Source organism: Strongylocentrotus purpuratus, unplaced genomic scaffold, assembly GCF_000002235.5.
Source record: "Strongylocentrotus purpuratus isolate Spur 01 unplaced genomic scaffold, Spur_5.0 spur5_scaffold_14, whole genome shotgun sequence".
In the NCBI taxonomy this organism is placed as follows: domain Eukaryota; kingdom Metazoa; phylum Echinodermata; class Echinoidea; order Camarodonta; family Strongylocentrotidae; genus Strongylocentrotus; species Strongylocentrotus purpuratus.
In genome coordinates this window covers 36,014,834-36,086,922 of record NW_022145599.1, presented here as the reverse complement: position 1 = coordinate 36,086,922, position 72,089 = coordinate 36,014,834, and the positions used below count along the sequence as shown (strand labels likewise).

The 72,089-nt window shown below is 36.6% G+C and overlaps 4 protein-coding genes and 1 long non-coding RNA gene across 5 annotated transcripts in view; 2 read left to right on the top strand and 3 right to left on the bottom strand.

The window, feature by feature from the left end:
* Nucleotides 1–2,154, top strand: part of LOC100892722 (cytoglobin-1) — a 10,804-nt gene extending 8,650 nt beyond the window's left edge. Inside the window, exons 4-5 of the mRNA XM_030984851.1 lie at nucleotides 62–290; nucleotides 1,138–2,154. Coding sequence (XP_030840711.1) covers nucleotides 62–290; nucleotides 1,138–1,293 — 385 coding nt within the window. The 3' untranslated portion in view covers nucleotides 1,294–2,154. The remainder of the gene's footprint in view (nucleotides 1–61; nucleotides 291–1,137) is intronic.
* An 8,773-nt stretch (nucleotides 2,155–10,927) lies between these two features.
* LOC115923776 lies at nucleotides 10,928–17,484 on the bottom strand. Its single transcript, XR_004064083.1, has 3 exons — nucleotides 17,421–17,484; nucleotides 12,223–12,457; nucleotides 10,928–11,121 (listed from the first exon to the last, which is right to left on the bottom strand). It is a non-coding gene; the product is annotated as an uncharacterized LOC115923776 (long non-coding RNA).
* Nucleotides 17,485–27,775: 10,291 nt separating this feature from the next.
* LOC590757 (putative RNA-binding protein Luc7-like 2) lies at nucleotides 27,776–48,279 on the bottom strand. Its single transcript, XM_030984850.1, has 9 exons — nucleotides 48,131–48,279; nucleotides 46,712–46,803; nucleotides 45,030–45,128; nucleotides 43,756–43,866; nucleotides 39,915–40,058; nucleotides 32,498–32,674; nucleotides 31,375–31,709; nucleotides 30,328–30,387; nucleotides 27,776–29,893 (listed from the first exon to the last, which is right to left on the bottom strand). The coding sequence occupies exons 1-9, from the start codon at nucleotides 48,189–48,191 to the stop codon at nucleotides 29,500–29,502; spliced, it is 1,473 nt and encodes a 490-aa protein (XP_030840710.1). The 5' UTR covers nucleotides 48,192–48,279; the 3' UTR covers nucleotides 27,776–29,499.
* Nucleotides 48,280–53,289: 5,010 nt separating this feature from the next.
* Nucleotides 53,290–62,182, top strand: LOC115918609 (THO complex subunit 4-A-like). The gene is made up of 6 exons (XM_030984849.1): nucleotides 53,290–53,650; nucleotides 54,826–54,987; nucleotides 55,382–55,529; nucleotides 56,127–56,196; nucleotides 58,646–58,919; nucleotides 59,824–62,182. The coding sequence occupies exons 1-6, from the start codon at nucleotides 53,408–53,410 to the stop codon at nucleotides 59,833–59,835; spliced, it is 909 nt and encodes a 302-aa protein (XP_030840709.1). The 5' UTR covers nucleotides 53,290–53,407; the 3' UTR covers nucleotides 59,836–62,182.
* A 5,299-nt stretch (nucleotides 62,183–67,481) lies between these two features.
* On the bottom strand, nucleotides 67,482–71,506 carry LOC588931 (50S ribosomal protein L27). Its single transcript, XM_788590.5, has 4 exons — nucleotides 71,384–71,506; nucleotides 70,246–70,383; nucleotides 69,668–69,738; nucleotides 67,482–68,691 (listed from the first exon to the last, which is right to left on the bottom strand). The coding sequence occupies exons 1-4, from the start codon at nucleotides 71,433–71,435 to the stop codon at nucleotides 68,488–68,490; spliced, it is 465 nt and encodes a 154-aa protein (XP_793683.2). The 5' UTR covers nucleotides 71,436–71,506; the 3' UTR covers nucleotides 67,482–68,487.
* Nucleotides 71,507–72,089: the final 583 nt, after the last annotated feature.

Genomic DNA, 72,089 nt, shown 5'->3' with positions numbered 1-72,089 from the left:
TAGAACTTAGATGACGGATCCTAAAATACTCACGACTTTGATTTATTTCTCATATCCACAGGTTATTCAAAGCCTTCCCAGCCTCCCAGCAGCTCTTCGAGAAGCTCAAGGACTACACAGACTTCGAAGAGCTTGCCCGGAACAAGAAGATGAAAGCCCATGCTACCAGGGTCATGGCTGCACTCACATCACTGGTAGAGAATATTGACCAACCTGACATCCTTGACGAACTGCTGCGGAATACCTCAGTCACACATTACAGAATGAGAATGCCACCACATTACTTTGAGGTACGTAAGTGAGCATAGGGACGTTGGTTGTGGTGGTGTTGGTGGTGGTGGTACTTGTATATTGGTGGTGGTAGAGTGGTGGTGGCGGCGGAGGTTGTAGTATAGTGGTGGTGCCGGTGGTGGTGACGTTAGTTTTAGTGGTGTTGGTGTCGATGGTGGCCATGGTGACCATGGTGACGGTTGTGGCAGTGTTAATGGTGATGGCAGTGGCGGTGGTGGTAGTGGTAGAGTTGACGGTGGTGGTGTTATTGTTTTTGTTGGTAGTGATGGCAGTAGTTGCGGTGGTGGTAGTGTTGGTGGTGTTGGTGGTGTTGGTGGTATTAATATGGTGGAGGTGTTATTTGTGGTAGTGGTGGTGGTGGTAGTGATGATGGTACTGGTGGTGGTATCTCAATACAATTTTGATGTGACATCAGAAAATGTTCAACTTTGTCAATTTTTAAAACTGCAATCTGCAATTTAATACTTTATTGAGTATCGTGAACCAGCACGGCACTAATGTCCGTCAGCAAGACATTAATCCATATCTGCCCCTCCCGACCCAGGGGTAAATGGGTACTTGGTAATTGTTAGGTTAAAAATAATTGCAGTGCGAGAATTCTCAACTATATATATATATATATATATATATATATATATATATACAAATATATATATATATATATACAAATAATAATAATAATAATATTTAATTTTTATATAGCGCTTAATACAAATGTCTCTAAGCGCTTTACAAATATACTATTACCTATTGAATAATACAAATTATGTTTATCAAGACCATCTAACGAATTTTTCTTTCATTTTTCTTCTGCTTTGAACGAACCCCCACATTCTCTCTCCTTAGGACCTAGGCGGAGTAATAATCGAGGCCCTGGTAGAAAATTTGGGAGATAAATTCACGCCTAAGACGAAAGAAGCATGGCTGATCTACTATGGATACATGTGTAGAATAATGCTGGAAGAAATGGAGGAACTGGAACCTTCGAACGACGATGATTAGAGTCAAGACACAATACTAACTATATCTTTGATGATCAGGTTGATGGTGTATGGATCTGTAAATAACTCCTAACATTTTTTCACATGTGATATAATCAGAGAGTAAAGGATGATTTTTACACTATGAAGTGGTTTATATAATTATTTACTATAAATACAACGTATGGCTGTATATGAACATCATTGATCGTATATATTGGACGCTTATTTCTTGATGGAAACACGTTTTTAGCTCTAATAGGTCAATATTTTATTAATAGAGTAGCAATATCGTATTCAGTTAGTTTACGTCAGGTTGAGTCGACATAATTGCAAAATAATTCAAATAAATCTGTTTAATAGCTTTTCAAATGTGATCAGGGAAAATGTATCGAATTTATTTTTAAGTATACGTAGTTTTAGACAGTTTTGTGCATACAAGACACTGCATAGATGATGATATGACAGATGAACCTCATTCAAACCATTGGAAGGGACAAGCCGGAACGTTCGTAGAATTATGTTACCATTACAATTATCTAAACTATGCTTGGTAATAGGGGGAAAAGAAGTTGTTAATTTGAATTTTTAATGCAGCAATCTTTGATATTTTTCTGTTGAAATAAGATATGAGTAAACAGATATTTACCCCTGATTCGACCGTTTCAGGTGTAGTATGTACAGCACCTTAAAATGGACCAATAACCAACAATAATTCCACTGATGGAATTGCTCATTTTAGGTGATTGTATAGCCAAGCAAAATCTTTACATTTATCATATATGCATCACTCAATATTTTTTTTGCTTGGAATGGTGTTGGTGGTCTTTAAATGATTATTTTTCGATCATAACAAAAACTGATAACACGATTGCAACTGATTAAAAAATATAAAAAAAATAGAAGGTCAATTTTAATACCCTATGGTATATCTCACAGAAATGTTTTTTATTCCCCCCCCCCAGTTGCGATCGTGTTTGATCTTATTTAAACATTTTTTAAAAAAGGTAAACCCCCCTAGTCCAGTCATGACTAAAGTGTTCACGCACCCATTTCGTGATCATCCGTCTCGTTTTCAAGACTGGATGGATGCACGCACCCATGTGCTGGTCATCCGTCTCGTTTTCAAGACTGGATGGATGCATGCACCCTTGTGCTGGTCATCCGTCTCGTTTTCAAGACTGGATGGATGCACGCATCCACGTGGTGGTCATCCGTCTCGTTTTCAAGACTGGATGGATGCACGCATCCAAGGGCTGGTCATCCGTCTCGTTTTCAAGACTGGATGGATGCACGCATCCAAGGGCTGGTCATCCGTCTCGTTTTCAAGACTGGATGGATGCACGCATCCAAGGGCTGGTCATCCGTCTCGTTTTCAAGACTGCCTGGATGCACGTACCTATATGCTGGTCATCTGTCTCGTCTTCGAAACTGGATGGATACACGTATCGTTGGTCATCTGTCTCATCTTCGAGACTGGATGGATACACGCACCATTGTGCTGGTCATCCGTCTCGTTTTCAAGACTGGATGGATGCAAGCATCCTTGTGCTGGTCATCTGTCTCTTCTGAAGTCTGTGAAGCTGAGAGGCCGAAGACCTCATGACCTAATTGATATGAAGTGGTTGAGTGAAGATGAACGATTCCTTTTTAAATGTTATGACGTGTGAACATATGGTGGATTCGTCAGAACCAAGGACTAACTAGGCCTCCCGAGGACAGCCTAATGACATTCTCTATCTCTAGACATTCTTCCCGTCATGATTCGATCCTCGTTAACAAGAGAGCTCGACCTCGTTCAGTGGTTTCATTTTAAGATTCCAAAGGCATTGACAAAAAAAAACGGCTGTACACAATGCATGAAATTTTGAAAAGGGGATACATCAAATTATTATGATTTAGTATTTAATAACCCTTAATCGATGTAAAGAGCATTCGAAAAGAAGATGCAGCCGATTCAATGTATGCATCTACTCATATTGTGGGAATCAGCCGTCTATACCACGTGATAAAGATTAATCTCAGTCAAGTATTGCAGTTTAAGATTAAATCAATTCCCTCATAAAACGAATTATTAGACATTTCCATCACCAGTCCAATAGGTTATTTTTGTTTAATGAGTCGATTTGAGTGAAATATTCGGTACGACGATCAACTAATTCATGTACGTCGAATATCTTGAACTATTTATAGCCTAATAAGACTGCTGATACATTTCCAGGTGCAGAATATAGATGGTGAATATTGATAATGATATGATAACGTGAAACAAATGGAAATTTCGTCTCATCTAGATGGATCTGGAAGTTGTCAAAATGTCATCGCTGAGATGACGTCATAACTCGCAAAGATGATCCCATACTCTGAATACCAGTATGGTTGCATCCTGCAAAACACATCGAAAAAGTCACCCCAAGGCCAGGGTATATGCATGCACAAAAGGGAAGATAATGAATCTAGTCCCGAAGAAAGCAAGTCGATTTATTTTCATGATGTATGTTATATGATTAGAGAGTCATACCTGTGAAAGTACTCGCCCGCCAAACTATGTCGTCATTCCTCGGCTGCCAAACCCATCGGTCTCCTTTCTGTTCCCAGGCAGTGGTATATATAGCGCTCTCTCTAAATAAATCATGATGAGTCTGTATTGGTATGAAGACGGGGTTTGCAGACGTTACGGGATGTCTTACTATGATGTAACCAACCTACTTTCGTTTGACACCCCCACCCTCTGGAATCATATATTTTAATCTTCACAGCCCCCCAATTTAATTAAGATTTCATGATTTCATGGAACACATAATGAATTTATACATGTGTATCAATTGCGGCAAAATTATACAGTGTATTTAAAGGCAGGCTTTACTACTTCAGCCAGAAGGGATTAGACCGCCCAGCGAGCGAGCGAGGTAACTGTGACAGGTGGCTATCTCTTTAACTCATCTCTCATTTAACATAAGAAAAAAGAGGATCATGGGGGACCAACAGGCACCGATTGGGGAAGTTTTCTATATAGAGGGAGCAAGTAGCTACAAGTAGGGCAGTGTGCCTTTAAGATGTGTCTCGCTTTACACAGGTCCCGGGTGGTTCCTCTCCTGTTAAAAGATATTAAAGGCCTATTTTAAAGCCTTCTTCAGGGATTTCATTTCTCAAGTACCTCCAAATAATGCCCCCCCCCCCTCTTTGTCAGAGATTTGAATGCTCGAGATGATTGCTGATAAAGATTAAACAACCCTCAAAATAGACTTTGGGTCACTGTCCCCATTTTCCATCAGGACCTTAGACCTATATTCTACCAACCACCCGATGGATATAAGCGAATGTAATCAGATAACTGGATTGAAATACGTTCCCCATGAGATAACAAGGATTGTGAAATATGTTATATGTATCATCTTATCAAATCAAGACCTTTTTTCTTTCAAGTTAGATTTTATTTGTAAAGGCAATTGTTGTACAGGTGAAATGATAATGTATTATTTACAACATAATTTTTGATATTGTATAATGTACTCAAGATACGTTCCGGACAAGCGTCGCTTTTAAGACGATGGACTGATAAAGATTAAAAGAGTAATGTTACTGCGAAGATTCATATTTGACAATTGTATATCTTTCTGTTCATTCATTTGAATGTATATCTGTATTATATATGTTGTGTATTTGTTTTATTGGCTCTTTACCTTTCTTCAAATTCTGTGATTACGGTTTCATCCGAAAAGATGGTTGTTTTCCCTTAACACAGTAGAATTTCCTGGTGAAAACTTAAACCATCAATAAAAGCCCAAAAGACAGGCGACGAAAGAGAAGAAACACATTTTTTTGTTGATACTTCTTTTTGAAGTCGAACACTAGTTGTTGCCCATTTGTATGCTGTTTTGCGATTCTTGCAATTTGGACACTCTGGGCCGCCCGTAACCATGAAAGTTGGAACAACTCCCTGGTTAGAATAAATGTTTAAGACCATCAAGGGTTTATGTTGAAATCACCTTGGGCTACATGATACTGTTGAATCAGTACCACTCAATACTAAAACATTGTTACGAATATTAAATATTTTTAATTATATACATATTCATAAGTATGTAAATTTACCCTGATGCACATTCATATTAGTCGGTGCATGGGATATTAGATAAAACACCACAGTCATGGGTTAAACTTAGTTGTTTTTTCGTTAATATATTTTGCTGTTTCGAGTATTCGTGTGTTTGTGTGAGATAAGAGGGAAAATCAGTCAAACATCTTTAACCCTCTCATAATAATAACAATAATAATAATAATAATGTTTTTTTTAAATCTAATGGTTAAAAAAATGGTATAATGTAGAGGGACATCGATTCACTTTTCATCTCTTCGTGTGTGTAAGATCACGTGATATGTAGATTTCTTTCATGACTTGTTTACTATGATATAAATGTGAGTAATGTGTATGAAATATAGATTTAAACACATTGATAAAACTTCTATTGTGTTTGTAAATTATGAAGTATGAGGAGTACAAAGCATATAACAGGCATATAGTCAAGATACATACAGAGGTACGGGCATATTGTCCAGTTTGCGGTTACATAACATTTTCCACACGCGAGAAAAACGAGAGCAAAAATTGTTGAAATATTTATAGTAAACATTACCTAAATTCCATATTTAGGCACCTCCCGATCGAACATGAGACTGTTCGACTGTTCCACACGCGAGCAAAACGAGAGCAAAAATTGGTTGAAAAATTTATAGTAAACATTACCTAAATTCCATATTTAGGCACCTCCCGATCGAACATGAGACTGTTCGGGCATCTCCCTGCCCAATGGGTAATTTCATAAATAATTAGGGAACTTTTTTGGGGGGTTTCCCAGTTACATAAGGAACCCACACGTATTTGTGGCTCTAAATAAAGACTCAAATAGTGGAGAGAGATTGTAAAGTGATTTCCTAGCATAATATTGCATCCTCATACCTAGAATTACTTAACAATCTCACTCTGCTATTTAAGTCTTTACTCAGAGACACAAATACGTGTGGGTTCCTTAATATGTAAGTGGGAAGCCAAAAATGTCACAAAGTGGGTCCCTAATTTTTGGAATTACCCACATTCGGGCACACCGGGCCCCAGGCGCGGATCCAGGATTACTAAGGGGGGGGGGGGGGGGGAGGGGGGGGGGGAGGGGGGGGGGGGGGGGGTAGTGAGCACTAATTTTATTATTTTTTTTGGCCCTCGAAAATTTGCACCCCCCCCCCCTTGACCGCCAGGGGGGGGGGGTCTATCTTCCCAAAAAGGTTAAATTAACGTGTTTTTACACGTTTTTTTTCCCGGGGGGGGGGGGGTCGCCCGGGCCCCACGCCCCCCCCCCCTGGATCCGCCACTGCCGGTCCCCGCTGCCCGAATTTGAGGTGGAGGTTGCTCAAAAAATTGAAACGTTTTGAATTTGAAACGTACAAACAAAAACCACAAAGCTTAAACAAAGAATAAGTTATTATTTTTTAACGTGGCAGTTTATGGTTTTGATCTTGCTTTTGTTTCGAAACAAATGATGATTCGGCTGACAAAACCATCGGGCCTAAACTTTGGAAAACTAACAGTTTAGAGGATTTATCTCAACGTGCTTGTAAGTGAACGGCAATGGATCTTGGAGTTATGAACACTTTATTATCTCTAAAAGGTACTTGTACATTGTTTTTAAATGGGCACATAGTTACAATGTGTCCCGACCAATACGCGTACATAATAATGAATAAATCAATTGGACTAAACCTAAATATATATTTCACCCTTTATGTAAGTAGTGTATTTTCTGCTAGCTCCCTTTATTAAATAAAACAACATTGGCTCTGTTAGTGATATAATTTATGTCAAGTATTGTACAGTGTATATTTTGCAAAGTTTACATAATTCCTTAGAAATGTGTACCATCTCCTTTTTCTACCGACTTTGCTGATAAGTGTGAAACATAGAGCACATCTTAGTCACGACCTGTACATGATCCTTTGTAAATCGTGAGGTAAAATAAGTGTGGATTTTATCGAAATAAAATATGTTTATCTTTAAAGACAAAATTGTTTGCGTGTGATTGCTTTAACTAATCGTAAGAGTCGCAAAAGACAGTATATAAGAAGTAACAAAAATAATAATACAGTAATATTTCATAAAGCGCTTAATTTAATTTTTTTTTTACAAGCGCTGTACCATCATTAGCCGGCATTAGTCATTTAGATGTCAAATTCCAAAGTAATGTTAACTTTAATATTAAAGATCACCTGCAGTAAAATATGATATTTATGTTTATGAGAACATATTAAAAGAGAATAAAAACAGTAAAAATCACCGCCAGGTATTCCTATCATTAAAAAAGAAAAAAAAAACTACTTGTTAGCAGCTTAGAATTATTTCTTGTACTCTATCAACTTTAAAGTTAAACATGATTGCAAATACTTAAGAAGAAAAACAAAATGACGTTCAACAGACAATTTAACTAGCCTTGTGCATCACCTATACATTGAATGCGCAGATTACGCAATGACATAATCCAAACATTATTTCACACGAGAATTGCATTTGGTTAATTTCTTGGAAACCCTTTGCGATCATATTACACAAAAAAAATAAAAAATATTTGATTAAATGTCTGCACGTACAGTCAAACCTGTATGTTAAGGCCATCCATAGGAAACAGAGAGAGTAGCCTCTATAGACAGGTAGCCTTTTTAGATGGGTTCTACAACACACACTCGCGCACGCGCGCACTCTCCCCCCCCCCCCCCCCTCTCTCTCTCTCTCTTTATATCCTGCATCCAAAAATTGTTGGCTTTTGATTGGTTGAGAGCTCGTCACATGAGCAGAAGTATTTGAACTATTTTTTAGAAAGTACTATATGAGAGTACTATTTGGGAGTTGAAAAAATTGTGAATTTTTTTTTTAATTGATTTTTTTTTTTTTATGAATCTTATTGAATGAAAACAAAATATTTAAATCTTTTTAGATAAAAATTGAATTTTTTTTGCCAATTTTTTTTTTTTTTTTTTTTTATAAAATATTTTTTTTTGATGCAGGATATAAAACAAATATACCATGCCTCTATTCGAGGTTCTGGTTAAAACTATGGGCCTCGGTGGCTCCAAAAGTACCATTTGTTTCGGGGCTGCGCCCCTCAGCAAAAAGTACTATTGGAGTCACCTCTTGCGCATAGTTTTGACCAGAACCTCTCAAGACAGTGTATATTAGTTAGATAGTCTTCCCCTCCCAACCCCTTTCTTTCTCTCTCTCTCTCTTCTTCCACTTCCCGTCTCTTAACCGATTTCTTTATTTCCCCCTTGCTCTCATAATAATAAAACACTTTATTAGTCTCTCTCTCCCCCTCTCTCTCTCTCGTCCCCTCCCTCTCTTTGTCGCTCCATCTCTTTCGACCTGTGGATGAATAAATGTAAATAAAAATGTAGATAATCGACATACATGTACATGTATGATATATAGTATGTGACAATATAGGCGAGTGTGAGATGAAGAGAGAGAGAGAGAGAGAGAGAGAGAGAGAGAGAGAAAGAGAGAGAGGAAGCCTTAGGGAAGGAGAGAAAAAAAAAGAGAGGGAATATTTAAAGAAAGCTATGAAGTTTAATCTAAAGAGATTAATATAGAAATATAGAGAAGAGTCAGACAGAACAATCAGTGTTGATGTATACAGTAACGGGACATTTGAGCTGATGTCATATTACTTGATTTTATTCAGGGAGGATTAGGCAATGCATGACAATATTTCTATAATTTAAATGACTTTTAACGTATGAAATTCGTTGATAAGATTTTATCCCGCAAATATAGATATATAGATAGATAGATAGTTTATTGGTTTCCACAATATCTCATTTTACAAAGAGTGTAACAACATATTGAAAATGATTATTTTATACTTGTACATACAATGCCGGTACACACTATTCAGAATATTGTCCATTAAGTTTAACTTAAGAGATAAAGTGGCGGAGCCTATGGAAAAGCAGAGCTTGTTGTGGATAGGCTCCTTAAAACTAAAAATGACATAATTAACTCAAGTAAAGTTTATAAAATACAAATACACGCTAAAAGAGGGAAAGGGGGGTTACAGGGATACATGAACCGATACTCACAGTTAACTACAAAAGACAAGGAAAAGGGAAGGGAATATATCTGCAGCTTATTGAAACAATATTAAAATATAGTTTGTTCTCGATATGAGTATATAATAAATATAGTTGGTATGGTCATACAGTTAGTTACTCATTGTAATGAACAAAAGTATACAGTTTGGAGACAAGAATGGTCAGGAATCAGGAATGACAATATGTATTCAAATAATAACTTTTCAATTTTCTTCTGAATACATGTAAACTTACAGACCTTTTAATCACAGAATCGAGAGAATTCCTGAACTTAGGACCTGTATATATTAAGGTGTTTTGAGCAAAGCTTGTTGTCGTTCTAGGAAGGTGATAGGAAAACGCCTGTCGGGTAGAATATTCGTGGACTTGATTTCTTTTCTTAAACAAATAAGATAGTGCCTGGGGTAGTTCGTTGTTATTCAGCTGAAACATGAGGCGGCCTAATTGTAAATTAAAAATATCCCGAACTCTCAGTACTTTTGTATTAAAGAAAAGAGGGCTCGAGTGAGTACGAATAGGTACATTGTAAATTGTTCGTATTGCTCTTTTTTGAACAACCAGGTGAACAACCAGGATTTTGTCCAGTTGAAGTTTCAATGAACTACCCCAGGCAAGAATACCATAGTTCAAGTAGGGCAACATTAAAGTGGAGTACAACATTCGCAATGCATATGATGGGAACATAGGTTTCAGTTTGTATATCACACCTGCATTTCTTGATAGTAATGAACACAAATAATTTGTATGTATTTTCCAGGACATTTTATCATCGATAAACAGGCCAAGAAACTTGGTCGATTTTACTTTCTTAATTTCAACATTGTTGAAATAGATATCTGCAGGTAAATCGGAGATTGAATTGCTAACTAATATGAAATTAGTTTTGTCCAAGTTCAGTGACAGTCTATTCGCAAAAATCCATTGTGCAAAATTCTCAAGTTCCGAATTTACAGTTTCAACAAGAATTTGAGGATTCTGATGAGAATAAAATAATATTATGCTTGAGTCATCTGCGTATAGTATAAATGACAATAGTTGGGATGAAAATTTGAAATAATTTATGTATGTAATGAATAGTAGAGGCCCTAAAAGAGATCCCGAGGAACACCGCACGTGACAGGCTTGACACTCGATGCAATCCCATTTAATGAAACAAACTGTGTACGACTACTGAGGTAGCTTTTGTACCACTCCAGATATATGTGGTAAAGTTAGACGCCCCCACCCACCAAGGCCTGACGGAGATGACAGACAAACATTAAATGTATGGTGTATCAAACTTTATAACCCTTCCTTGCGGGTCGGACAGTACAAATAACATGTCTCCTCAGAAAATACCTCCAATAAGATACAAACAAATGTTAGGTTTCAGTATAACTATAGTTGCATACGAAAGTATATATATATATATATATATATATATATATATATATATATGAACTGAATTTATTTATTCACCACCATTGAAAACATTGGAACAAAAGATAAATGTACAATGACAATGTCAATACAACATAAATATGGGCAATATCTATGAGAGATAAGAGATTGTGAAAAATATCATATACTTAAACGTAATCAAACAAGTTGTCATCTATTCATGACAAGAATAATAATTATGAAATTGATTTGCAATATCAGATGATTGAGTTCAGCCCATTCAGTCCCGGGTGCGCAAGTGTTTGCTTTTGAATCTCCAACACAAGATGCCACGTTCCTGTAAGATAAGGAAGAGGTATATTGGTTATCGAGTCACGACAATCTCGTCTCCATTCCACACTCATTGGTACTCGAGACATTATTCACATCGTAGTGATTCATTGATAACATTATTTCAAATAATTATTTGTCATTTTTTGTTTGAAGAAGCTTTCATCATTAAGTCTCAAAGTAGGCCTACTTACCATTTGTGATCAGGTTTTCTTTTCTTAACCGAAACATTTCAATTAGTGTAGATTACATTTTTATGTAAAAAAGAAAAGGTTTTACTTTCCTAATTTTAGTATAGGTCAATCCATGGGATGTGTCAATTTTGTCGGCATTTGTATTGTTTTTCTCTGCCCACACAATTTCAAAAGAATCCACATAACTTGGCAAAGATGAAAATAATTTTAGATACGGTACGTTCTTGTTGTGGAAGAAAGGAGGGATATTTGATGCTTTACAAAAACAAATCTTGTAACATTGGCAAAATGATTTGGAGTCGTTTGCCCAACTAGATACATGATAGGTCGATGTGCCCAACGGGGCATATTTAAATGGTCATTAATACATATCTTTTGGCAGGGGGGGGGGCAATTTCTTGCTTCGGGCATTAAAATCCCTCGATATTATGCTACAGGGGCATTTGCTTCCCTTCCCCCCACCCTATGGCTATAGTGGTTTAGACCATGCTTTTCGATTATTTTTTAGTGTATAATAGTTTGAAAGATCGTGAATTTAGGGATAAGGCCTACACAAAAAAAGATGTTGTATTGCACTCTATTTTTAAAAACATGGGTTGGTCGGTCGGAATTTTTTCCCCTCCCTCTTGGGGGTGATATTTTTCAGTTTTTAATGCTTTGATTTTTTTTTAAAGGCCGACCGTAGATTTCAAGATGTTTGGGTTGGTCGCAAAGGGCAATATGGTATGCCTGACACTAACATTACGCACGAATATCAGTGGGTCCCGGCCACAGTGACTATATGGTTTGCACGACCCGTGCATGGTTGTCGCACGAGACGCCAGGGCCTAGAATGTAAACTATTTTGATTATTGATTCCTATCGCTCATGAGGACTGAGAGTCATTGAAAGAATGTGATGAGAGTAATACTTACTATCTTTACATACAATTAAATGCATAGTCATCGAAGCATTCTTCGCACAGTGTGCCTTCATATTCGCAAAATTCCTCAGCTACATTCCCCATGTCATCATCACTTGTGAGAGACTCGATATCCAACGCGTTGTCACCTTCATTCGCAGAGTGTATAGCTGCGGCACTCGCCGCGCCTATGAGAGCGAAGAGAAGGAGCAGGGCGGTAATGGTCTTCGATGCCATGATGAGCTCAGCTTAAACGAAAGGGAAAATGATTGTAATGAGCTGCAGCTGTTAGCCTCAAGAATAATCCTTTACAGTTGTCATAATGCAGGCGAAGTTTGATCATTCTATGTTTAGAGTGTGTAATTTTTATTCGTGAAAAATCACCGAAACCTGACGTAAATAAGATTTTTATGTTACAAATATTACAATATGTGATCAAAAGTGCAGTCAACCGTGTCCAATTGCAATTGTTAAGTATTGGGACACAGGGTAAATAGGAACAACGAACTGAAAAGTGTTTTTCGACAAAATAAATGGATATGTTTCAGCGATCGATTGAGCAGAGCTATTCCACGTCTTTCATTTAATCATAACCAAAATGAGGGTCTACATCATCACCGGGAGAAAAGTATATTCAAATCATGTTTCCTCTCATTTTAGTTCCTTTTCATCCACCTTCTATTATTTGACTTTTGATATAACTATTCATAGGTAGGTGGGATTGTCGGTGTAGAAATAGAAGAAGTAAAAATGTCAAGTTTCAACTGGGGTCCTAAGAATTGATTCAGATAATTGGTAAATTTATGGGTATTCTTTAAGATTGATAATATACATGTGATCAAACAGTCAGACTTTAAAAAAAAAGTAAAAAGGCGAGAAGTTCTACAAGAACCAGAACACCAACACCAACAACAACAATATGTTAGAAAACTAAAATAATAAATGAACTTATAGGGAAGAACTTATGTAGCTTGACATGTAATTAAGTGAAACTACATTCTCTAGGTTTGTTTTTCTTTCTCTTTTCCTCAAGTAAGATTTTTATTTCCTTAATTTCAATGATTGAATACAAAAATAACATTTGTTAAAAACTAAAGTATATTCAACAATTCTTCCAGCTTAGTAGTATTTTCTTTGCTGACACATTTATACCTTAAAAACAACCAAAGCAGTTAACGACTTGAATTACAACAACAAAAAGCATGCGGGTAAATAACAGAACCATTGGCAATCTTTTTAACGTAACATTTATAAGTTGCATATTGCGCATAATTCAAAATAATGTTCAGGAACTCTTGTTTGCTTTGTCGTTACCTACAATTAATATCTTTTGGTTTATATTTAGTTCTACTTAAAATGAGTGAAATATCAAATTACATATCATTTTCCAAAACATAATCACATCCTTGCAATATAACATGAAGTGAAACGTTGAATCAACTTGCCCACAGGTTTTGCATAATCGTTCACAATTTACCATTAAATATATACATTTTCTTTTGAGACAATAATCTTGTGAATCGTCTTGAAATAAAGTTGTTTAACTTTATTGTTACGAACATGCTTCATTTTAAATTAAAATACATCCTTCCAAACGAATTCATTATCTAAATCTAGAAAGGAATTCCAAACAAAAATGACAATTGGTTCTCTTGGCTTCTTCCGTATTAATAAACAAAAGTAATATTTCACTTTTATAACAAAAACAGTTACTTTATCCCCTGTTTCTATTTCTATAATATTTGAAATATCATATGCATCTTAAAAGTCATTGACATCTATCTAACTAAAACTGCGGAAAGGCTTTCTTAAACTTTGTACATGTATATTTAAAATCAAATAAGAGCTGTTGTGCGTTCACCTTTTTTTAATTGATTAATGTAAAGTCATTCCAAATACAATTTGTAATCAAATATTAATTTTCAATAAACCGGCATCTTGCCATTCTCGATAAAACCATATTTTTTCTTAAAGTTAATATTATTTTTTTTCCCAATGAATTGTCAACGAATCTTAGTTCTGACCAAGTATCCAAGAAAGATCTACCTAAAATTCTGGCAAATAATGTTTAGAGCATAATAAATTCATATCTTGTATATTATAATTGGACTGTAAACAAAATGATGAATCCCCTAGTATATCTGATCAGTATCTAAACATAGTTTTTCAATTAGAGCCATCATTCACTAGTTACATTCTTATCCAGGAACTCAATTCTAAATATTTATTATTTAAAAAAACATTTGTAGTGTGAAAAACTTAGTGGAAAAGGTTATTGTATGCCAGTAAAATAAAAAGAGTTTCCAATTCGTCCAAGTCTTTCGGGTACAACAAATTTATAAAACTGATTATTTTTTCTATCATACTCACCGTACATAGCCAAAACTGCTAGAATCAGAGACAAATTTCATGTTCAAAGAAATTACATATTTCATTTGATGCTTGATTTGCTGGTCATCCGTCTATTTAAGTTATGCTAACCCAGCTTGATCAATGTTTCCTTTGAAAGGGAACGATACCATTGCTATGGTATACGCTTGCCTTGATTGATTGGGACTATTATTTATAGCTATTGTAGTTTGCAAGTAATAAATGAAATAAGAATTAAAACAAACATTGCACTGTCTACTGCACGCCATAGACTCTGTATTTAAGCTGCTTCTGACAAATCTGATGGACACATCCAAGGATTGGCAGAGCTGGACTCTGCTCAAGGCAAGACGAATTGTGTTCAAGTATCAAATTAAAATTCTTGCTTACCAATAAGCTCCGAGAAGATATATGAATATTTTCAAGTGAAATTTTAAAAGTAGGTTGAATGGAGAAAAAAATGAGGTGAAAAGAAACAAAGAAAAGCCGGATCAACATGATCAGTTTACAATGTTTATTTTCTTTAAAATTCCAAAAGTAATAAAATACCCAAATGGAAACACCTTGTTTTTTAAAAATCTCAATGTATATTTAATCGTAGAGAAATAGCTTACCTTATGGTTTAGATTGGCGACTTATATTAGTTTTCTATCAGAGGAGATGAGAGATCCGACTTGGATGTTGATATTACTCTTGCCTGAATGATAAGCTTCGATCTAGCAGAATAATTTGTGTATCCATACTTTTGACAATCAAAGTTGTAATCAGATTGCAACCACAGCTTTTTGCAACGCGTGCAGTTGATACCCGCACTTTCTTTCTCTACTTAATTTCTAAATTCTCATGCCGTCTGTTCTACACAGTTTTCACATTTATCATTATATTTACCATCTGCCCTTGAAATGTTCTCCGACATAATTGATTTTTTTTTTTTACTGAGAGTACGACCCAAAAGACCTTTTCCTGATATCCCTCTTTTGTAAATACAGTTTTGTAAAATATTGTCACGCCGTCGAGCTCCGATTATGTGACAATGCTTCTTGATGGTTTACTTTCCTTAACGCATTAATGTAATGATTTCACTTTGATAATCAGTTGTATTAGTTGTGTCCTATTTTGTAATTGGTTTATCAAGTAGAATTACAAATAGATTATAAACTATATTAATTAATCAAATCAAATCAATCAGGTCATATCTGTCTTAAAATCTGTGCGCAGGTAGATTATCAACAATATCAATTGGTCCATGTCATGGAATCATGATCCTGAACAATTGGTTGTTTTGAATTTCAATTAAGGTGTACTTAGCCGATTGCTTCAATGCTTCACTCAATGCTAATATACCTGATACTTTGATATCCAAACATTTGAGCAAAGGGGACTTTCGCTGTGCACATCTTTCATTGGAAAATGGATATCTAGTAACCAGTTAAAAAACATCTTACCCCAAATTACTCAAAAAAGAGCTCTTAGCATAATAAAAGATAACCTGAACTGCGTTGCCGAACATACAGAGTGAAAAACAGCCTCATACCATTACTTATACGCATCCACAATTCTAGTAAACACGAAAACATATGTTTTTATATATTGACCGTATTATATATACCCCTGTCTAAATTGTTGTTTTACATGTATGTACATTATCATTACGCTTTCCTCTCTTTTAATTCCAAAAACATAATCACATCCTTGCAATATAACATGAAGTGAAACGTTGAATCAACTTGCCCACAGATTTTGCATAATCGTTCACAATTTACCATTAAATATATACATTTTCTTTTGAGACAATGATCTTGTGAATCGTCTTGAAATAAAGTTGTTTAACTTTATTATTACGAATTTGCTTTATTTTAAAGGAAAATACATCCTTCCAAACGAATTCATTATCTAAATCTAGAAAGGAATTCCAAACAAAAAATGAAAATTGGTTCTCTTGGCTTCTTCCGTACTAACAAACGATAGTAATCTTTCACTTTCATAACGAAAACATTTACTTTATCCCCTGTTTCTATTTCTATAAGATGAGAAATATCTTATGCATCAGAAAAGTGATTGACATCACTTAATCTATCTAACCAACACTGCCTAAATGCTTTTTAAAACTTTATATATTTAAAATCAAATAAGAGCTGTTGTGCGTCGGTTCACTTTTTTAATAATTAATGTAGAGTCATTCCAAATACCATTTGTAATCAAAATATGAATTTTCAATAAACCGGCATCTTGCTATTCTCGATAAAACCATTTTTTTAAAAAGGTAATATTACTTTTTTTCCAATAATTGTCAACGAATCTTAGTTCTGGCCTAATACAAAAAATATCTACCTAAAATTCTGGCAAATAATGTTTAGAGCATAATAAATTCATATCTTTTATATCACAATTGAACTGTAAACTCAGTGGCGAACCCCCTATTATATCTGACCAGTATCTAAACATTTTTTTTCCAATTAGAGCCATCATGCACTAGTTACATTCTAATCCAGGAACTCAATTCTAAATATTTATTATTTAAAATAAAAACATTTGTAGTGTGTAAAATGTGTTATACTTATTTTACGTTTTTGGAAAAGATTATTGTATGCCAGTAAAATAAAAAGAGAATTTTCAATTTGTCCAAGTCTTTCGGGTACAACAAATTTATAAAACTGATTATTTCTTGTATCATTATCACCGTACATAGCCGAAACTGCTAGAATCAGAGACAAATTTCATGTTAAAAAAAATTACATATTTCATTTGATGCTTGATTTGCTGGTCATCCGTCTATTCAAGTTATGCTTACCCAAATCTCGATGTATATTTAATCGTAGAGAAATATTTGTATATAATTACCTTATGGTTTAGATTGGCGACTTATATTAGTTCTCTATCGGAGGAGATGAGAGATCCGACTTGGAGCTGATATCACTCTTGTCTGGATGATAGGCTTCGATCTAGCAGAGTGATGTGTGTATCCATACTTTTGACAATCAAAGTTGTAATCAGATTGCAACCACAGCTTTTTGCAACGTGTCCAGTTGATACCCGCACTTTCTTTCTCTACTTAATTTCTAAATTCTCATGCCGTCTGTTCTACACAGTTTTCACATTTATCATTATATTTACTATCTGCCCTTGAAATCTTCTCCGACATAATTGATTTTTTTTTTACTGAGAGTACGACCCAAAAGTCCTTTTCCTGATATCCCTCTTTAGAAAATACATGTAGTAATTCCTATGTTTTGTAAAAGATTGTCACGCCATCAAGTTCCGATTATGTGACAATGCTTCTTGATGATTTACTTTCCTTAACGCTTTAATGAAATCATTTCACTTTGATAATCAGTCGTATATTAGTTGTGTCCAATTTTGTAATCGCCTAGTAGAATTACAAATAGATTGTATATTAATTAATCAAATTAAATCAATCAGGTCACATCTGTCTCAAGATCTATGTGCAGGTAGATTATCAACGATATCAATTGGTCCATGTCATGGAATCATGATCCTGAACAATTGGTTGTTTTGAATATCAATTAAGGTGTACTTAGCCGATTGCTTCAATGCTTCACTCAATGCTAATATACCTGATACTTTGATATCCAAACATTTGAGCAAAGGGGACTTTCGCTGTGCACATCTTTCATTGGGAAATGGATATCTAGTAACCAGTTAAAAAACATCTTACCCCAAATTACTCAAAAAAGAGCTCTTGGCAACTAGTTTTAGTTTTGAATTTCAATTCTGTACTTAGCCCCAGATTACTAAAAAAAAAAAAGAGTACTTAGCATACTAAGAAATAACCTGAACTACGTTGCCGAACAGAGTGAAAAACATCCTCATACCATTATACGCATCCAGAATTCTAGTAAACACGAAAACATATGTTTTTCTATATTGACCATAATTATACCCCTGTCTAAATTGTTGTTTTACATGTACATTATCATTACGATTTCCTCTCTTTTGATGTCATTCTTTTCACTGTATCTCTCTTTCTGTCTCGGAGCGCCCCTCCCCTTTTCTCTATCTATATTAGAGCTCTCTCACCTGTTCAATCTTACAACCCTCCTTTCTCTCTCTCTCTCTCTCTCTCTCTATTAGTTAAATAGTCTCCCCCTCCCAACCCCCCTCTCTCTCTCTCTCTCTCCCTCCCTCTCTTAGATAAATAATCTCCCCCTTCCAACCCTCCTTTCTCTCTCTTTCTCTCTCTCTCTCTCTCTCTCTCTCTAATAGTTAAATAGTCTCCCCCTCCCAACTCCCCTCTCTCTCTCTCTCTCTCTCTCTCTCTCCCTCTCTTAGATAAATAATCTCCCCCTCCTAACCCCCTTCTCTTTCTCTCTTTCTATCACTCTCTCAGCTTCCACTTCCTGTCTCTTAACCGATCTCTATATTTCCCCTTGCTGTCATAATATTAACACACACTCTCTCTCTCTTTCTCTCTCTATTAATAGTTAATAGTCTCCCCCTCCCAACCCCATCCGCTCTCTCTCTCTTAGTTAAATAATCTCCCCCTCCCAACCCTCTTTTCTCTCTCTCTCTCTCTCTCTCTCTCTCTTTTCCCCCCTTCCCCTCTCCCTCTCTTTCTCGTTCCATCTCTTTCGACCTACTTGATGGATGAAAAAATGGAAATAAAAATGTAGATAATCGACATATATAATTATGTACATGTATAATAGTATGTGAAAATATAGGCGAGCGTGAGATGAAGAGAGAGAGAGGGGGAAGCCTTCGGGAAGGAGAGGGGAAAAGAGTGAATATTAGAAATAAAGCCGTGCAGTAATAATCTATAGAGATAGAAAGATACAGACACGGGACTTTTTAGCTGCTAGATGTCATATTACTTGATTTTATTCAGGGAGGATTAGGCAATGCATAACACTGGATAATATTTCTAATTTAAATGCCCTTTTACGTTTGATATTCGTTGATAAACATTTATCCCGCAAATATAGATATATGTAATAGTTATAGTATATTGTAAAACGCTTAGAGACATTTGTATTAAGCGCTATATAAAAATTAAATATTATTATATACCTCACTTAAGAAATCCAGCCATCTGATTGGTCGAAATTGCATTCATAAACTTCAACTATTCCTGTAAAATTCCCGGTAAAATTCCAAACCCATGTAATAGTTCAAAAAAATAGTTCTAAAATCCCAGTTACCATGGTTACTGGGAAAATAGTTCAGTCTTGGTGAAATACCCATAGGTTCACCTGTTAAAAAATGGTCTGAGCGATCGAGGATAACGTACGTGTGCGATGAATTGGTCGGTAATTTCAATACAATTGAATCTCGATCGATCTTACCGACAATTTTATCTTGCATTGACATGAAGACGAAAATAAACTTCCAAAAACAACATCTGCCGATAGATCTTGATCTAAGTTCGTGCCAATGCATTGCAAAAGTAAAAGAAGAGCCCGTTTAATGGAGCCGCCTGCAAAGCATCCAGCACGCGAAGTCGTTTTCAATCCATTTTAATGTATACATAAGAGAAAACTGCAAATAAGGTATCAGTGCGCGATGGCCGAGCGGTCTAAGGCTGTGATTTAAGTCACATCATCGTTGGTACGCACGAGATCGGATCCCATCTTCGAAAAAAAAAAAAAAAAAAAAAAATTTTTTAGTCTGCTCTCAAAGATACACTCATAAAAAAACAACCGTGCAGACAAACTAGATAAAGGCCAAGATGGTGGCATATAAAAGTATTAATGACTGCTTTAATATTCGAGAAATAGTTGTTTTTATATGCTCTCGGGAAGGTTACAATTGGGCTATTGCCCTCGGTACGCCTCGGGCAATAGCACAATTCTAACCTTCCCTTGAGCGTATGAAAACAACTTTTTCTCTCAAAGCAGTCATTAATACATTTTGAGAGGATTTTGATCGTTTAGTACGAGTATATTGAATTTCCCACATCATTTTCAGTCTTGATGTTGCATTCTTATTTAATTTTGTTTCTTTCCCTAATCTACATGTATGTTCTGTATAGGCCTATACAGTATTATCATCATATTATTGTTATCAATATGCTACGGTTTCAATAATCGCTTATTGTGGTTGATATTCGTTATGTATATCTTATTCTGAACTATTATATGATATTCACTGGTAAAAAAAACATATAAAAAATAAATAAATAAATGTATGATGTATTTAATCTTTATAACCCTTCCTTTGCGAGCCGGAAACTACAAATAACATGTCTCCTAAGAAAATACCTCCAAATAAGATACAAACAAATTATACCGTATAAATATAGTCATATATGAAAGTATATTTCAATGTTTACATTGAACAATGTTTCAATGTTTACATTGGAAATTAGATGTTTTATTTTAAAGAATGTACAACGATTACAATGATTGAAATTTAAATAGTCAATCATACCCTTGGGCAATATCTAAGAGAGATAAGAGATTGTGAAAATAACATATACCTTAATGTAATCAAAGAAGTTGTCATCTACTCATGACAAGAATAATAATTATGAAATTGATTTGCAATATCAGGTGATCGAGTTCAGCCCATTCAGTCCAGGGTGTGAAAGGACGTGTTTGCTTTTGAATCTCCAGCACAAGATGCCACGTTCCTGTAAGATAAGGAAAAAGTATATTGGTTATCGTGTATCGTCAATCTTGTCTCCATTCCATACTCATTGGTACTCACATCGTAGTGATTCATCAATAACATTATTTAAAATAAGTTAATTTTAGCTTTTTTGAAGATGGGCCCGCTCAAGGGGGAGGGTGCGATTTTTCAAAGTTTCGAGGGCCCAAACAAAAATTATGCTCACTACCCCCCCCCCCCCCCCCCCCCACCTATTTATTACTCCATCAGTAAAATTCTCATCATTAAAGTCTCACAACATCGCCATAACACCAACACATCTTTTGTCTCATTGCAAATGTCATTTATGGGTTGATTATCGATTCCTATCGCTCATGAGGACTTAGATTCATTACAAGAACATCATGAGACTAATACTTACTATCTTTATCCCGTGGTAGGACAAGCAGAACAGAATTCCTCAGCTACATTCATCATCATCACTTGTGAGAGACTCGATGTCTAACGCGTTGTCACCTTCATTCTCAGAGTGTATAGCTGCGGCACTCGCCACGCCAATGAGAGCGAAGAGAAGGAGCAGGGCGGTAATGGTCTTCGATGCCATGATGAGCTCACCTTAAACGAAAGGGAAAATGATTGTAATGAGCTCCAACTGTAAGCGTCAAGAATAATTCTTTACGGTTGTCATAATGCAGGCGAAGTTTGGTCATTATAAAATTATGTTTAGAGTGTGTAATTTATATTCGTGAAAAATCACATTTTTATGTTAAAGATATTTCAATATGTGCTCAAAAGTGCAGTTAACCGTGTCCAAGTGCAATAGTTAAGTACTGGGACCAGGCGCGTACGCAGGGGGGGGGGGGGGGGGGGGGGGGGTGGGGGTTGAACCCCCCTTTGGTATTTTTAATGTGTGTATTTTGGAGAAAAACCCCTCCTCTCTCCCCCCCTCCCCCCTTTTGGGATTTTTTTTTTTAATTATCAAAAAAAAAAAAAAAAAAAATAAAATATATATATATATATATATATATATATATACCAACGGCTGACCTAAAAAAGTTGACCTTACCCCCCCCCCTCCCCCACCAACGGAGCAAAATGTCAAATTTCGAGACCAAAAAAAAAGAAGAAAAAAAGTGTCCTCTATTTCTCTTTTCCCCAAGTAAGATTTTTATTTCCTTAAATTCAATGATTGAATTAAAAAAAAGCATTAGCTAAAAATTCAAGTATATTCAAACAAATTCTAGCTTAGTATAATTTTCTTTGCTGACACATTCATACCTTAAAAACAACCAAAGCAGTTAACGACTTGAATTACAACAACAAAAAGCATGCGGGTAAATAACAGAACCATTGACAATTTTTTTAACGTAACATTTATAAGTTGCATATTGCGCATAATTCAAAATAATGTTCAGGAACTTTTGTTTCCTTTGTCGTTACCTACAATGAATGCGTGAAATATCAAATTACATATCATTTTCCAAAACATAATCACATCCTTGCAATATAACATGAAGTGAAACGTTGAATCAACTTGCCCACAGGTTTTGCATAATCGTTCACAATTTACCATTAAATATATACATTTTCTTTTGAGACAATAATCTTGTGAATCGTTTAACTTTATTATTACAAATTTGCTTTATTTTAAAGGAAAATACATCCTTCCAAACAAAGTCATTATCTAAATCTAGAAATAGATTCCAAACAAAAAATGAAAATTGGTTCTCTTGGCTTCTTCCGTACTAACAAACGATAGTAATCTTTCACTTTCATAACGAAAACATTTACTTTATCCCCTGTTTCTATTTCTATAAGATGAGAAATGTCATATGCATCTGAAAAGTGATTGACATCACTTAATCTATCTAACCAACACTGCCTAAATGCTTTTTAAAACTTTATATATTTAAAATCAAATAAGAGCTGTTGTGCGTCGGTTCACTTTTTTAATAATTAATGTAGAGTCATTCCAAATACCATTTGTAATCAAAATATGAATTTTCAATAAACCGGCATCTTGCCATTTTCGATAAAACCATATTTTTCTTAAAGGTAATATTACTTTTTTTCCAATAATTGTCAACGAATCTTAGTTCTGACCAAATACAAAAAAGATTTACCTAAAATTCTGGCAAATAATGTTTAGAGCATAATAAATTCATATCTTTTATATCACAATTGAACTGTAAACTCAGTGGCGAACCCCCTATTATATCTGACCAGTATCTAAACATTTTTTTTCCAATTAGAGCCATCATGCACTAGTTACATTCTAATCCAGGAAATCAATTCTAAATATTTATTATTTAAAATAAAAACATTTGTAGTGTGTAAAACTTGTTATACTTATTTTACGTTTTTGGAAAAGATTATTGTATGCCAGTAAAATAAAAAGAGTTTTCAATTTGTCCAAGTCTTTCGGGTACAACAAATTTATAAAACTGATTATTTCTTGTATCATTATCACCGTACATAGCCGAAACTGCTAGAATCAGAGACAAATTTCATGTTAAAAAAAATTACATATTTCATTTGATGCTTGATTTGCTGGTCATCCGTCTATTTAAGTTATGCTAATCCAAAATCTCGATGTATATTTAATCGTAGAGAAATATTTGTATATAATTACCTTATGGTTTAGATTGGCGACTTATATTAGTTCTCTATCGGAGGAGATGAGAGATCCGAATTGGAGGCTGATATCACTCTTGTCCGGATGATAGGCTTCGATCTAGCAGAATGATGTGTGTATCCATACTTTTGACAATCAAAGTTGTAATCAGATTGCAACCACAGCTTTTTGCAACGTGTCCAGTTGATACCCGTACTTTCTTTCTCTACTTAATTTCTAAATTCTCATGCCGTCTGTTCTACACAGTTTTCACATTTTTTAATTATATTTACTATCTGCCCTTGAAATCTTCTCCGACATAATTGATTTTTTTTTTTTACTGAGAGTACGACTCAAAAGTCCTTTTCCTGATATCCCTCTTTAGAAAATACATGTAGTAATTCCTATGTTTTGTAAAAGATTGTCACGCCATCAAGTTCCGATTATGTGACAATGCTTCTTGATGATTTACTTTCCTTAACGCTTTAATGAAATTATTTCACTTTGATAATCAGTCGTATATTAGTTGTGTCCCATTTTGTAATCGCCTAGTAGAATTACAAATAGATTGTATATTAATTAATCAAATTAAATCAATCAGGTCACATCTGTCTCAAGATCTGTGCGCAGGTAGATTATCAACGATATCAATTGGTCCATGTCTTTGAATCATGATCCTGAACAATTGGTTGTTTTGAATTTCAATTAAGGTGTACTTAGCCGATTGCTTCAATGCTTCACTCAATGCTAATATACCTGATACTTTGATATCCAAACATTTAAGCAAAGGGGACTTTCGCTGTGCAATTCTTTCATCGGAAAATGGATATCTAGTAACCAGTTAAAAAACCATCTTACCCCAAATTACTCAAAAAAGAGCTCTTAGCAAGTAGTTTTAGTTTTGAATTTCAATTCTGTACTTAGCCCATTACTTCGATGGTTCACTCGATGCTTATAAACAACTTCATCGTCAATATACCTGATACTTTGATTTCCAAACACTTAAAGATAAAGGGCAGTTCTGGTAATGCGATTGCATTGTGAAAGAAAAGGTGTGGAATGGATCAGAAAAAGTTGATCGTGTAGCATGTAAGTACGTGCACTGCAAGGTTCTGGAGTCATCAAAATCATAATAAATTTGGCCCAGTCTTGGTAAAGCAACAAGTACTGTACACAGAAAGATGTATATGGGACTACACAAATGGTGTCGGGGCTAGTACTATCTGATTTCCTTATCTTAATTTTATGCGCATTACTCAGCCAGTATACATTTTCTTCCAAAATTGTTTGGCACATGACATTTATTTGTAATCTTAAACATTTAGTGTAAATTTCGTTTGATTCTGTGCATATCTTTCATTGGAAAATGGATTTCTAGTAACCAGTTAAGCAACATCATACCCCAGATTACCACAAAAAAAAAAAAGAGTACTTAGCATACTAAGAAATAACCTGAACTACGTTGCCGAACAGAATGAAAAAAATCCTCATACCATTACTTATACGCATCCAGAATTCTAGTAAACACGAAAACATATGTTTTTCTATATTGACCGTTCTATACCCCTGTCTAAATTGTTGTTTTACATGTATGTACATTATCATTACGATTTCCTCTCTTTTAATGTCATTCTTTTCACTCTATCTCTCTTTCTGTCTCGAAGCGCCCCTCCCCTTTCTTTATCTATATTAGAGCTCTCTCACCTGTTCAATCTTACATCCCCCCCACACACACTAGCTCTTTCTCTATTTCTCCTTAGTCTCTCTCTCTATATATATATTAGTTAAATAGTCTCCCCTCCTAACCCCCTTCTCTTTCTCAGCTTCCACTTCCCGCCTCTTAACCGATCTCTATATTTTCCCTTGCTCTCATAACATTAAAAAAAACTTTCTCTTCTCTCTTTCTCTCGACAAAATGCATGGTCACTATAGACAGGTGGGCTTTATAGAAAGGATTGCAGATCACTAAGACAGGTTTGACTGCATTTCTATCGTTCCCACAATATATCATCTTACTAATGTTGGGAAAGAAGTGTGGAGAATGGTACAACTTCTGCCCAGCTAGGAAGGAATGAAAAACAAGACACACCAATTTAGATTTTTTGTTTTTCACCATCTAGAATTTAATTACAAAAAGGGAACTTATTCTACCATGAATGTACTTTCTACAAAATGTACAATGGAAAAGGGATGAGAAAAATAATCACATGACAAACAACTTAATCACAGCTTATCTAGAATCGTATTCATGTATTATTTCACATACCAAGCGTATAGTCATACCTGTAAACAACATAAACTGCAAAATGTTAACAAAATAAATTGACCAGGGAAGGTCCAAGGTATGCCCCATACGTTATCAAGTATTATGTAGATGAATTAAGTTGGTGATGAATTGTATGCATAGCTGTGGACACATCAGGAAATTATAAGCAGCAGATTGCAGTATATACAGTCAGAAGTACATGTAGTGTCAGTTGATACAAAAATATCATTTCATTTGATTTTTTTTCTGGTTTAACTCTAGTAGGGCTATCGGCTTGATACTACCATCAGATATACTGAAATCCTTGATGTTTTTAATAACATATGGGACAAAAAAGCTACGTGTACGACTTGCCAAAACGTTTAAAAGCTGCTACAGAATTTTACAAGATGTAATGTTCAAATGCATCCATGTGTTAAACAATCTGTAAGGCAGCAGAGCAAATTACAGACATTAAAAAAATTGTTCAAAGGAAAGAAATCTTAGTCAAAGAATTCAAACAGGTAACCATCTAGCCCATTTAGCTGCTGAACAGACTTTTCTCAGGTTATGGCTGTATGTATGTATGTATGTATGTATGTAATGCTTACATACAGACATCATACATGCATGTTCAGAGCTAGAAGCGGGTTAAAGGGAAAGTCCACCCCCAAAATAAATTTGTTTCGATAGAGGCAGAATAATAAGAAAATCAGGTGAGTGAAAGTTTGAGCAAATTCTGAATGAAAATAAGAAAGTTATGAATTATTGAAGTTGTGATCAATCAAATACAAATTGGCAACTCTGTGACTTATTATACGAGCTCTCCTTCATTTGCTTTGTGCATAATATTCCATAAAATCATGTTTTCTTCGTTATTGATGACGGAATATATATTTGTTCCTTGCAGGGGAAGTATAGAAACATATTTGCAATTATTATATTTAGGGTGCATGTATGGTTGAAATTTTTCTTGAGGGAATATGAAAATTTAGATTTTTTTAGTACTGAGCAAATGGAAGTTGAGCTCGCATGATACGTCATAGAGTTGCCAATTTGTGTTTGATTGATCACAACTTCAAAAATCCTAACTTCCTTATTTTTAATCAGAATTTGCTCAAACTTTCACTGACTTGTTTCTCTCATTTTTCTACTCCTTTAAAAAACTAACTTAATTTCAGGGTGGACTTCCCCTTTAACTCAGAGCTACAGTGTAGGAGTCAAAACATTTCTGGCTTGAACCAGACGATAATGTCTTTTGGCTTACAATAAACTCCTTAAATTCTAAATTACTTTTCCAATGAAGGTGTATACAGGCAACAAATCCACCTTTTTCATTCAGATAGGATATCAATCAGTATAATCATTTCATCAGAACAACATTACACTTTTTAATCTATTTTAGTCATGTTCATGGGAATCAAATCGGGAAAATAATTCATGACAACAAGTTTAAATTTCAACTAGCATTTCAAATGCAATGTATCCAAAAACAATGATAGAAGAGCAGCCAAGAACCGTTGTGAATTTAGATGTACCGGCAACTGTTTTGTGTCATGTTGAAGCAGAAGTATTACTACGAGTATTCTATTCTGAGTAGCTGAAATTTGCCATTAAAACTTCATGGGTTCCAAGTTAATAAGTCTGCCTATATTTCTTCACCTTTTTAAAGCAGCTTATTGGTGAGACTTGTAACAGAATAATGTACAATATCAACACAGAGAATAATAATTGCATAAGCATGGAAATGTGCAATTTCAACATAATACATCATTTTACACATGAAATTATTGTTGTTTGCAGAAAAAAAGAATATGATACACATTTAAATTTTACATATAAAACAAGATGTGTAGATGAACAATGAGTCTTGATCATTATGAAGCAAAAAAAAGGGACCAAAAAACTTGAGTTAGTGATCATCTGTTTTTGAAATATAAACACAGCAGGACTCACTAATAACTTTCTTTTTGAAACAAACGGGTCTAGACTAAAGTTATGAGATGTTATGTGCACGTGGGCCACTTTCAAAATTAAAGAGTTTTAGGGGTCTGGAATGCAATTCTGCGTGTCAAAGGGCATCAGGCATATATTAGTGTGGAACCATGCATAGAGAAAGGAAAATGAAAACTCACAACACACTTTGAAAGGAAAATGTACATAGTAAAACTGCTACCTTAATCAATGTACATTGTCCATGCCGATTCAGAATTTCAGATCACATCACATAGAATAATGCCATTTATTAAATTAAATTAAAATAGTGAAAATATTGCCATGTATGCTACCATCTTGCTTTATTGCAGAGATTTATATTCTGCTTACGACAAAGTGTTCTGCAAAGTTTCAAAGGATTTGAAATAAAAACTTACACAAAACCAATCACTGTGACCGGCTTCTCAAAGTTGCAATAGTTTCAAGAACAATGAAGATACAGGATTTATAACAGGTTTCATGCACCTAAAAAATTTAATCGAAAGTTACACAGAACTAATTCTTACACTTCTGCTCTTGAGAGTAACAAGTTTTCAAAGAAACTAATGAAATATAACATCAGATTTTATGTAACTCTCAAGTAAGTATACACTTCATTGCATGTTCAAAGGTAAAAGGTGTCTATATTAATTTCTTTTCCTATTTCAACGTTATAATAACTGTTATCAAGCTTTTCTCTCTACCACCTGTCATCTGTGTAAATTTTGCATTATTTAATATGAACCTAAGTCACCAAACATTCAATGCTTTATAGAGTTTCAAGGGATATTGTTTACAACAATACGTTGAAAGTGTGTTGTCAAAAGATTGACACAAACATGCATTTTTTTGCGTAAACTGACAACCGCTTGCCCACATCATTTGCCAAAATTTTGAACGTCTTGTCTTAATTCATCTCCAAAGCGTTACCTGATTGCCTGATGAAAGTTTTAAGACTACTACATCTGTAGAGCATTGGCACTAATCTTATGAAAAACTGAGACAAATGACAAGATATTGGGCTTAGCTACTACTTAAAGTTGCTGCGAGCAGATGGGACAATAGAATACATAAACAAACCACAATATCAATTAAAATGTAGATCCCACATCCAGGATACAGTGGTATGAAATATATACACAAGGAGAAAAGCAAAAATTAAGTCCAAAAGTATATCAAGTATTGTTAAATAAAGTCAAAGCTTGTATATTAAAACATACACATTCCTTTTGTTAAAGGGTATAGAGCTATTATGTTTATAATTTGGCTTGGTTTCTGGATATGACTTTTCATATCAACACATGCTCACAATTACTTTGGATTCACACTACACAAAGGAATACAAAATCTGTGACAAGTGCTTATTGAATAACTCCTATTACATTATTGGACTAGGAATCAAAAGCATTTGATTAGTTCTTAACGATGGGTAACATGACCACAAGATACCATAATGGATGGCAAATACACCTGAAAAACAAGTGAGCAAGATCATTGCAGAATGCATCATCGAAACTAGCTCAAAATGCGGGAGCTACATCCTCTTCAGGATTCTCATCCATTTCATTCCCTTTCTCGTCTTCTCTATCTTCACCATCCTCCGGAGAGCTCATCCGTTCTCTCTTCGTCTCCGTCTTCATCTCCGTGGGCGGAGCTTCATAATCATCCTGCCTCATCTCCCCTTCTTCGTAATCAGACACTTTGGTTTCCTTCACACGTGGTTCCTCTTTGGTTTCTCCACTCTCGTGGGAATGGGATCGCGAATGACGACTACTACGCTCCCTGGAACGCGAGCGGTGGCGTCGATCACAGTGTCGATCGCGATCTCGAGACCTTGACCTATGCCTTCGATCACGGTCAGGATCTCTGCTTCTGTTGCTCTTCCTGTCGCGGTCCTTAGACCTGGATCGAGACCTGATAAAGGCAACATAGAATAAAAGATGTTTTCTATAAACCAAGAACTAAGTATAGGATGAAAGAGCAAATCCAATGGTGTAGTCCCTACACAAACATCAAAGAGCTTGTGTAGTCACCCAAACGGTCAAGTGCTCACAAAGCAGATTTATGTCTATCTTTACCTGTACAGGGTGTACATGAGAACTTTATCTAGGTTGAAATTTCATCTTGCGGCATAGGATAGTTGAAATGAGAAATACGAATTGCTGATACAGGTACCTTCTGATAGTAAAGTACTGTAACAAACCTTAAATAAAATGCTTTTGATACGCTACAAAATACATTTAGTTTGTCACAAGAAAAGCAGGATACAAGTGTCCTACTGTTTTTTGGAATACCCAAACTCAAGAAGCTTGGTGATATTTGAATTGTCAGTTCTATTAGATCCTCACCTCTTTTTGTCCCTAGACCGGCTGCGTCTGTGACGGTTGCTCCTAGACTTAGATCTAGATCTGAAAGACAAACAAACAGAATACTCTTATCAATGATCCTTCAGAAGTTCGGGGCAGTGTTTCACAAAACCATCCTAAGTACAAGTTCGCTGGTGACCCATTATAACACATGTTTTAATTTAAAAAAACACACATTTCAATGAGATGTTGGAGAACTTGTACAAGTTTGCTGGTGACCCATTATAACACACGTTTTAAATTTAACACACTTTTCAATGAGATGTCGGTGAACTTGTACAAGTTCGCTGGCGACCCATTATAACACACGTTTTAAATTTAACACACTTTTCAATGAGATGTAGGTGAACTTGTACTTAGGATGGGTTTGTGAAACGACACCTAGGGTGTCATTTCATGAAACCAGCTCCATGACAGTAATATCCTTGTCCACGACCTACAGATATCTTGTAGCAGACAACCTGTTTCACAAAACCGTGAAAGGCAAATTCATGATTTTGACACTATCGGCTATATACTTTAGTCTTTGTTACAATCCGTAAGATTTTATCCTGAATTACCAAAATAAATTATGAGGGTTAATATCACTCAAATTGTTTGAAAATGTCAAAATCTAAGATAGTTGTAGCACAATTGTTACAAACATCCATTTTGCATCAAAACATGACATCAAAGAATTTATGAAATAAAGGAAACTGAAGATTGCTTTTGCGACAAGCAAATCAATATATGCAAGTAAGAGGTTACCAAAGAACATATCCTATTGAAAATACTTAAACTATATCTATTTAAGAAAATAAAGAAAACAAGATATTTTATGACTCGCAGTTTTAAAATTTATTTATCAAATAAATATGTGATATCGTCGGTTGCCAGGCAAAATGTTGCGTACCTCTTCACAACCTTTATTGGTTCATTATTAGAATCAATCAATCTATCATACATCTATTCCAGATTACAAATAAAAGGAGATATCTCTTTTGAACACATAAGAAGCTCATATCTGAACGAGTCTGAACTCTGACATACCTTCTCCTGTCTCTCTCTCTATCCCGATCTCTGTCCCGATCTCGATCCTGATCTCTATCCCGATCTCGATTCCTATCTCTGTCTCTGTTGCGACTGCTGCTTTCCCTTTCCCTGTCTCGGTCCCTGTCTCTGTCCCTGTCTCGGTCCCTGTCTCGGTCCCTATCTCGGTCCCTATCTCGGTCCCTATCTCGTTCTTTGTCACGGTCCTTCTCTCGTTCCTTATCTCTGTCTCCTCTGTCTCGTCTGTCACGATAGCTGCTACTGCTCTTAGGCTCCTCCTCGTCATCTCGCTCTCTCTCCATCCTTCTTTGCTCTCGTTGCTGCTCAGAATAGTTCTGTAAAGAGAAACAAACCCCATTATAGGAGCAATTGGCAAATTTAAGATAAAGTTGAGTTCTTGTCATGTGACTGTATTGTCAAAGAAAAGGTGTGGAATGGATCAGAAAAAGTTGATCCTGTAGCATGTAAGTATTGGTGTGTACTGCAAGGTTCTGGAGTCATCAAAATCAAGTAACAAGCACTGTACACAGAAAGATGTATATGGGACTACACAAATTGTGTCGGGCTACCAACCTTGATTTCCTTATCTTTCTATGCTCATTACTCAGCCAGTATACATTTTCTACCAAATTGTTTGGCAAATGACATTTATTTGCAATCATGAACATTCAGTGTAAGTTTTGTTTGATTCTGTGAGAATTCATTTTCATTTTTTACCAGAACTCAAGTTTATCTTTAAAAGAATAAATTCCTGTGAATCACCAGCTGTTGTCTTTTCTGTCATTAAAAAAATGTCTTTGAAGTCATTCATTAATCGCACACAGTTCATCATTAGATATTCTGATGTTGACATTTTTTTTATCATAAGAGTATGGATGATGACGAGATATTATTTGTGCACAAAGGGACATTTTATAAACATTACAAGCATTCATTGACAAAGGTTAAGACAAGATGTGTTAACCTTAAACGTAATAAATGATTCCGACTGCAGAGGGGCTACTTTTGCTTTTAAGGTTAAGAGACATGACTTAATTTTTTTTCTTCAAGCGGACTTTATCTTACCAGGTTAAGAGATATGACTTTTTGAGGACTTTTTCTTTTAAAGAGGACATTAGCTTACCAGGAGCCATTGGAGTTTCTCTCTGATCTCAATGAATCCAAGATGAAGCTTTCCTCCAAAATGATCTGCCAACCTGCGATCATTATCCTGCAAGCCAAGGTATGCTCCACACACCTCACAGACACGTAGCTTCTGCTGCTGGTAGGTGGATGCTGGCATGGAGTTCCTTAGCTCCTCCTGTGGAAGGTATCAAAGCACGTCATGAGTTATAGGAGAAACATACTACAGCAAAGCAAGAAACTTCACAAAATGATACTCTTCATTCAACAGCCGTTTTCAAAGCATTCATAACATTCAGGATTGCCTATCTCTAGCTGTCTAACGTGACTCATCACAATACTAATTGGTAATGAAAGTGTGACATGAATGCTTAAAAATGAAACCCTCTAAAATATGCCTAAACATGGTTCATTCTTAGAAAATGTTATTATGTATTTGCTGTGAAGTGAGACAAAATTACAAACTTGAATAGTTGCTAACTCTGTTATAAAAAATATGAATGACACATGCACTTCTATGGGCAGTTTAACTCAAAAAGCTTGGTGTCCACCATCACACTACTTACATAATCATTGTTATTGATTGATAGTGATACTGTATGTTCTCCTTGAACAAGAAAATAACTTAAGAACAATTAAATTTTGATTGTTTTTATTTTTCATGAGAATGCATGATGCCATATAACGTTCATCACCCATAATAATCATCGTCTGAATTCAGTTTCCCCCTCGAGCGTGATATGCGGAAGCTTTGACGTTCCATTAAATTATTAGAGAAAGAAGGCGATTCGTTGCCCGACTCCTAAACTTCGTCTGAATTCAGTTTCCCCCTCGCGCGCGATATGCGGAAGCCTTGACGTTCCATTAAATTATTAGAGAAATAAGACGTTTCATTGTACCGTTCTTGAAAAAATTCTTGTCTGAATTCATTTTCCCCCCCGTCCGCGCGGAAGCTTTGACGTTTCATTAAATCATTAGAGAAAAGAAGACGATTCGTTGTACTGTTCTCGACTCTTAATCCTTGTCTGAATTTGGTTCCACCCCCCCCCCCCCTCCTCCTATGCGAAAGCTTTGACGTTCCTTTAAAATTATTAAAGAATTCTTTCTCTTTATTGGTCCCATTTAGCTCTCCTTTTTTCCTTTTCCTTCCTTCTCTCATTTTGTTTAGCGGAGGCAGGGGGAGGCAAAGGCTTTTTGCCCCACCCCAATCCTGATCCGCAACTTGTTGGCGGGAAAATTGCAACTGATATCCCCTTTCTTTTATTTACTTCTTTCTCAATTTCCTTCCCTTTATCTCCTCTTCAGTGACTGGTACCTCAGAAACTAGTGCTAAGCCAGTCACAGAGAATTTATTATTTCAACTGATGCCTGTCAGTACATTGTAAATTTGATTTTTCTTCAAATTTCATATAAAAATCTTTTCATATTTGATAAATATGGTGCGTTGGCATATGGGCTATGGTTGGAGCGTTGGATGCGTTGAACAGCGTTGGTGTATTATGTGGATTTATCATATTCATATTCTGAATATTTTCAGCAAATTGAATAATATTAAAAAGGATGCAATTCATAGTTGTACTCGATAATTCTCACTTAACATGTTCTCTCTGTCTCTCTCCCTGTCTTGCATAAAGAAAATATATGAAAATAATATTTTGCCTTGATTAAGAAAAATTGAAAATGTTATCAGTATTAAACAGGGAGAAGGAAATTAATCAAAACAATCATTGAGGAATCCAATTCAGTGTTCTTTCGTGATGCATAAGAATGAAAGTACATTAAAAGGTGAAATAATAAATTGAAGAGCGATGGTAAATCAATTCTTTGACCTTGATTGATTGAATAAAAAATAATGAAACAATATGGTCTGAGGGTCATATATCTTTGAATATTAGAAAGTTTCATCCACCATCGTGTTGTTGAACACTATTTGCAATTTAATTTTAATGCGGTGACTTGTCAATTACGAGCAGAAGGTCATTTCAGGCTTCTATATTCTATAATACTATCAACAGATATCTGGATAGAGACACTTCGTCCCATCAAGCTACGAGAAAGTATATCATCATCTCACAGAATTCTACTCGAACACCGCATCAAAATTCTTTTCACCTTTTTTTTTCTTCTTCCTATTTTTTGGTCCCTTTTCCTTCCTTCTCTCTCTTTTTTTAAGCGGATGTGGGGGGAGGCAAAGGCCTTTCGGCCCCCACCCTTCTCCCGATCCGCAACTTGTTGGCGGGAAAATTGCAATTGATATCCCCCTTCTTTTATTTACTTCGTTCTCAATTTTCAATCCCTTTATCTCCTCTTCAGTGACTGGTCCCTCAAAAACTAGTGCTAAGCCAGTCACAGAGAATTCATGATTTCAACTGATGCCTGTCAGTGCATTGTAAATTTGATTTTTCTTCAAATTTCATTTAAAAATCTTTTCATATTTGATAAATATGGTGCATTGGCATATGGGCTATGGTTGGAGCGTTGGATGCGTTGAACAGCGTTGGTGTATTATGTGGATTTATCATATTCATATTCTGAATATTTTCAGCAAATTGAATAATATTAAAAAGGATGCAATTCATAGTTGTACTTGATAATTCTCACTTAACATATTCTCTCTGTCTCTCTCCCTGTCTTGCATAAAGAAAATATATGAAAATAATATTTTGCCTTGATTACGAAAAATTGAAAATGTTATCAGTATTAAACAGGGAGAAGGAAATTAATCAAAACAAACATTGAAGAATCCAATTCAGTGTTCTTTTGTGATGCATAAGAATGAAAGTACATTAAAAGGTGAAATAATAAATTGAAGAGCGATGATAAATCAATTTTTTGACCTTGATTGATTGAATAAAAAATAATGAAACAATATGGTCTGAGGGTCATATATCTTTGAATATTAGAAAGTTTCATCCACCATCGTGTTGTTGAACACTATTTGCAATTTAATTTTAATGCGGTGCCTTGTCGGTTACGAGCAGAAGGTCATTTCAGGCGTCTATATTCTATAATACTATCAACAGATATCTGGATAGAGACACTTCGTCACATCAAGCTACGAGAAAGTATATCATCATCTCACAGAATTCTACTCGAACACCGCATCAAAATTCTTTTCACCTTTTTTTTTTTTCTTCCTCTTTTTTGGGTCCCTTTTAGCTCTCCTTTTTTCCTTTTCCTTCCTTCTCTCTTTTTTTTTAGCGGGGGCGGGGGGAGGCAAAGGCCTTTTGCCCCACCCCCATCCGCAACTTGTTGGCGGGAAAATTGCAACTGATATCCCCTTTCTTTTCTTTACTTCTTCCTCAATTTTCCTTCCCTTTTTTCTTTCCATTTCCTTCTTTCCTTCTCTCTTATTTTGTTTTATTGGGAGAGGCAACAGCCTGGGAGGCAAGGCCCTTTCACCCCCCCCCCCACCCCCTCCCCCGATCTCCTTCTTCCTCTTCTTTCTTTCCATTTCTCTCCTCTTTCCCTTTCCCTTCTTTTCCTTCTCTCTCTCTCTCTCTCTCTCTCTTTAGCGGAAGGGGGGGGGGGGGGGGGGCAAGGCCCGCTCACCCCCGCTGGATCCGCGCCTGCATATCTTATATCTACTTACGTTAGACCCTAATATTGCATCTAAAAGATTGATTGACCTGGTCTCAGTGACAGGTAAACTTTTTTTCTTAATTACTTGGTCTAACCATGAAAACCGTCTAATTTTACTTTAGATTTTCAAACAGTAACAGTTACGACCTAAATTAGGCCTAAGGCCAAGGGCTGTACTCTACATTTTAATAACAAATTAACGTTAACGTTAGACTTAACTTAAACTGTTGTGTTTCTGTGATACAAGTGGGAAAGGAACACTTTGTTTTCAACAACAACAAATAAATCTTTCCCCTTTTTTTTCCCCTGGATCCGCCACTGATCGCGGGGATAAAAGTATACAGCTATGTAACAAGTAAATTTCTAAGAGGGAAAATGCCGACTTAAATAAATGATAATGATAAAATACCAAGGAATTTAGGAGTTTCATGGGTACCAATTCAATGGAAATTGTATTAAAATAAGAGCCCCCGTGGACAAAAAATTAATTTGAGCCCTGACTTTGATCTACATACTTTGAAATTGAACTTAGGCTGTGTTTTGATACCATGTACCTCATATCAAATTTCATTAAAATTTGTCAAACAATACAAAAGTTATGGATCGGAAACCAGATTCGCATATTTGATGAGCTATGACCTTTGACCTACATACTCCGAAATTGAACTTAGGCTGTGTTTTGTTGCCATGTACCTTCATATCAAATTTCATTAAAATCCGTCAAACATAATTAAAGTTATCGATCGGAAACCAGCTGTGTATTTTTTCGCATATTTAATGAGCTATGACCTTTAATCTTTGACCTACATACTCCGAAATCGAACTTAGCCTGTATTTTGATTTCATTAAAATCCGTCAAACATTATAGTCAGGTCAAGATATGGTTTGACCCAAAAAAATTGCAACAAAAGGTTTTTCAACGGTTTCTAGTAGTATTCGACCTCAGGAATAACATACTAAAAGTAGACCAAATCAAAGGTTCGGAAAGCTGTTTTTTTTTCAAGATGGCGTCCAAGATGGCCGCCGATACCTTAAAATGGCCATAAATCACTTATTATCCATCCTAGAGACATAATTTTGGTGTCTATCCCATGGTTTCGGGGGTCAGAGAATCCATTGGGACAAGAAAGAATGGTTTGTGATGGTCTACGAAAACCTGAAAATCTAAGATGGCGTCCAAAATGGCCGCCATAACATAAAATGGCAATAAGTCACTTATTATCCATCCGAGAAACATAATTGGGGTGTCTATGCTATGGTTTTCGGGGTCATAGAATCCATTAGGATAAGTTAGAACGTTAAGCAGTGGTTCAGGAAACTATGAAATCCAATATGGCGTCCAAAACCACTAAGATTTCTCAATAGAGGGCGCACTTTATGAACAGGAGATGAACTTATAATGTTTCTGTCTCACCCTAATTGCATCACTGTACACACACACTGTTACATGTAGTCCATAACCTCTGCATGTATAGTGAGGTGTGCTACGAGCAGTAAAGAAGTCGCAATGAATCAACTTAAGAAATTGCCCGGGCTACCAAGTCATGGCATGGATGGAGAGTGAGAAGATATGGACATCACAGACTGGGGCTGGAAATTAAAGGACAATCATCTGGTTCCACTGATGTCAAATACGGAGGCTGCACCTAGTAATCTTCTTAAGTTGATTCATTGCGACTTCTTTACTGCTTGTAGCACACCTCACTATACATGCAGAGGTTATGGACTACATGTAACAGTGTGTGTGTGCAGTGACGCCATTAGGGTGAGAGAGAAACATTAAAGGTTCATTTCCTGTTCATAAAGTGCGCCCTCTATTGAGAAATCTTAGTGGTTTTGTGGCCCTTTGGACGCCATATTGGATTTTGTGGTTTCCTGAACCACTGCTTAAAGGGATCGTTTAACAATGTTAAATCTGAGATACACGGCCCTACGTGTTATCAGTGTCTGTGATATGGTGTAATATTGAAGCCCTAAAAAAATTGCGCTTCAAAATGATCAAGAAGTGCCTCAAAAAAGTAAAAATCTTTGAGTGACCGGTTTTACCATACTCGTTTTCCCCAATAGACTGTAGTGTTATGAAAACCGTCAGGCGAACGGTTTTCAAAATTTGTAATTCCAATCATAAATATCTTGATAATCAGACAGGCGATCGGCTTGTAAAAGTCATGGGGTTCCTGAGTGACCTAAAGGTTTATAATTATCATTGCATCATGAGCTAAATCCAGAATTTTATTTCAAAATCTGAGACAAAGTTACCGGATCCCTTTAACGTTCTAACTTATCCTAATGGATTCTATGACCCCGAAAACCGTAGCATAGACACCCCAATTATGTTTCTCGGATGGATAATAAGTGACTTATTGCCATTTTGGACGCCATATTGGAATTTGGGGTTTCGTAGACCATCACAAACCATTCTTACTTGTCTCAATGGATTCTCTGACCCCCGAAACCGTGAGATAGACACCAAACTTATGTCTCTAGGATGGATAATAAGTGATTTATGGCCATTTGTAGGTATCGGCGGCCATCTTGGACGCCATCTTAAAAAAAAACAGCTTTCTGAACCTTCGATTTTGGTCTACTTTTTAGTATGTTATCCCTGAGGTTGAATACTACTAGAAACCGTGGAAAAACCTTTTGTTGCAATCTTTTTGGGGTTGGGGTGTTTTTTACCGTTTATTGAACCGACTATTACTGAAGTTATCGATCAGAAACCAAATTTGTTACGAACAGACGCACGGACGCACGCATGGAAGGAAGGATGGACTGCAGCGCATTATGAAAAGCTCTCGTTAAAACTATACCCCACCACTATAACACAGCAGTCAATGTAATCTGGTGGGGTGTCACTACCCCAGTTTCGTTTCTCTCGTTAAAACTTTGAGAGAGCTACTACTATTACACAGGCACCAATGGAAATCTGGTGGGGTTGGACTACCCCACTTTCGTTTCTCTCGTTAAAAACTTGGATAGAGCCTTGAGGCTCTGAGTGAGAGATTAAGATATTGGATTGCAGCTGGACTCTTCATCATCTTACGTAATACTAGTGTAAACAAACTCTTACTGGGGCTCTGCCTGAAAGGAAATGAGAAGTAGGAAATAAGTATTTTACTTGTTTTAAGATATTTTCATGTCCTAAAGTCACTAATAATTTAGATGAAGACCAAAATGAAAGTTTGAACGAAGCAAAATGACCCATAATTGGCGATATAACAACAATTTTAACTCTGGCAGCGAACCCCTGCATGTGTTTCTTTCTCCCTTCTCCCTTCCTTTCCCCCTCTATCATACTTATCTCTCTCTCTCTCTATCACCTCATCAAGGTCTTGGTGGGGTGGATTACAGCGCTAGTGTTTACTTAGGGCTTATCACTATCTCAGCTCTAGTAGTGGTGAAAGTCAAATGGGGGTTTCAATTTTAAACGACGAGTTTTCGTCATGTTTACTATATCCCTCCGACTTCGTCGATGAGGGGATAATAAAATGAGAGAACGATGAAAAACGATTGTCAAAAGAAACAAAAAATGTGGCATCTATAGACAAGTGGTCGTTTCAGGAGGTTTCACTGTAAAAGGCTAGGATGGCAACAACCTGGAAGTGATTGCAGGGGTGATAGTGAGCACTAAACAACCACCCCCCCCCTCCCATTTAAAAAAAAGGCTTCAGGAGGGGGGGGGGCAATGTCAACATTCCCCCCTTTTGAGAAAGAAAATTGGGAAAAAGTAGGAAAAATAAGGGGAAAATAGGGAATACAGGGGTTAAATCAGGAAAAAATAATAATCAGGAAACCAAATTTAAATTGGGTAATTATCAGGCCTGTGATTGGCTTACCTCGGCTGCTATCTTCTTCTGTCTGATCTCCTCGACCTCTGCCATGACCTCCATAGACTTCTCTACGTCACCTTCCTCTCCGTGCTTCTCAGCATCAGCTATCTTCTTACCCAGCATCTCAGCCATCTCATGAACACAATCAGCCTACAGAGGAGTGATCAGGGGCAAGATACAAACACGAGAAAAAAAGAACAAACAGGTGTTAGTCAACCATTCAATTTATCAATCAATGGCAGTGAATATATGGATGCATGGTATACGGTGAAAGGCCACACACTCCCATTTTATTAGCACTTCATTATGCCTGGTGAAAGAGCAACACACTTCTCAGTTCAAAGGTTATGTGAAAGCTTTACGACACACTAGATACAAGCATTGTGATGTCATCCCAGCAGCTCCTGGAGGATTCAACAGTCATGTGCTGCTTCTTCTTATACATACAAACATGTTGATTGCAGCCTGTTTGAACCCATGGCACTTATAAATGCAGGATCTGGAGAATGAAGGCAGCAGCAGAGTCCTACTTAGAAATACATTTTGTACTGTTTCTCTTCATTTTCAGAGTTCATCTTGCTCATCTTAGTTTTCTGAAGAAACAAGATGACTTTCATGAATAGCGATGCCATACAGGCGGCAACTGCACAGCCCCTTCGAGGTGTTTTGTATTTTTAAGATGACACAAGATGCCTGTAGACCGTTTGCTCCTGTTCCACTCCATATCATCCTAACAGTCCATCTTTCTCCATCCTGCTACAAGCAATTACAGTCTGAGGTGAGATGTGGCTTTACCTCTGCGGAAAGACCTGATTAAAACACATGCACGTGGACACCCATTCTTATAAACCTTTTTCTTTTGTTTTGACAATACCGATGGCCACACAAATGTACAAGCACAAGATGACGAGTCAAATATACAGAGCAATGCTGAGTGAAATACAAGTGCATTGCATCTGATATATGGCTATTTCATCATCTACACAAAACAAAAACTGTTCTTACTTGACGTTAAATGATCATTATTTCCTATCCACTCCCAGTTTGAACAGGGAAAATTGGCATCCACATTGCTTTTCATTCTGATACAGGTTTGTGCAAACTGTCAATGAAAGAGAATTGTGCTGCTCCTTGGACTAAACAAGGGGTAATATAGATGATACGCATGTCATGCATATTTTAAGCCAATGTCAAATGAATGAAAGAAAGTGTATTGTCAATGTTCCAAAATGGATTGCAACTTCAGACAAATAAAACAATTTTGGCTGATTAACTCATGATGCTGACGAAGTTTGGAAGTGTATGGCCTTCTCATTGAGAGGAAGAAGGAGCTTGCATTCCTAATTTACCATTTAAAAGACCATTTCCATTATCGTGGAACAATTTCTGGTTTGAGTAAGAACAAATGCATAGAAGACATTTGGTTTGCGTTTAGACAACCTTTGAAATCAGGGCACTGAGGGTAGTTATTTATTTAATTTTTTGTTCCCAGTGTTTTAGAAGTATCAATCTACATTTTCCACTCACCACCCAGGTGTTACATGGGTGCCAGTAAGAAGAAAATTCTTGAATGCTGTGAATACCGAAAACGGTAGCCTTGATAGAGCCGAGGTGATATTGGAGCCCCTTGAACACTTATCCAACGTTATTATTTTCTCCCCAGTAATTGAATGTCATGCATTTTTCTCGCTAGGTAAATACAGAAACACAAGGTCCTTCCTTCCTTACAGGTAACTGAGTAAGTAAAATGCATAATGACTTGGTGTGGTTCAGTGTGTAATACACTATCAGCGCCTTGCACTGGGCCCTCGTCTCTCAAAGCATTCTCCTCTCATCTGTCTTTCAAACATAAAAATCAATCATTGCATGTATACGAAACAGATGAAATATGTCTTCAATGTGTTCACTTACAAAGTGCGCCCGCCCGCCAAGCCAAGCCAGCTATTCATTCTCCTTACATTCTTCCAGTGCTCTAGATCTGGAGCATGACGGTGATGACGTTTCACAATCGATTCTATCACACTACGATATCAACAATTGATACTCACGTGATGCCGCCCCACATTGCTTTTTTATTTTTTATTACGTACCCATATATTGTCTGCGCACTCTTGGGGGAAACTTTGAGTGTGAAATGCCATTAGAGCACTACAAATGAACAACAGATTTCCTGGAAGAATAACAGAAGGAATTGTCAAAGCTCCTACTGTAATAAGGGTACTCGCCGAGGTTTGTCCAGGGGTCAGAATATATCATTGGAGTATTCAGAATGTGTTTGGGTTATTTGGGTAAAAGAGAGTTAGGAACAGGTAATACTTCTGAATATATGTTTGAGGAAATGTGCCGTATACACTTGTGCAACAGGAAATTGAAGTATCTAAGCTCATCATGTTTGTGATTACTGAGGACTTCAAAATAATGCTTTAACCGGTTCTAGAAGAATACATCATCATTAACTGATCAATATCATACAGGACAACTTGTTGATGGTTTAGTTTATTTTTGGCCTGAAATGGCAATTTAGTTAGGTTTCTACTTTCTATTTCTCTCTCTCTTGGGATTAATCGAAGCTCTAAGAAAGTCACAAATACCATCCCCACTACCATAAAAATAAAAGAAAGTTAGTGTTGAATAATAAAATGCTGAGCAGCTTATAATAAAACTAAACATTGGCCATCAACAAGTTGAACATTCTTAATATATTGTAAAAGAGAGGAATGTCAACAAATTATTATGTACATGTCTAATAAGAAAAAGGAAGGGATTTGCAATACAAGTGTATCAACTACACTGATCAAAAGGGGTTGGAATCATTAAGCACATGTATTTCAGAAACTGTGTGTTATTATATTTCTTTTTCTTGCTGTCAACTTACAAACTCCTTTAACATGGCACTAAAGGCAAGCGCTGCTTTCAAATGAAGCCTTGAAGTGATGATATCTGTCCGGAGGAGAGAATGGACGAACAGAGTATCAACAACTGTCCGTGATGAAGGTCTCCAAAGGGTAATGGCAGTACAGGGATAGAATATGGCATCTTTTTTTCCTTCTTATTCTCTTACGGAAAGCAGATCCGAATAACTTTACATGGACAAATGTAGGTGTCAAATATTGAATATTGGGGGAAAATGTAATGTGTAAATACACTTATGATTATTTGTTTATTTACTTGAAGTTGTGGTGGGGTTGATTTTATAGATTATTACTGATAAAATTCAAGGTCTCACTACTTTGTGCTAAGAATTGACTGTATTAAATAAGGGTGAATAGGGAGAAAAAAGAGAAAACATGCAAATTCTATTAAATTAAAAAAAAAACATAAGGAGTAAAATGAATTAAGATGTTGGCTTAAACACTTGTTTGGACATAAATCATGGAATATAAACATCTTATGTAAAGGGAATATCCAGCATGGATAGCAGGAAATAGAATTGATATGAATATTCATTTGACTAAGTGCAATGTTTACAATAAACATTATCTAAAGAATAGAATGTGCACTGGTTAAAGTAAAAAGGGAATTTTGATTTCATGAAAAATATAAAAACATGGTAAACACTGAGCTACCAACTGCGAAAAACTGACAAATTACACTAGAAAATTTATGATTTGAGTATAAATTTCAGAATATTACAGACCACATAAAAAAAAATTGTTCTCTCATTCATGGTTTATTCCTTTGTTTGTTTTTGAGCTCCTTCCACAGTCTGGATATACCCTGTACTAATGTCCAAACAATGACATGTTGGATAATCTATCGCTTAAGAAAGATACTACTGAGAACAAAAATGAAGAAAAGAAAAATGTCCACAAAATTGAAAAAGAGTTTGAAAAGATTGCTTACGAACCTTGTGGTTGACTTCAGCACTAAGGCTTTCCTGGGTTTCTAACAAGCGTTTCTTGGAGTTCTCTGTACGCCGATCACAGTCAGCAATGAAAGACTGCAGATGCTGTGTAGCCTGGAAAAAAAAGAAGAAAAAGATAACATTCATAAATCATTGCCATGTTTTTAACACAAACTGTATTACCACTCAGAACACCCTCATACAAGATAGTCAAATGATCAAATCTGGGCCCCATCTGATCTCCTAAAGTTGCAGTAGACAGGTTAACTAAACATATTCAAATGTAAGGATGTTTCCTTGGTGGGGACCTAGTGACGAGTTATTCCATAAACCTGTTATTAATGAATGAACTGCAATACTTGGAATCCAGTCTGCATACATAACTTGTTCCCGGGAAAATTTCATATATACATGAAACATGATACACGATGTATGAAGGAAAAGCATTATAACAGTTTCTGTTGGCAAGAAATTACAATTATCAAAACGTGTATAAAAATAGAATATATGTTAATTGAAAAGATCATAATTTTGTCCATGTATCTATCTGCAAATGGTGCTGAATTTCTGCATTTTAGAAGCAGAAAATGAATTTCAGGTATCATGTATCATGAGCTTATAAAAGAAAAACCTACTAACCTAATCAATGTATGTGAAGTCATGAATGGTCGTGTTGAATTATGCATTGAAAAACATGTGATGAAATTACGAGCAAGTGAAGTGAACATAGCCATCTCTAGGTGCCAGACTAGTAAAAATATCCTTGTTTCTAAAGTCTAAACTACTCCTTTCTTTTGCACTGCTAAAGAGGGGCCCAGTCTTGAGTCTTGGGTATGGTCCCTAACATTTCCCCAAATAGCCCACAAAATTATGAAAGAGCCTCTGTACAAACCAAATTCCATTAATGTCTTGTAAAAACAGCTGTGTCCACTTAGGCTCTGTAGTGTATCACTGTATGTTGCACATGTGAATAATTGTTTGTGATTTGTGACACCCTTTAAAGCCCATCTGCACTAATTTGGCCAGGAAGGATTAGACCTCCCTACAAGGTCACCAACAGGTGGTTATCTCATCAAATCAGCTCTCAATTAACATAAGAAAAAGGGGATCATGGGGGACCAACAGGCACCGATTAGGCATTGTTTGCTATATAGAGGGCACAAGTAGCTTTAAGTAGTGCGGTGGGGCTTTAAATATCATTAAAGATGACCTCTCAGGTTATTCAGTGTTTTGTTTGATGAACCTGTTTGCTCATGACATTAACGTATCATACTTACATCAATGTGATATCCGAAGTCTTTGTTTTTAGCAGCTTGCTCATAGTCAGCTCTCAAAGCAGGGTCATGATGTTTGGAACACGCACCTAGATCAGCACGCTATCAAGCAAATAATACATTCACATTAGTATCATTCATCAATAATATTGTTTTATGGCCAGTTGTAACAAGATAAAAGAGACAAGATATTTTTTTATTTTGTCTTTGCAAACATGTTACATAGAAATTGGTTTCCACTGGCGTAACAATAATTTGTTCAAGAAAATACATACATGTAATTACAAGAAATACATACGGTCTATATCACGTTAATAGATATAGATGAAATAAGGAACAAATATATGTATAAGATAATGAAGCGACAAAAGTGGTCATTAGTACTTCAAATCATGAGTTTCAGAATTAAGCATTGGTCATTACTATAATTAGGCCTAAAAAAAAAGATGTTGTATTGCCCTTTAGGTGCAAAAACATGGGTCGATTGGTCGGAAATCTGTTTTACTTTTTTTTTAAACCTCTCTCTTTGGGCTGATATTTCTTAGTTTTGAATGCTTTAATACCATTTTTTCTTCTAAAAAACGAGTCTTTCCAGAACACAAGACACCGCAGCATAATTTTCGAGTAAAACGTACACAAATAACCAATCACTCTTACTGCATAAAAACGTTTTTAAAAATCTGTTTGCAGTCAAAGGATCTCCTCCTCGGTTACTAGCTCTTTTGAGTGAATTCATGATAATATTCAGGAAGAAAACACCTCGTTCAAGTGTCGAACGGCGAATTCGAATCCACAGTCAAATGGCAGAACTTGTATACTACACACGCACACGTACACTCACCAGTGCAGACACACCAGCCCAGGCCGCTGGGCCCGGCGTTCATGAACAACAACACACTGTATACCGCACTTGCAATGCGCCCGCTGAATCACCAAAGTCTTTGCTACTATATTTTGAATGGGTATTGCGGGCGCCGTGCGCACGATCATCCACCACCATGCTCCCCCCAAAACGCACGACCGCACGTAGCATACTAGTATCAAAGCAGAAATGACGGCAGCCGTGTTGTTTCGGAATTAAACAAGATGGCGGCGGACGGACCATGTGTGCGAAAGTGCCTATTCAGTGTAGTCAAGTTCAGTGAACTTATGAATAAATACGTGCGACAAGCAGCGCTGTGTACGGAGGCTATGTGATAAGGCGTCATTCGCTATAATGTACTTTTATTTATTGTTTCCCATAACCTTTTGATTGTTTACCGTAACCCCGTAACATGAGCATTAAAACCGTAACAAATGCGGCGAAACCGTAACGGTTGACATCTCTGGGATTGCGCCTATGTCGGAGCTTTGTACTGTCACAGCAAACAAAAATATTTTCAACTTTGTTTGTCAGCACCTACTACACTGGGACAAAACAACTTCAAAGATTGATACCATATTCCTTTTTCAGATTTTACTTCAACATTCACTGAACAAGTTCTCTCTTATATTTTCCCTCGACCCTTCTGCCTCTATCAGTATTAACATGGTTGAAAGGAAAGACAAGCTTCTTTCTTTCTCCTTTTTTTTCTTTTGTTTTGGAAATCTCAATTATTACCTCGTAATTCAAAGTTTTGAAAAATGGCAAATTATTTAGAAACAAACAGACATTGAAGAATTTAATAAGAAGATTTGATATTTACCGTGCTAGCAAGGATGTCATGTGGGCAACAATTGAGCAGGAATGAGCGGCAAACCTTTGGATCCGTGAAGTGAAAGCGTCCTGCATTTTCACCTGAAAAAAGAGGACAGAAATGCAAAACATAAAAACACAGCATCATCAATACCAGGCTTAGAGTCAGACTACAGAATTGAAGAAAAAAAACGTGTAAAAAGAAGCTTGCGCAGGGATTTCGCTAAAATTGATTGCATAAATTAATAATAATACAATTGCATACCGTAATCCGTATACTGACGAAGGGATGCGGGTCCAAAATTTGACCCGTAACTCCGGCGTGGAGATACCCTACTAAAACATACCTAAAAGGAAGTAAATATTCATTAAATGTCGAAATAAAGATCATGAGTTAAAACTTGTTATGTTTATTACGCGTTTTGTGTAGATTTTGGAGTATTTCCCAGATAAACGTTGATATTAGTTCTAGTAGGCCTATACACTTTTTCACAGGTTTCACAGCAAACCACTGCACAATACAAGTGCATACCGAAGGTGGGTTGCGGGCAGGCGAGCGCCTGTGTGAAGTAATCTACCGTAATGTCTCAGATTATTATTACGATAGATAACTTCACACAGGCGCGCGCTTGCAACCCACCATCAGTAGGCCTATTAACTTGCTTGCAGTGGTTTGCCGTGAAACCTTTGAAAAGGTGTATAGATCTAGGGTCTCCTACTACTAATATCAATGTTTTCCAAAAAAATAACAAGAAAATTGACACGAAACAGGCAATAAACATGAGGAATTTACCTCATGATCTTTATTTGGACATTTGATGAATTTTTACTTCATTTTAAACATTTTGGGTAGGCCTAGACTCCATGTTCCGAACTTACATAGGCCTAGATCTAGATCTAGGGTCTAAGTTACAGGTCAAATTTTGAATGGTCAATTTCTAGGCTTCTGAACAAGCGCCCATCATTTAATTATGATATTCACTTTCTGACACTGTTTCGTGGCAAAGCGCCAAAAAGGCGCTAGTGTACTTTCAGTGACTTTCGTATCCATTTTGGACCCCTAGCTCCGGCGTTGAGATACCCCACTAATGCAGCAGTTTGCCACGAAACAGTGTCAGAAAGTAAATAGGCCTAGGCCTATCATAATTAAATCATGATGTCTTCGACTTTGTTTTTAGGGAAAATAGAATCTACTCCAACAAACGAAAGGGGTAAGAAATAGACAATGATATCATGACCATTATTTGAACAATTGATAAAGATCAAGTTGATTTGTTGGTAGTCTATGTTTTAGTGGGGTATCTCAACGCCGGAGCTAGGGGTCCAAAATGGATACGAAAGTATGTCTTTGACTTTGTTTTTAGGGAAATGTTGGCTAGACCCCTCTAGGCCTAGGCTATTTTTACCTATTCCTAGGTTTGGACCTTACCATTTCGAGACGTCCCCATCAGCTCATCGAGCATTTTCCGCATCTGTTCTTGGGCCGACATGACGACGACCACACACACTTTACACAGATACTAAATGTGATGTCGGAAAACTGATTTGTAAACAGAATTTCTTAATTTTAAATTACTCTTACAGTCCCGAGATGTCCATCAATCGAATCATAAGTTACTTAGCTTTGCATGCATTATTGACGCGACGCGTACGTACGTAATTACGCGCGCGTTACATTACACCCATACTGTGCATGCGTGCGCTGCCCGCGCCCAGTATTTTGCGCTATGAATCCTTGCCGCAGATCTCGTGAAGGGATCGGACGGAGCGTTTCAGGGATTCTTTGAAGTCGGGCCGCTTCTTTGTTAGCTGGGGGGGGGGGGGGGGGGGGGGGGGGGGGGGGGGTTAGATAATTTGCTCGCCTTTTGCTGGTAATGTGAATGACGCCTTGACGGAAAGCACATTCTTATTCCTTCTTTTCAAAATTCAATTTCATTTATCTTTTCTATAAATTTCAGGAATATTATATTATATTATATTAAGAGGACACTTTTTTTTTTTTTGGTATCGAAATTTGAAAATTTGACATTTTGCTCCGTTGGGGGGGGGGGGTAAGGTCATCTTTTTGAGGTCAGCCATGGGAATGTTTTTATTTATTTTTTTAATAAAAATAAAAAAAAAAAAAAAAAAAAAAATCCAAAAGGGGGGGGGGGGGGTTTACACACAAAAATACCAAAAGGGGGGGGGGGGTTAACCCCCAAAACCCTCCCCCTGTGTACGCGCCTGGTCACTTATCAAAACGGGGGAAAAGGACAGTCAAGAGAAAAGAAAAGGTGCTCACGTCACAGTAAAAAGGTCCATTATCAGAGGAAAAAATTGCACAGACTTCTTGCACCTAAAAATGGACACTCACCAGAGATGAAAAAGGCACTTGTGAGAATCGGAAATGAGGAATCTGTTGAACGAAAAGATAGGCACCTGTCAGCTTTTAATAGGGGTAGCCTATTTATCAATATGTTTAAAAGGGGCATTTTGGAAAAATGGAAAAGGCTCATATAAAAAATGAAAAGGGGAACTTATATGAAGGAAATACGGTAAGCTACTTATTACCACTATATCAGAGATGAAAGGTTGCATTTAGGAAAAAGAGAAGGGGTTCTTATTACGAAGGAAAAAGTACACTTATCATAAAGGAAAAGGGGCACGAATCAAAGTATAAAAAAGGGCAAAAATATCAGAGGTGAAAAGGGGAATTTCTCGCACCTGAAAAGACGTAGTCACCAGAGATGAAAAGCGAGGAAAATGACAGTTATTAGAAAAGAAAAGGGACACTTGTCATACGTAAAAGGGGGCTTTTGGGAAGTACCTGAAAAGTGGGGGCACAGTGCCCTCCTCGGGGAGTTCCGCCTCTGGCATAATAGGCACAAGTGAGAAAAAACGGAAAATCATGTCATTTCAGCAACATTTGTAAATGACTGCTATCGAATTATAAATATTTTTATTTGGGGGCTACTGCCCCACGCCCCCCCCCCCCGCATCAGTACGCCAATTTACATCGCTGCATATTATTATACATGTATATGCATGCATGTATACTTAAAGTTCAAACAATTATTATTGATGTATTAAAATACCAGTTGTCAAGAAAAATATCAAAAAGTCATGTAACTAGATGAAAGAAAAGATTTCGGACTCAAAATCTATTTATCAACTATTATCAATTTGTAAGCCATAATGTGCATGCAGCCTTAATTTCCTTTCTCTTGGTACTAAATGATGCCTTCGATTTCTATTGATTATGGTCAGTGGCTGAGTGGCATAATGAGCAAAAACTTTGGGGGGGGGGGGGGCTGACAAAAAAAATCCGCATCACCCCACTCTTACATGCAGGCCCCGCTAAACGTTTTTCAAATTAGGGTCTAGGGGCAAAGCCCCGGCGGGGGTCAAGCCCGGGGGTCAAGGGACGGAGCCCCCGAAACTCAAGGGTTATGGGCATCAGTGGCGGATCCAGGAATTTCTTACCGGGGGGGCACCAAATTGCATGGGGTGAAAACGATGAAGCGACAGAACGAGCCTTTAGTGGCAAGGGAGCGGAGCGACCAAGCGGGGGTAGATCTGGGAGGGGTTCTGATCCCTCCCAAGAGTAGGAAGCATTTACAATTTTAGAACCACATTAGACGCATTTTCAGGCACTTCCTGGAGTAATTAATATGACGTAAGACTGCTTTCTCCTACCCCCTCCAAGAGTGAGGGATCCTTTTGCAATTTGAGAACCCATTTGGCGCATTAATGTCCACCGGCACATCCTGGAAAAAAACCGAGGCCTTCTGATTGGTTAGAAGTTAGAGAAAAGTGATCTCTCACGAGTCGTTGCTGCACAATGTATAATTTAAAAGACGATGATCCGGTACTTTACCAGTAGTATTTGCAAACATTATCTCGAGTGTATAAATTGTGTTGTTATCAGGGGCTTCGCTAGACCTTTTGTCAGTGACAAAACTAGCATATGGCTCCGGTTAGTCTCATTTCACAACGCCCCCTATCGTCAGAGCATGATCTGAGTCGGCAGCCTAACATGTTAGCCTATAGGCGTTTTTAAAAAAAAATCGTTAAAAATTCATTTTTGTTTCAACGAAAAGCACATCCACCCCGACGTACGTTATCACTAGCTCTTTCATTGGAGCCCTCATGTCTCATTGACTTTTGAAAGTTCACCCACCGTAATTTTTCAAAATAGGTTGCAAGCTCGTCATTGCCTATCATACACATGTGAAACAAGTTGAACTTTGAACTCAGTTTACCAAGCGATTTGAAGATTATAGGTCGAGCACACGAAACATAAAAAGCATGAATTATCATAGATCACTTCTGCCTATTTCATTATGTCCATTTCATCCAACCCCCCACCGTAATTTTTCCATTTAGTAAAAGCAAACATTTTGCCGAGTTTAGCAAAAACATGAATATTCATGAACGGTCAGACAATACAGCCTTTATAGTACGTAACGTATAGTGAATGGAATGGGCGATGATCCGTTCAGGAGGCAGAGGTCAGTGGTTTGTGCTGGCAATGTTCACGCGAGCGAAAATGAGACAATCGGAGCAATATGCCACCAATTACCGACAAATGTATTAATGCCAATGTCCCAATGTTTACAAATTGAACCCTATAAACCCGGGGCCGTGACCTAATTTATTTCTCAGTTTTCCCCTCCTGCGCGAAGCTTTGACACTTCATTAAGTGGAAGTTATTAGAGAAAGACCCCCCCCCCCCCCCCCCCCCCCCACCAGTACGCCAGTGATTATGGTTAAATATGGGATTATGGTTTATCGTGAGTTATATATCAAGCTTTGAAAGAAATCGGTGGTAGAAGCCGATGAAAGAAGCTTTTGAAAACTAGAAATGTATGAATAATATCTAAATGTACTAGAATACGATCGGCTTTACGGTTTGGCGGTAGAATTGTGGGGATAGAATAGCGCAAGGCTCTGTGAGCACGCGCGCTTGGTTTGAGTTCGTTGGTTCTACGTTAGAGGCGCATTTATAGTTATTATATACATGCATGCATGCAAATACGTATAAGCTACGTGACATGGGAAGACTTTCAACATTACAGATTGATATTTTTAAATAAATAATACTTATCAAACATCTTTAGATGATTGTAGATTATCAATTACATTTTGAGACATATTTTAATTATTACAGACTTGGAAAATAATCAAAATGCGAGAAAAGATATAATTTTCTTTTACTTAATCTTTACAGATTGGCAACATGTGAAGCCGTATGAAACTGAAGAATTCGACATGAAGATTGTGCCAATTTAGCGACCATATAAATAGTATAACGATTTCTACTTTTTGCAGCTGGGAAGAAAACAGCGTCTGTGCAGAGAGAGAAGGTTATCAGTATAATATACATCAGTGATATCAACCTCTGTTAAGAAAAAGGTATAGGTCACATTTGAAGGCTAACAAAAATGAAAAGGTTAAATTCCACCAGCATTTGAAAGATACTAATTCAGAGCTTCCCTCGAAACGAAAGGGCTTGAAAATATCTTTTTGTGGGAAAATGATAAGGACTGTTAGTTGTCGAAATCGATTTTAGGGATTGCAATCCTTTAGTATAGTCTGATTTTCAGACCCTTGTACCGAATGGTGTACGTTTTTTGCTGTGCAAAGATTCAATTAGTTTAATTACAAGAAGTGAGTTACTGATGTAGACAACTATGCTTTACCCCTTCAGCTCACGTACTATGCCAGTATTACTGAAGAAAAAAAAAGTCAGTCAATTGGACAGTTAAGTCTAGATACTAAACAGGTTTCCTTGCATAATTTAAGTAGGACACTGCATGTTTAAATTTCACAGATACGTGACAAACATGACATATTCATAATTCCTGCAGCTTTCTAAAGAATTTGAAATTGGCTGCAAATGGGACATATTATACAGTACAGAAGAGAAATATTCACATAAACAAATTTTAGTTTCACATTTTAAACAAATCGCAAAAAAAAGAATTTACATTTTCCTCGATCAGCTTGCATGAATATTTCCAATCCTTTCTTTTTTCTTTTCCACGATAATATTTCAAAATTTCCTTCATGTGAAAAAAGGGTCATGATTAAAAGAATGGCACTGATATAATTATATCGATTGCATAGAGGACCGGGAAAAATCACTGAGACAGAGTCTTCTTTATTTTAGATCAAGGCAATGAAAAGGAAATTATTATAACAAAAACTGAGTGGGACAGAAAAAGAGATGGGATATGAGAAACGATATGACTCACCTGGCATTTACCTGCCAGTAGCTGCATATATATGTTTGACCATTTTATAGTCCTTCATTTTGAATTACGTATAGGCCTATATTTAAATGTGTAGAAGATAAGGCCTATTCTTGGGAGAAGAAAAAAGTGCAGAAAAAATAGATTCATGCATCATATTTTCCTTGAATATATCTGCCAGATTTTATAATGATAAAGTGAATTTTACTTTAATTTTCAAATTATCGTCTCAAACAACTTGATACAAGTTGTTAAATTGGCAATCAAGACAAAGCCATATGACGCCACGGTTTGATTGTATCATTCGGTAATTTCTTTCTTTAGACGCGACGCCAAATTCGCGTACAATTTAATACAGCGTGAAACCTCCTGTGTATCGACATCGCGTGTTAACGATTTTTGAAAATTGTAGGGTATAATTGAACTTTATTTACATCGATATAGAGTCCCTGCAAAAGGGTAGAAACAACAACATGAGCGGTGACAAGATTGATATGAGCCTTGAGGACATAATTAAGACAAACAGAGGAAATCGTGGCGGTAGAGGAGGAAGAGGAAGAGGTGGAAACCGTGGCAGGGGACGAGGTAGCGGCGGCGGTGCAGGTCGTGGTGGCCGTGGAGGCCGGGGTGGAGGAGGCGGAGGCGGCGGCGGCGGACCGATGAGAAGACAAAGAGGTGGTGGCGCTGGCAGAGCTGCGCCAGGCCCATACTCACGGGTAACTGCAAATATTTAACGTGTTCACTTATTTTGAGTTTGAAAAGATGATCAAGAATTCAAAGATAGAAATGATAGATGAGATAAATAAAATGTTAGACTGTAATAAGCTTGACGAAGATGACTCAGCATTGAGAGAGAGAGAGAGAGAGCTAGAGTCGGAGCAGAGTCAGACTCGGGAGAGTCGTACAAATCTGACATTTTGAATCTTCTAATTTTAGATTTTGACTTACTGTAAACTGTAGAAAGAATCTAAGTCTGAAAGTCAATCTGAAAATGATAAGACAGTCAATGTGCCGTACTCATAAAATGTTTTGACAGAGAGAGAGAGAGAGATACAGATACAGAGACAGATACATGACAGACTAGCATGACTAGTAAAGCTCAAGCAATTGCTTAAATCTAGACTATCTAGGTCTAGGTCCTATCTATACCTGCATAACTACAGTAAGTAAATATTTTGCAATTTTGCTTGTGTCATGTGCTCAGACTTTCAAACTCAGAGGTTCTCCTTGTCAAAACAGAAAAGTTAACAAATAGGTCTCGGCCATTCTCTGGGTTACATTTTTTCTTGATTTATTCTATTCCTGTACAACATTTGTTTTCTTCTTACAAATACAACTTATACAAGCATGAACATGATGCCTTAAGTTTAAACACGAACAACGGAGGGTGAAAAAATATGTAAGAACAGGCGGAAGTTTTGTTCAATGCATACATTTTTTGAAGAAAATGCTTGCATTTGTAAATTTCAAGCAATTGTTTGCAGACCTGTAGCAAGCAATTGCTTTTGCTTGCTAGCAAAAACTTTTACTTGCAAAGTTGCAAGCAATTGCTTTTTTTCTTTGCATACAGATTCAAGCAGAAGGCGTAACTTGCTACTTTTATGCATTCACTACAGTCCGAATGTCTGGCAATGCCAAACATCTAACTACTGTACATGTATTTACTTACTGAGATAAATAGCATAAAAAGTGGGAACCTTTCAAATCTACAGAGGTCCATAACGAAAATCTCAAAGAAAATGGGGGAAAATAATACCCTTTTGAGTTTTTGTCACGAATACTCCATGTATGAACTGTACTTGTATGATTGAACACTTGGCTATCACTGATTAATTAGGTAAATTTTACATTTTAACATTTTTTCTGCATGTTTCTTTTGTATTGTGTTTAGCCTAAACAGATGCCTGATCAGTGGCAGCATGACATGTACAGTGAAGGAGGAGCTGGAGCTGGAATCAGGAGACAAGGGGCTGGATTGACAACCGCAGCAAACGCATCCGGAAAACTGCTCGTTTCAAATTTGGATTTTGGTGTTTCAAACAACGATATTGAGGTTCGTATTAAGGGTACTGGAAAACTGAAAAAGAGCTCTGGTTAAAAATAAATACAAGTTTTAACATTGATGAAATCTTACTTGTTCTTTACTTTATCCCAAAGGAGCTCCATAAACAATAAGCAAACAAAATAATTTGTTTATACTGATATGCGATAAACTGAAATTGACTGATGTTAATTTGAACCATGTTGTAAAAGATTGTTTCAGCAGTGCTACATGGAAAGAGCAAATCTCACTTTCAAAAAACAAACAAACTGTCAGTTTGATATCTTGAACTTGTTTGAATTATCCTGCTGTACACATTCAGTCCTGAATGTTTTGATCAGCATTCTGATATGTTATTTTTACAATGATTAACTTTCACAAGCTCCTCATAATATTTTGCCCCTAGGAATTATTTGCCGACTTTGGAAGCCTGAAGAAAGCAGCAGTACATTATGACAGGACTGGAAGAAGTCTTGGTACAGCAGACGTTGTCTTTGAAAGAAGAGTTGATGCCATGAAGGCCATCAAACAGTACAACCAAGTGCCATTAGATGGTGGGTCTTAAAGTATATTTTCCTGATACTTTGTGTTATTAATTCATCTATTCCTGTAGTATGCTAGGAAGGATGATGGGCCAAGAATTCTCTTTTCAATATGTTTGCATTAAATCCAATTAAATATTGTGTATGGTTATGTGAGGAAGGGGGAAGTGGGGTGTTAATCGACATTGGCTAAATGCATTATTTGTTTTGCAAACTCTTTCAGTATTTCCAAGTATAGAATACCAAAGTGTTGGTGGTTTCTACCAATGTAGCACTGAACAATGGTGTGTTGATCACATCAGCCACAAACACTGAATTTTCCTGCTCAATCCATTGCTTGGATGCTTTTGTGTCAAATATCAGGCTCTCTTTTTTAGAACCAGTAACCTGGATTACGAATCAATATGAAGTAAGAACTTCCTTTCTCTATTGGATGTATATATATATTACATAAATCATTAAAAGCTGATTTTGGTGAAGGTGTTATGAGCACAATTTACATGTAAGTGCCTCTTCAATAGATCTGTCAAAATACAAGAAGTTGAATGTATAACCATTCTCTTTCCTTCTTCTTCTCCCTCCCCCCCCCCCCCCTTGTTATTCCAACAGGTCGGGCGATGAATATTCAGCTAGTGGCTTCAGCCAATGAGATTGATCCAAGCCCGATGCAGTCAAGACCGTAAGTTGATCTTGAGCTTGTGATCCATTGTTTCTACTCTGAAGCCTGTTTTGGCAGTACTTATTTGTGTGGGTCTGTTGCTTTGGTCACATCAAACACTGATATTTGGAGCGATCAAATGTCCCTTTTGGCCATATTACATAACATGACCAAATAAGTGTCAAAATCGCTAAAATATCATTATGATAGCAATTCTACAAGTTGTATAACTTTCAAGAAATGAAGGTGTAGTGCTATCATTTTTTGTGAGAGGAAATTAGTTTCAGCTTTTGAGTATATTTAGTGTAGGTTTAATTCACTGCCAATTTTCATGGAGTAAGCCCCACTTGATGTAGTGTGATTGACTGTTATCATGGCTAATTGCTTCCTGGAAAAAGTCTGATTGTTCTTGCGATGTACCTTGCTACATCCTGTTTTGAGATTAGCTTCGTATCTGTGCCTATTGTTGTTTTAATAGGAGGTAGAATGTCAGTAACCTTGTATGACATGTACTGTCTGAACACTCATGGAGACATGATTCTATAGGTTATTTTAAATTGGTTAAAACTTAGTGAGAAATGCTATATCCTGGTATCAATTTGAGTATCACAATGGAACAATGTGCGAGGATTATTGAATAGCTCGATGACCACGCCTTTTTAGTAGGGGGATTATGGTTATTGTAGTCCCTCTTCGTTTTGGAGAGCTTGTACATGTAACTCTTTGTTGCATCACTGAAAGATATAACTGATACTTCTACCTGTCGGATAAGAATATCAGTCCTTGAATCCAGTGTAATGTCCAGGGGTGGGGTGGGGTGGGGCTCAATGCATGCAGCAGTTTAAATTTGCGAAGTGGAAAGTTGCAATCCCACTTTGGGGTGAAATCAAAATGATGTGAAATAATGAAAACAATATAAATAATAAATACTTGCATCACTATATTTTCAGTAATAAGCTCTACAAAGGAATTTAAATTGGGAATGTCATATGCATACCTGCCAACCCTCCCGAATAATCCGGAATATCCCGCTCTTCAGGATTTTTAGGACCCCAAAATCTGGAATCTCCTGGATTTTCAAAATTTCGATTTTTTTTTTTTTTTTTTTTATTTTTTTTAATTTGTTATTTTATTTTTGTTTTGATTTTTTTTGTGTTGCTTAAGCCAAATTAAGCTTGTTTTATCATATGCCGCGATGTGAGAGTTCACGTATTGTGTGCGTTGAAGGGCTGCATGATTAAGTAGCGAATTTGTAATCGCTTTTTTGCACAGATTTACCGCGTATTGCCAGTTACACTGCCGCTGCATGTACGAACGCCTGTAAAGGGTACAGATTTCTTATTTTCGATGACATACCGTGCTAAAAATTCTTAATTCTCATTTTCAAATGTTGGCAGGTATGCATATGGGGTAATTGTTACCCCTTAAAACTATCGGCATACAGTGGATGTTCATACACAATTTTCTGACATAATGAATGCGCAGTGCCTCTTGAGTAAAAATGTTATAGCTTTGATTACTTACTAACAATTAGTATTTCCAATTTTCAATGATTGTTGGTTGGTTAGTAGGTGCTGGGTATCATTATTACCCAATAATAAGTACATGAACATCTTTTGTAAGTAAGGATTATCACCTAAAAAGCCTAATTTGTGTAATCCAGTAGTCGTGACCAGTAGGGGCTACAGTTACCCTGACCCATGCCAATACGACCCGCTTGATATAATATTGACCACGGGCCACAGTTACCCTGACCCACGCCAATACGACCTGTTTAATATAATATTGACCACGGGCCACAGTTACCCTGACCCACGCCAATACGACCTGTTTAATATAATATTGACCACGGGCCACAGTTACCCTGACCCACGCCAATACGACCTGTTTAATATAATATTGACCACGGGCCACAGTTACCCTGACCCACACCAATACGACCTGTTTAATATAATATTGACCACGGGCCACAGTTACCCTGACCCATGCCAATATGACCTGTTTAATATAATATTGACCACATGAATCAGCTTAATGAACATATTCATGAAGAAAACTTGCATTGGGCGTGAAATGCGCATGGTATCTCTACACAGTGGTATGAAATATTCAACCTTATCATGGAAGAATTTTTCGTTTTGTATCAAAGTTTGGAAAGGAGCAAAGAAAGAAAGTGAATTGATGAAAACGCTTTGTCATTCAACATCAATGCATTGCAGTTTGCGCAGCATGCAATGCAGTCATTTATATTGAGTTGTAAGTTGTCTCTTCATACGGCTCAGCATTTCATTAGCTTCTTTGAGATTATGTTGGTCCAAACAATCCGCATTATAAACATGCAGAAAAAATTTCTGCCACTTTCTCTTCAAACTGAAACCAGCCATAGATGTAATCTGTAGATCTGTAAGTGGCGATTTAAACCTACTTCTCCAGAAAGTTAACTGTATTATAATTCTTTTTGCCCACGCAGGAGACAGCAAGGGGGAGGAGGACGAGGAGGAGGAGGAGCGCGAGGAGGAGGAAGGGGAGGAGGAGGAGTACGTCGTAATCAGGGAGGCAACAATCAAGGGGGCTACAACCAGGGCAGACGGGGTGGAGGAGGAGGTGGAGGACGAGGAGGTGGAATGAGGGGTCGTGGCGCCGGAGGTCGAGGGAGAGGAAGGGGTCGAGGTGGTGCAGGAGGTAATAAACCTACTCCAACTGCAGCTGAATTGGATGCTGAATTAGACGCGTATAATTCACAGGTGAGTGCCATTCATTAAGGGAAGGATTATGGGCTATTTGCTGGTTTCCAAACACTTCTGGACATAGTGGATAAATGCATTCCAATTTCGTTTTCCTTAATATTTTTAAGGAACAAAACATGCTAAGGGTTTCTGAATTTTCTTTCTTTTTTGTTTTCTTTTTCACCTTTTTTTCAGTCCATTCTCTAATACCTTTTGCCTGTATTTTCCCCCTTACATATTGGACTATTTTGTGTGTTAAATTCTGAATTATTTATTTTCTAAACTGTCCTGCATTTTGTTAGATTGAAAATATATTAACTTCTAAAATGAAACTTTCTCCTGAGTAACTGAATTTAAGATAAACTTGAGTTCTGGTTAATATTGAAAATAAATTCTCACATAATCTAACAAAGTTTACACTAAATGCTCAAGTGGCTGAGTAATGGGTGGGGGAGACTGTAGGAGTTTTGGCAAGCTTTGGCCATGTTTCATAAAACTTGTTATCAATAACAAATGCTAAATTTCTGTGACATACTCGCTCTCAGCCAATCAAATGCCAACATTTCAGTAGCTTATAACAATTATTGTATCTTGAAACAAGGTCTTGGTCAATGAAAACAATCAAATCAAAGAAATTTTCAACATCCATACAATCATACTACTCATCACCTTTTAGACGTATTTCAACTTATTTCAATAAGTTAGTATTAAGTGTAAGGTAGGAACTGTTTTATACTTGTAATGCATAATATGTTTGTTGCTTTGATAGAAGAAATACAGTGTATTCAGAGTCTCTTGTGATCAACACACAGTTTCACTTTATAAATGGGCTTTTGATCCATGCTGTGCCTATGATTTTCCCTCTAATCTACAGTGTATAATAATAATGTTCATGTTGTTCCTGGTTATTTATATTTTACAGATTGAAAGCTAGACAGAGTTCAGATGTACATGCCAGCTACAGTACCATATCAGGCTGGGACAATGACGATCAGCTTATTTCCTCTTTTAATTTGTAATTCTGTCAAAAAAACAAAAACAAGTATTCCATAGGGTTATTGATCAAAGGGTATGATACTATCGAGTTGGTTCCTCTTTATTCCTTTTAATTTTTGTTTAGGTCATCATTAAAATTTCACTTATGATTGTAAATTTGATATTATATTCATGATACCAGGCTGCATAGCAACTTACTATCAACTATGTCGGATCAACTTTCATGTATTAATTTTGTACATAAAACTTAGCACTATTCATACATGTATGAGTTAATGAGTTGGTAAAATGCCTAAAGGATGCCATGATATAAGATACACGGATCAATGACTATATTTAGGGACGGTGCTGTTCACAGCTCTGTATTTTGACCCTGCTTTCCATGTTCAGTGTATTTTCATGTTGCAGCAGCATTCACAAAAAGGTGGTTCAATGCATTATGTCTGAATAGGGCTCTGAATGTGATATAGATTGTTCATGTGTAAGATCCCTTTGATGTTTCACAGAGACCACCCTAGTCTATGACCTTGTCAATGACTTTGTAAATGCTATGTTGATCTTTCAGACAAAATGTGAATCAATTAATTTCTTGCTCTACTCTGAAACTGCTGAGCCCTGTGACCCAAAGCAGAGCGATTGATTGTACGATTGATCACTTTGTGCAATCAATCTCAAAAAGTCAATTGTCCGATCGATTTCTAAACTTTGTGTTACAGAACCCTGCAGCCAAGGTTTTCTCGGCATGTTTTTCAGTGTCAGCAATGAGTGTGTAGATGATATGACTAAGTACCATGGAACCGCTTACACCGTTTTTCAGTTATTGCTATTTGCTGTATCGTCTCCTATTCAGGAACTTGTTTTTATTGTATCCCTATTGCACTGTCATCTTTTAATGATGTACATGTACTGTGTTCCCTGTCCCGGCTTGTCCCTCGAAGCGCAACTGCTTGTACAGTCAGTTATAAAGGTTTGGAAACCGCTTAATTCTTGGTTGAGCATTATCTTGTTCACATCATGTATCTTTTGCCAACTAAACACTGTAAGGTGGAAGAAACAATGTAGTTTGATATTACCTATATTGAAACACTTGATGATGCTAGGTCAGGAAAAGATGAGACAAAGAGAGAGAGAGAGATATGGGTCTTGTTGTGTGATATAAGTATTGTAAATATTTGTCCATTTTCCTGTACAGCAGGTAATCTTTTTCCTAATATTATATTTTACACATACAAAAAAGACAAAAAACCTTTTGAGTAATATGTAGAGAATGATATTGTGATGTGTGTAGTGTACCTTTTTATAAAGCGGTTTTAATTCTTGTTCTGTATAGTAATGCTTTGATCTGCAAGTTGAATATTTTTAATCGTAGTACATAAAAGTATAGTTTTTTTGTGTTTTTTAAAGATATTAATAGTGACTTTGAAAAGGACACAATTAGGTGCGTAGCTTTACTCTCATTTCTTTTCCCAACAAGTATGCCTATTTATTGCATTTAGGTTATTATTCCAAGGCTAGTGAGCCCAATTTCAAGCCCTGGATTACATGCTTGCACTGGAGATCATAAAGAGCATACTGTAACTTATCCTACGATAATGTCTAACAGTATAAATTTTATATAACCCATAACTACGCCATCCTTTGTAAATTCTTGGAAACTTCTAGTCCAGAAGAATTCTTGTCTATTTCTTGTGCTACACATTCAGATCTAGACAATGATCCTTTTCTTTTATTTACTTCAAGAGTGGTGAGAATCCATTAATAGAAAGGAGCAATTTATGAAGGACAAAAAGGTTATTTTTACAACATTTTCTAGTCTGCTCGTATAACATGATTGATGACAGACTCTTTCAGGCCATTGTACAGAGATATCAGGAAGCAACATTCGTCAGTCTGGAACATAATGGTCAAAACATGTCTAATGGTATGATGCAAGTGGAGAAAGAAAAGCTCTAAATGACCAATGGCTGATATGGCACTGTGATTGTACTTTTATAATTACCCTCAAATCAAAAGCTTCATCAATTAGTCCTGTGAATAGTAGGCTTGAATCTAGTGTGTTGTCATAATGTCCCTTTGTGTAAGACGGTATCACCGAAGCTAGGGTTATTGGCTTCGTGGAAAAATACACAATTATGCTCCTCTTTGATATATAACAATTTACTGTTAAGAAGATCCCCTTTATGTCTTGGTGAGGAAAGAAAAAACGTACCATACTGTGATGATGTGTTTTTCATCCGTCACTTTGTAAGATTTCTTGTTAATAAATTGATCAGCGAGTAGTTGGATTGATGTGCTTGTTTGTATTTCTGTTTTGGATTAATGAGTGGTTTTCATATTTATTTATGGAAGTGATTTTCGATATGATTGAGCATGGTCTAGGTGGTATGCATGTCTTGAGCAATATTCACGCAGTTAGAAGGGAATGGGAAAGCAAGAAGTACGTTTGGACTGTTATCAATAATAAAACGGAGAGATGGATAGCGCAAATTTATGAGCATGTAAATAAGGTGTAACAGAAAGAGAGAGAGAGAGAGACCAGTAGATTACTGGTACCAGTTGGAAACCAGGAGAAAATACAAGTTTGAGCTATAGGACCAGTAAGAATACCCTTTTAAACTGGGACTAGTAGGTTACTGAAATTGAAACTCCGCCAACTGCATGGGACAAGTTGAAAATCCATTTAACATCTGAGACCAGCTGATATTACCAGTTGAAAACCAGAAGATGATTACCAGTTGAAAACCAGTAGATGATTACCAGTTGAAAACCAGTATATGATTACCAGTTGATATACCAGTTGATTTACCAGTAGATGATTACCAGTTGAAAACCAGTAGATGATTACCAGTTGATTTACCAGTTGATTAATCCAGTTGCTTTACCAGTTGAAAACCAGTAGATGATTACCAGTTGCTTGATTACCAGTTGCTTTACCAATTAAATTCGACCAACTACAAGTATCTGATATATCTGTGCGGCAAATTTAAATGATGTGCTCGAGATTACCGAAACCTAGGCCTAAATTGCTCTTCATGAAAATCACCTGATTGGAGTCTTTTAACCTTTGATTTATTTACAACATGCTATAATTTTTGGAAATTGGAGAAGATTTGGCCTCTAATTCTAATTTTTTAAATTCTTATTTGTACAAACCTAATCCATGTTATATATAAATGAGATATAGAAAAGTGAAGAAGAACATGATGGTGTATATAGCAAAGAACGAAAAGAAATGAGGATGGTAAGATTCAAGAAGAAGAAGATTCAAGTGGGGGTTAGGGAGAGGAGACGGAGTGCAGTGTGAATAGTAACGGTATTATACTGTATCAATTTTCAACCGTTACACATTAAACTACAACATTAATTGTCGTGACTCGATAACCAATATACATCTTCCTTATCTTAAAGGAACGTGGCATCTTGTGTTGGAGATTCAAAAGCAAACACTTGCACACCCGGGACTGAATGGGCTCAACTCAATCATCTGACATTGCAAATCAATTTCATAATTATTATTCTTGTCATGAATAGATGACAACTTGTTTGATTACGTTTATTATCATTGTTCACAATCTCTTATCTCTCATAGATATTGCCTTAGGGTATGATTGACTATTCAAATTTTAACCATTAATTGTAATCGTTGTGTCACCCTTTAAAAGACCTTTTACAAATAAAACATCTAATTTCCAATGTAAACATTGATATATAAATTCATAATCATACGACTATAAGTATAAGGTAACATTTGTTTGAATCTTATTGGAGGTATTTTCTGAGGAGACATGTTTTTTTTGATAGTTTCCGACCCGCAAAGGAAGGGTTATAAAGATTAAATACATCATACATTCAATGTTGGTCTGATAACTCCGCCAGACCTTGGCGGGTGGGGGAGGGGGTGTCTAACTTTATCACATATATCTATATTTGCGGGATAAAAGTTTATCAACGAATATCACACGTTAAAAGGCATTTAAATTAGAAATATTATCCAGTGTCATGCATTGCCTAATCCTCCATGAATAAAATCAAGTGATGTGGCATCTATCAGCTCAAAGGTCCCGTTTCTTTATCTTTCTATCTCTTTGGATTATAACTGCACGGCTTCCTCTCTAATATTCACTCTTTTCCCCTCTCCTTCCCTAAGGCTTCCCCTCTCTCTCGTCATCTCACGCTCGTCTATATTTGCACATACTATTATACATGTACATGTATATCGATTATCTACATTTATATATATCCATTTCTTCATCCATCAAATACTAGGTCGAGAGAGAGAGAGAGAGAGAGAGAGAGAGAGAGAGAGAGAGAGAGGGAGTAAGAGAGAGAGAGAGAGAGAGAGAGAGAGAGAGCGAGAGATAGAGGGAGAGATAGAGAGAGAGAGAGAGAGAGAGAGAGAGAGAGAGAGAGAGATAATGTCTTTGAATAGAATGTCGAGAAGTTGGAGAGGAAAGGCATATGAGAGCAAGAGGAAAACAGAGATCAGTTAAGAGACGGGAAGTGGAAGCAGAGAGAGAGAGAGAGAGAGAAGGGGGTTGGGAGGGGGAGACTAGAGAAAGAGAGGGAGAGAAAGAGACTAAGGAGAAATAGAGAAAGAGCGAGTGCAATTATCAGAGGTGAACATGGGGCACATACTGCACCTAAAAAAAGGACACTCAACAAAGATGAACAACGGCACGTGTAAAAATAAAAGGGGCACTTATCAGAAGTGGAAGTGGGCAATAATTGCAACGACAAAAAAGGGCACTCATCAAAATAAAACAAGCACCTATCAGATTTGAATAGGGGCAATTATTAGAGGTGAAGGGGGTACATATCATTAGTGGTAAGGGGTATACTTCTTGGAAGTTCTCGTACGTCAAAAGGGGCACTTACCGAAGATGAAAAAGGGCACTTATGAGAATGGAAAAGGGGCAATTATTGCAAACAGAACGGTGCAGCTGTCAAAGGAAAAGGGGTACTTATCAGATTGTAAAAGGAAAATTTATCAGAGATGAGAATTAAGGGACATGTATGAGAAAGTGAAGGGGGTTAATGAAAAGAGGGGGGGGGGGTGCCCCCATCATAAGAAAAAATGGTACTTATTAGAAGTGGAAGGGGCAGTTCTTAGAAAGGAAAAATAGCACTTTGGGGGTACCTGAAAAAGTGTGGGGACGCCTCTGACCATGTCGCATAATGCACTACCAATTGCACGAGGTGCGTGTGATGATGCTTTGATACAGGAACTGGAAATCGCTTTCTGTACGCCTTTACCGCAAGATGGCGCTGTTAAAAAATACATTACAGCAATGGATTGATGTGTTGCTTGGTTTCAGAAAAAATATGAAAGATGATATATTGTTTAATCATGTATTGATTTTGGTCAAATATATGATTTACAGTAATCGTAAAAATGGAAAGTTCCCAACTAGTAAAGAAATATGTAAGGCTGTAGAGAACTCAAAAAAGTTGAACATGGAAAAGCAAAATTAAAGGACAAACTGCCAATACATTATCAAAAATCAGAAAATTTTACCCCTTAAGGCAGGGGAACTGATTGTATATATATTTTAACTCCTGTTCACTCCCTCACTTTCTCATCGATCCGGACACTTATCTTCTATCGTTGTTTGCTTGTTTTTTTATATTTTATATTATTATTTTTTTAATAACGGTATAGTTACAGACCTCTACTGATACAAGACCCTCATATAGTTATAATAAAATCTAGGAGTTAAACAAAAAGCACCATATCATTATATGTAAATATAAAAATGTTGTTATCATGGGTTATGAAGCAGCACCTTCACCTTATACTTTTTGTTTATATAAGAAACTCTTTGTTCAGAATGCTTAATTTATATTGATCTAATTAATTTGCATATTATGTTGTAAAAATTGTTCCTTTTTATAATGTTGTATCCAAAAATATTAATATGAAGTATTACCGTCACCTTTTCCTTTTTTGAAGGAATTGTAGCACAATTTGTACACTTGATTGAATGTGTACTATATTAGTTTGGATACTTATGGAAAATATTTGTAAAAGATGTCTGTGTTTATAATGTATGAGACAATGTACTACATATATGTTTATACTGTAAGAACAATTGTGTTCCTATTCATCATTTTGTATAATGATGAAAATCTGAATAAAGGCAAAAAAGCTTTATTTTTTTTTTTTTAAATGGTATATTACCCTGTTGTCAAAGCTATCATCACTAAAACATTTGTAGGCAAGGTATAGGACAACACACCTAATTAGAATATCCCAAAGTTTTGCACTTCAAAATCCCTGGGTCTACAGGAAGATGAAGTTAGATCCCTTGAGTGAATTTAATTTAACTTTTGTTTTGTCAGGAAAAAAATGATACAAGTCTCCCTTTTTGTTATATTTTAACCTGTGATGCACCCCCTTTTTCACTGTGCTTTGAAACTTGTGTTTAAAAGCAACCCCATATTGCTCATAGTCATACACAAACATTATCATGCCTTCCCTCAATTTTGTCCTCTGTCTCCTCTCCCTCTTCATCTCTCTTCTGTAATCCAGGGCTCGACACTAACAGGCGCCCAGGGAGGTGTTTCACAAAATCAATGACAAATGACAGTTTTTGTTATAAGCTACTGAAATCCTTGCTTCTGATTGGTTATCAGCAGATTTGTCACTGATTTTTGTCATTTGTCATTGAAAAAAGGCTTTGTGAAACAGGCGCCCAGGGCACATGGGCGTCCAAAACCCAAGTCCAGACCCCAAATGTTTTGAAGCTTTGACACAGCGGTCACGCATACAGAATATAAAAAAGTTCAATCTAGAACCCCTTCCACAAAGGTTTAGTGTGGAGCCCTACCTAATCTCTGCAACCCCCCCCCCCTTACACCCTTGACCAAATACTCCTTTCCTATCCCACTTTCTCCCCCACATTCCTGTAGCCCATATCATTCTATCAAGCTCTTTCTCCAACTTTATCATTAAAGGGACTTGGTAACATTGTTCAGATAAGAGAAAAGGATGCTAAGGTAGTGACTTCAATGCTAGATGTACATTTAATGATAATCTGAAAGTTTGAGTAAAAACAGACTATTATTAACGATAAAAATTGGGAAATACTGATCTGATTGATTCCTTAATTCTCCCAACTATATTATCAAAATTTAATTACATTTTTAGGTGAATGTTAATTGTCACAAAGCAATGAACTGGCAATATATATCATTCCAGACATTTAAGTTTGGAAAGATTTGTAAAAGCCTGTCTTATGTGTTATTTTCATGGAAAAACATTTGGGAAAATTCAAACATGGTTGGGAGAATTTACTATTAGAGGGTGTCGCACAGTGACGCCTTCAAAGAAAACCATAAATATCTAGTTTGTAGTTTGAGAATTTTTTCAGGATTTTTCGCATGTTAGAGGGCGAGTACAGTAGAAGGAATATAATAAGTGACATTTCATACAAAAAATACACAATTTTCAACATCAACCTTCAACAATGATACCGAGTCACTTTAATCCCTTTTATACCAGCATTAGATGCTTCAGGCACAATGTACTGGGTTTCATATTTACAAAGGGGAATATGCTATAATAATAAAGAATCACTGTAGATGTCTGATAAATAATTCATTTTAATTTTTTATTCATCCTCACCGATGTAAAAGTATAGTTTAGCTTCTTCATCTCCTACAAGCAGGCTTTCCTGTATATCCACATAAAACAAATATAATACAGTGTAATAGGGACCACAGAACACTGGGTGAAAACCAACAGCCACTTGAAGCATGGTCTGGGACAGAGACAACTAATACAATATCTGCAATGTTTTTTTAATATTTTGAACCTGTATAACATAATGGAGGGGAAGAGGGGCATTTCAACTTCATCTCAATGAAACTTTCTCTAAAAAGGCCGAGCCTGAATTGTTAGTTTTAAAAAGGTGAAGCATAGGGACGGTATTCCATATACTTCTTATCTCGTATTTGAGTGTGAGATATATTATCACTTATGAAAAATGAAGTTATGATAGAATGTTGGTAAAAGACTGCGCACCATTGGTTTCATACACTGAGAGTTCAACACCCCGCAAAACATCACAGAATAGGTGCAACCTCAACTTGTTTTGATCCCTTACTGAAAACAAAAGGGGTGTTTTACTTTTGACGAAGGATAGCAGAAGGTTTTGTAAGTAAGACCCATGTCTTATTGTTCATCAATGGTGATTTGTATTCTCATGCAGTTAGTCATTCAGGCACAAATGGATGTTCCTTTAATAATCCTCCAATGTTTGTAACTGCTCATTCCAATGGCATCATTTTGAAAGATCCAACCTTCTCTTCCAGTATCACATTCATGAATCCTCTTCTCATCATTTCAACGGAAGTGGAATATCCCGACCGAATGGGTTCTCACACGTTTAGCTTGATTGTTCCTCTCTGCCGCACCAACATCTGATATCAGGGGTGCAACCTTCCACCCACGTACGGGTTCTTTCACCTGTCGCCGGTACCGGTATAAAACTGCCAACCTCCTCCTCTGGAATCACATGTACGCACAAATATTCCCTAAATCATCCCATCTGACATCCAGAATGCAATACCTTGCCAAAAAGAGGGATTCCTACACCTGTTCTACCAGTGTAAAATTGCCAACCTCCTTCTCTGGAATGACATGCACAAAAGTCCTCTCCATCTCCTCGTCAGACATCTGTGGTGCGATCTCCCTTCCAAACTGGGTCTTATGGTTTGGATGCCATCTTTCTTTGGAGAAGTGGATTGTCCCAGCCACTTGGGCTACTAGTGTCTTGTCTCTGCCTGTCTTCACCTATAGAAGGGTCAAAGATCAAAGGTCATGATAGGGGGCAATTCGCAAAGATATATTTTGATCTGTATGTTAAAGGTACTATATCCCATTTCCAGCCAACTTAAAATTGCGCAGTATGAAAAAGTGACTCGGTAACATTGTTGAAGGTTGATTAAAAAAACTGCGTAATTTTTGTATGAAATGTTACTTATCATATAATCCTTTAACTGTACTAACCCTTTATCATGCAAAAAATCTGGGGAAAAAAAAATCTCAAACCACAAAGATATTTATGGTTTTCTTTGAAGGTGTCACTGTACAACACCCTCTTACAGACAATTCTCCCAACTATTTTTCAATTTTCCCCCAACCCTTTTTCCATGAAAATAAGAAAGGCTTTACAAATATTTCAACACTTAAATGTCTGGAATGTAATTAAACTGTAGTAATATAGTTGGGAGAACTAAGAAACTGATCAGATCAGTTTTCCCAATTGTTATCATTAATAATAGTCTGTTTTCACTCAAACTTCCAGATTATCTTTAATTGTACATCTAGCATTGAGGTCACTACCTTAGCACCATTTTCTCTCATCTAAACAATGATACTAAGTCCGTTTAAAGCCCCACTGCACCACTTATAGCTGCTTACGCCCTCTATATTTAACAAGCAATGCCTAAGCAGTGACCGTTTGTCCCCCATGATTCCCTTTCTCTTAAATGTTAATTGAGAGCTGATATGAGATAACCACCTGTCAGTGGCCTTGCAGGGTGGTCTAATCCCCCTTGCCAAACTAGTACAGACGGGTTTTAAAGCATTCACGGGTTAGTTTCTCTACCAGATACATGTATTTAGGAGTTGAAACTTACACTCTCAGTCAAGAGTCAAGAATGCAGATTCCTATCTTGCCAAATGACATTAGTACAATGGCAAGGATTTTGGACCTTGGTGAACTAAGGGATCCATTATAAAATAAAATTATTTCACAACCACTTACAAATTGACCAGGGTAGAATCTAAAGTTCATCTTCTGCCGGACCAGTATCTGGTTTTCATACGCGTATTGACCTGAAATATGCACAAAAAGAAAATGGATTATGGGAATAGTCTGGTATTACATGTTTCTGAATTATGACATGAATCATGATTAAAATTGCAGAATAAACTACCGGTACTCACAAAATATCTGAACAATAGTGACAAAACAAAAACAAATACATACGGTACATGTACATTTTGTTTTGTACATGTAGTTGATCTTACTGTCTTGACTTAATATAATGAACAGTTCCTTATCATACTCTAAACTGAATTCAAATGAGGATGCGTTGATTTTTTTCAATTTCTCTATTCTGTGCAGTGGTGCTTTACAACTGGTCTTTCATTCATTTTGTTTGATCAAAAAATGAAAACCTCATATGACAATGGAACTAATGGTTTAACAAACGTAACATGAAGAAGTTTTTCATTTCAAACAAAATAAATTGACAAAGAACTTATGATGCATAATTGCACATAATCAACTCTATCTAGAAAACAATCTGAAGTTGCGGATACAAACTGATCTTCAATTACCATGGGTCTTCTTTGGGCCAAGTCTTTTTCCTGGACTCTTCCCGCCAGTATTCCTCTTTGAACTACCGGCTTTCTTTGAAGCCCAACGTATGTAGCTGGTCGTCGAAGCCAGGTATGGATTCAAGAACTGTGGCGGATCTAGAGCAAGGGGAAAGAAAATGTATTTTAGCAAACAATAATTAACACACCTCTTTTTTCACACTTTCAAGCCTTTTCATAAATACCTTTACAACGTGACTGTCGATCCCAATCACAGAATCGTCCACAGGCGGTGCTGTGCAAATTTCAGCCAGGAAATTATTCCAGATAATTGGTAAAATGAAACAAATATTTTGCCTTATGAAGAAGTTATGAAACAGTTTGAATGAAATAAAGACATACATCATAAATCATTCATATTAATTTTTTTTTTAGCCGATACTTGATAGTACCAAACTCAACTGATTTTACTAAAAATTGGTACTTTAGTGACAATTGATGACACCTAAATAAATAGCAGTAAAATACTATTTTTTTTAAATTGCCGATATTAGAAAGAATAATTTAAAAATTCAAATCGTGAGTCTACTGTCAAACTTGCCGATCAGCCACATCGTCTTTATTGCGTGCATGGACTATTCGTGTGTGCAATTCTGCCTATTAACACCTAGTGCAATTCTGCCTATTAACACCTAGTGCAGTGCTAGAGCCTAGAGGTCAATACGCATTAGCATTGACTCTCTAATGGCAATGCTTTGCTGGAGTGGATACTGGATAGTAATTAGTATTGAAATCATGGTTGGTTTTTACTTTTATGAAATGAACCCCGATGCCCTAGGTTTTCCTTAATAACTTGTGTAGATCTCTATGTACAGTATGGGTGACATAAAGTGATTGATGTAAGTTGTAACATGAAAGTTGAGAATGAAACTATATTTTCGATAGGATAACACACGCATATGATACACACAAACTCAAGCTCAAATCACTGATTACCAATTATTTTACACTGCATGAATGTGAATGCGTAGGACAATGCATGAAATACGAGCTCCATCTTTCACAAGCGGCATTCATTAATTATGGCAATTAAACAAATACCAGATAATTTTAACATATAAAGCGACGTGTACAAATTATTCGACTAGCTTTTACTTACTACATAGTGCTTTTCCGGCTCCCAATAACCAAGAGATCCGTGGTAAAATCATGATGGATTCATGAGTTCCAACTTCAGTCAGTCTTGCATGCAAGGTGCGGTATCATAAATAAAGCAAATGATAAAGGGAAAAACAAAACGTAACGCGTACGGAGAAGGTATACATGGGTGTATACGTGAGAAAAATATCTGTTCGCAAACTCACAACCACAAAATTGAAATCATTTTTTCCAGTTCTGCGGTAACAACCCTGTTGGGCCTTGGATGAGCATAAAGTCTATTTCCGAAAGATTATAGATCAACCCATGACGTAATTCAAATATAAATAAGAAAGCAAAGAACGTCTTCTCCAAATTATTAGTAATTTTGATTGTTCCTTCGACTTTATCTGATAAATTCATGTTTTTTTTTAATAAAAATAATTTGATGTGAAATGGAAAGTCTTTCAGATTTCTACTTCAAACGCTTGAGAGATTTGATCGTCTGTTGCCGCTAATAATAGCATGACATGGTGTCGACAATAGTAAGCCTCTAACAGTCTGGCGCCTGAAGCACTGGGGGTGGGGTACTCAGATTTGGTTTGGACGGGGTTCGCCGCTCACTGCCTCAAAACCTATACCCATTTTTAAGGGTCATTTCGCCAGAAGAAGGTACCTATTTGGGGGGATTTTTCTCGAAATATAGGCCCATTTTCCACAATTTTCGG

Bases quoted from the DNA above. Each gene is read 5' to 3' on its own strand.
- LOC590757 (XM_030984850.1), bottom strand. From the start codon at position 48,191: ATGTCGGCCCAAGAACAGATGCGGAAAATGCTCGATGAGCTGATGGGG. The intron at 46,804-48,130 runs GTAAGGTCCAAA...CTCTTTTTTCAG, and splicing joins GATGGGGACGTCTCGAAATG to GTGAAAATGCAGGACGCTTT. The intron at 32,675-39,914 runs GTAAGCCAATCA...TACCTTCCACAG, and splicing joins AGAAGAAGATAGCAGCCGAG to GAGGAGCTAAGGAACTCCAT.
- LOC115918609 (XM_030984849.1), top strand. From the start codon at position 53,408: ATGAGCGGTGACAAGATTGATATGAGCCTTGAGGACATAATTAAGACA. The intron at 54,988-55,381 runs GTTCGTATTAAG...TTTTGCCCCTAG, and splicing joins TTTCAAACAACGATATTGAG to GAATTATTTGCCGACTTTGG. The intron at 55,530-56,126 runs GTGGGTCTTAAA...TTATTCCAACAG, and splicing joins CAACCAAGTGCCATTAGATG to GTCGGGCGATGAATATTCAG.
- LOC588931 (XM_788590.5), bottom strand. From the start codon at position 71,435: ATGATTTTACCACGGATCTCTTGGTTATTGGGAGCCGGAAAAGCACTA. The intron at 69,739-70,245 runs GTAATTGAAGAT...TGCATATTTCAG, and splicing joins TGGCCCAAAGAAGACCCATG to GTCAATACGCGTATGAAAAC. The intron at 68,692-69,667 runs GTAAGTGGTTGT...ACCCTTCTATAG, and splicing joins GATTCTACCCTGGTCAATTT to GTGAAGACAGGCAGAGACAA.